The sequence below is a fragment of the Convolutriloba macropyga genome, chromosome 7 (genome assembly GCF_964194025.1).
Source record: "Convolutriloba macropyga chromosome 7, txConMacr16.3, whole genome shotgun sequence".
NCBI lineage: Eukaryota > Metazoa > Xenacoelomorpha > Acoela > Convolutidae > Convolutriloba > Convolutriloba macropyga.
The window spans coordinates 41,689,503-41,742,634 of record NC_134474.1 but is presented as its reverse complement, the minus strand read 5'-3'; the positions used below and the strand labels follow the sequence as shown (position 1 = coordinate 41,742,634).

The window sequence follows — 53,132 nt, the reverse complement described above, 5'->3', positions numbered from 1 at the left end:
TATAAAAATAATAATTTTTTCTAACCTCGGATTATTTTTCATTCCCATTTGAGTTCAAATCTACCTCAAACCATTTTTTTGTTTCGACTGTAAAATAATATCATTTGTGTAAGTCATTAGAGTTAGTTTTAAATGTTTAAAATAAACTTTGTATTTCAATTTTTTGTGAAGTACATAAAAATGTAATCCTTTCTCCTAAAAACTTAAAAGACCTTCGAAACTAAAATTTCTAAACTCGATTAGATAATTAAATTCATATAATTACCCAGGTTGAGGTGCCAGACCGAAAGTCGATATGTCCAGACCGTCCCAGACGGAAAGTGTCTATGTCCGGACCCTCCCAGACGGAAAGTGCCTATGGGACCTCAACCTGGGTATAATTCTATATCTTTGTGAAAAACCAAAAACTGCAGTCTGTGCTTCAAAACTTATTCAAATTACAAATAGAATCAATGATATTATTTTACAGTCGAAACAAAAAAATGGTTTGAGGTAGATTTGAACTCAAATGGGAATGAAAAATAATTCGAGGTTTGAAAAAATTATTTTTTCATATTTAATGATTCCAACTCTGATCGCACATTATTACATCAACAACAGGATGTCTGTGCAACCATGTTTCTTTGACAACTGTCATAAAGAGTCATGATCAAATCATTAAAGAAAATTGTACCTACTTACTGTTCGTTCGAAAAATAGTGAGTTACTGTTCTTTCGACAGAAAGTTAGTTTTGTCAGCTATGATGAAATTTCAAAAAAGAACCCGTAAGTTCGACTTAGTGTCTATATTTTTTTTCATTTTTGGCATCATTAAGTTCTAGTTGATTATCTCCATACTTTGGCATACTTTAGGTCATTCACTAGGATCAATCAGAAACTAATTAGGTTGAGTTTTCATGGACATGCACGCAAGCTTAGATTAATTTACGCGCGTGGGTATCCTAGACATTTCCTATCATATTTTGTACAATACCGCTTGCTTAAATAGGGATTTGGATAATATTAAATTTGACAGCCGACCATTATTGAGTTTATATTCCTAGAAAAATACGTGGTATTGATGGAACCGATTCTAACAGGGAAGACATCACAATTGCTTCTATACATTGGTTGGTATAGCAGGCAGAGTTGTACAAAAACAACCAGATATGCAACAAAGACCATTCATAAAAGCCTTACTGTAGAATTTTTCCACTTTACATGTAGAAAACTGGCGTGTATAAATCGGTTTCAAACGTAAAAAATTGTCCTTATGTTTGATTTCAAACCAATAAAAAAATTAAACGAAAACGGTTTTTATGTTTACATCAAAACTCCTTGATCGTAAGATAGTGAACTTGGAATGTTCAACATGCGTGGTGCACTTCCCATAAGAATTCTTCCATTGGGTTTGTTAACAAGCTAACAAAGAAAATTCAGCAAAAGTTCTCCTTGTCGTGCTATAAGTTTCATGAAGCATTACGATTGAAGTTGCTGACATTGATTTCTATTGTAACTTTTGTCTACATTATAAACAGAAGCCACGTATCCAGATTAGGACATTCGAGTAGAACCTAAGGCTGTCAAATGTCTCTATAATTGCTTAAAAAATATCATAAGATATTTATTTCGCAAGAGCAAATTTTAATTTCGTACTAAGAAAGAACTTCCCCGTATAGGGTTGTGAGTGGTATCATTAGTAAGCTTGTCGAGCGTAGAAGTTTGAACTAAAAAGATTTTTCTGAATTTCGCTTTTTCCGACGAGTTAACGAGGTTTATATTTTTGTGACCGTTTGCCTAACTTCCCATTGTTTGGTTCAAATTTTTCTTAATCTCGATCAGTTTTTGTTTATAATCTGATTAACAATAGTCTCTTTGGTTGATGTTTAAAGATAACAAGGAGTTATTGAATTGCATGAACCAACATCTTTGGTTGGTTCATGCAATCCTTTGGCATTGAATTGTATGGACCAACCTCTTTTTGACTAATTAAATCTGCCTCTTTTTGGCCCTTTTTGGCCAGTTTGACAGGTAGTGGAACCATGAAAACTGCTGACACAATCTTTGTTTACTCAGATATGGGCCTATTATATGGGCCTGCGGTTCAGAAGAAAGTTTTCTGAAAATAACTTTTTTACAGTCTTTCACTAGTTTAAACCGATATTATTAAAATATGCAAAAATTGAATTTGATATATTACGATTTTGGTTTGATCCAAAAAATATTACGATTTTGATCCAAAAAGATCACGCATTGATTTAGAACTACTGAGTTTTTCATCTGCCGCGCAGCCAAACGCAGGCCCGTCTGGGTCTCATCGTTGATTTTTTCAAGAAAAAAGGAATAAATTGTATTTTGATTCTGTCCTTTCTAAATTATGTTTGCAATTTTTCTCAGTTAAAGGCAAGTCGTTTTTCATTTAACAGTTCAATTAGTAACAGCCCAAATTAAATGCAGATGAGCTCCATTGAATAAGTATTGTGTGTTTTGAGTAATGCGCACTGTTTTTAAAGCTCCGACAAATTGTTTTCTTAAATATTAAATCCTTTCTTGAGGTTTTCGACAATTTACGTTCTTTTTGTAGTCTTATGACTCTATTTAATTAATCAAATGCCACATGTGGTGTCGAAGGAGCTATCAACGGAACCATATAATAATGATAGTTGACGAGTAATTGTTTTTAGTTGTTAGGATCATTCAAGTATCCAAATCTAATCGTTATATTTTTGATTCTTTAAATTTATGATCATTTTAGCTATTTTGGAGAAATTTTGTTTTAATGCGGAAGCAGCAAGAGTAATAACGGTTGTTTCTAGTTGTGGAATATTTAGTACGAATATTACTTGAAGGGTAATAGCGTGCTGCATTATTTGTAAAGTTTTTTAGCCTTTTGTTTTTTTATTAGTTATTTCAAGAACAGAAGGATTTCAAATGATAGCACAATTATTGAGAGGTTAATTTACGTGCAACTGAAGGACAAACAAAATATATGTTAATATCAGCGGAAAGCATATGGTTTTTCTGCCTTCAAAACCGTTTGCATAAAAATGATTGTGAAATTTTGAGTTCTGTTTTTATTCTTTGTTAATTTGTAGTCTTTTGGCGTAGTCTCACTAGCTATATGTACAATGGCTTGTCTAAGCAGCGACCAATTAACTTTTTTAACTTTTTCATTTGATATGAAAGGCGGTTGTTATGTCTTTCAGTTTTAATACGAAAAATTTTCAAACACTAATGGATTTTGGGATTTGTGACTTACAATTTTATTTCTTCCACTCTTTAGCCCGGCCTCAGCTAAAAAAATTTGCGTTGTTTTTCAAATGAGTTTTAATTTAGTCTTCATTGCTTTTTTTACTTAATTAATGTTTTTTGAAGTTGATACTAGGAGTTTTCTTAACTTCTAAAAAAATTTTTATCAATTTCCAATTTTTGAGGTTCTCTTTTGCTATTTTTGTTGATCATAACCTTAATGGCGGCACATTAAATTTTATCACTTTATTGAAGTTGAAAAAAGCCAGAATCGATTGTTAACGTTTTTTCAAGTGAATAGATTGTGACATTATAGGCTTCGTTTTCTAGCAAATTTGATTTTGTTTTTTCGTCTTTGCCTTTACTTGTCCTTTTTGTAGTCGTATGATATTTTGGATACTGACGGATCTCAATGGTGTTAATTGAAGGCAAAAATAAATCCATTGAATGGTTCTGGTTAATAACTAATTGCTTCCATGTTTTTGATTTTAATTGTTTTCAAAAATTGGAAACGAACTTTTTTATGTTTACCATTTTTGTTTTCTTTCTACTGTTATATATTCTCAACAACAAAAGGACAGGTTTAAGCATAAAGCAATGTTTTAAACGGATACACAAATTTTTTTCGAACAATGGTTGATTTTTGAATGTTTTCCAACTCTTCATCATTTGGTGGTCAATTAAGTAAAAAAAAGTGGTTGAGCGGGTCGGAGCAATATGTGCAAACGCATATTTTCGAGCTTCCTTGTTAATTTTGAATGATCGGATTCTTTTTAAAAAACATTCATGTTACATAAACACAAACAACGATTGCTCTCTGTATCCTAAAAGTCAAATACTTCAGCTTTAAAAAGATCAATAACAAAGTTCAATTGCGAACCGTTTTTCACTGTTAACTTTAAAAACACCAATAGCAAACTACCAATGCGAACCGTTTTTCACAATTCAAGTTGATCAATTGTGTCTCCTACAAGAGAGTTTGTCATCATTTTTGAGCTGAATATTGGTAGATGTGCACCAACTTATGTAAAACTGATCATTTTTGCTCTTACGACAGAACTTTTCATAGCAGAAGTGAAAAGTTTGCTAAATAGTAGTATTAGATAGTATTAGAAAAATCTACAATTTTTAAAAAATCTTATGAAAAGTTCGCTGCTTTGGGTTTTCCTATGGAGCAGCTATATATAAAGTTTGACCGTACCCTAATTAAAATACTCCCGTCTCTCAGAGGACTGCAGTACTATAAAAACAATAAAAATTTTAATTTTTTTTCAGCTCAAACAGTTACTTTAGTCAGTAAAAAACGACAAAATTTTCTATGATTTATTCGACGGTTTTGTCCTTTTTCTCCGGTATTTAACATTGGAAAATTTTGGTTGTCGTTTTTCAACTTAAGACAGATTCAATATCGTCGTTTTTAAACGTAAGACAGATTCAATATCGTCCTTTTTAAACGTAAGAGAGATTCGGTATCGTTTAGAGGAACACCAGGATTTTTTAAACTCCGCGTCTGTAAAATGTCATTAAAATTTTTTAATTTTCATTGCTTGAATCTGAAGGAATTGTTGATCTTGGAAAAGTTTGTCCGTCTCAAAAGGCAGTTTTTCCAATTGCTGGTTTCTATAGTTAGAGGAGTTGGACGCTAGTTCATTAAAAATTTACTCCTGGTCTATAATTTTGCATATACAAATTGATTAGCATCCGGTTGAGATTCGACTAATTTTTGCCCCAACAACACGAACTCTGTCCGTGGTACGATAATCGAATTGTGGTTACAAAAGTTTTTCTGCTCTTCACTTACAGCGTTTACCAAAATAATGTTTAATATTGTTCAAAAGATAGTCATTGTAAGCATACTCATTGTCATTAATGGCTTCTTTGAAATCATAGGAAAGTCATGGAAAATATTCTTGAGATTTCGATGAAGCCATATATATGGTCTTTAATATAATGTCATGAATGAATTGAATCTGAATTTCGTCACGCGTGATTTTGGTGCATAATAGTATAAAATTTAGAAAATCAGAGACAAAATTTGGTTTGCTAAACTATTGTCATTCCTACGCAACAAATGTCCCTTTACAGTCTTGTGATATATAACATCTGGCCATGGTAAAATGTTCTGGAGGTGCAAATTTGCAGTTACAAAAAAATACGAGTATTGACTTCGAACCATCATATCTCACTTTTCTCAGATCTTTTCCAACATCACTTAGATTGGTTTCTAACCATCACATCAGATCTTTTCCGTTTGTGCCCCCCCCCCCCAGTACTTTAAGTTCCCCAGTTACAGAGCACGTGCCATTACATAGTAAATAATCATGTTAAAAAATAGCACGTGCGTCGGGGGTGCAAATAATATGCGGGGGGGGGGGGGGGGCACAAACGGAAAAGATCCCTCACATAATTCTGTGTCTGCTAACCATTACAGCAACTGTGCTCTTAAAATATAAAGACTAATTGTTTGTTCTTGTTCTTCAGAGCGTCATCTATGTAGCCACTATGTAGCTATTTGGTTTATCTCTCTAAAACTATTAACACACTAAATTTGCAAAGGAAAATTAGGTTTGGAAAAAATTAACTTCTCTGTGTAGAAATAAAATTACATAAGACAGACTTTGAGTAGCTATATAAAACTAAATGTCTTGAAATTTTTAACAAATATTGGCATAATTTAGGCATTAAGAAATTGTACGTGTCCAATACAGATCTCGAATGCAAAATTTTAAGTGTAGGTTATTTATTATTAATAATCAGTGCATTAGTTAACTAGTCAACACTATGTTAAGAAAGACTATCAGTTATCACTTCACAAGGTAATCTATATATCACATCTTGATAACAATCGTCTTTTTTCTGCCCACCGCCATCAGTTTTTCCGATCTTTTAAAAAGATAGGCAACCTTGTCTGTGGATCCTATATTTCCGATTGTTCATAATTTGTTAGGGTGAATTATCAATAATGTTGTTATTTTTTGGTTAAAGTTGAGCTTTTTGAGCCAAACTTAGGCGTTTTGGGTGCCTTTGGCGAAAGACTGGAGTTCTTTTTGGCACTGGTCGGTCCCTTCGACTTTGCAGATGGAACCTCTAATCTGTCCTTGCTGTCTTTTTCATCTGATGCCTTGCCTGCTTGTTTACTCTGCTGTTGCTGTTGTTGTTCTTGTTGTTTTAGTGATATGGATACCGGGGGAGGTACCAGTAAAGTTGGGGAGGATGTTTGGTCAGGATTTGGGGAATCCTTGAAAGGATTGCCAAGATTCCCCAGGGTTCCACCAGGACTTCCCGGTTTGCCAGATGTAGAGTCGGTCAAGTTGTTTCCGGATTTGTTGAGGTTGTTATTGTTGTTTTTGCCGCTATTTATGATGCTGCTGTTGTTCATGCCGCCTTTGCCTACAAGAAGGGTTCCAGAGTCGTGGCCATGGTAACAGTCCGAGTTGTTGTCAGAGTTAGGCGAGTGGATTCCGTTTTCGACCAGGTGGTTCTTAGAGCTCCCGTGATGCGATGGTGTGCCCAAGGTGGCGTATTTAGTGGTTGTCATTGTACTTGGACGTCTTCTACCAGATCCAGGGGCGAAGAAGAATGTAGAGTCAAATATTGAGTTCTGTCTTGTTCTGGCCTCTGTGTGTTTCGAATCTATAACGGGACATTTAATTAGTGCAAAAAAATTTTCAGACACACAAGAAAAGACACACGCAACTTTCGAAAACCTAAATCCATTTGCAGTTGTTTTTGTGCATTCGGGAACCATTTTTTAGTGTTTGATTTATTTGAGACTATCGACAAACAATGTTGTTGCGATTGTATTTTAAAAATAATAATAATTCTTTAGGTAGGCTATTAGTAATCTGAACAAACTATGCCACTAAGAAGAAAATGCAACCCACTTGACAGGTCACCTATACGTCTCAGGTGATCTTGCCATGCGATGACCAGTGGCTTGCTATTTGGCCCTTTCAGTTAATATCGTATATTATGAGTGAAAAAAAATACGTTCGAATTTCTAATTTTTAATGGGTAATGTAAAAACAGATCAACTAGTGTGAAAAAGGATCGCTAATGGAGTGAAACCACTGTGTTCATTACTTTGTTGCAGTTTTAGTGTGCCACCATTATCCCCACAGTTTTTTCTTGGTCATGCATACCTTTCTATCATACCTGCGGTTATCATGTCTCTATGATTCTGTTTATCTTCTTCGTTTCATGATGAGCAAGTTACTAAGCACAATTTAGTTCACTTCAAATTGCTTAAAAGCTTTTAGTTTTTTTCTAACACTGCTTTCATTTGAAGACTCTTTATTATGTTATCCCGACTTGGAAACATAAGAAATGATCGTTTTCGAACGGTATTTTTTAGGAGAAAACGCTCAAAGCCGCCGTTTTTTGACCGGCATAATTGTTTTGGCCAGAATTGCAACTGATTTGAAATATAATTTATTGTGAATACTTGATTTAAGTAACAACCGCGTAATTATAACTGCTGAATCTGTAATGATAAAGCTGAAAACTGGCCTTTATATGTATTAGAATATAAAGTTATGGATATTAAAATATATATTTATGGATTTAGAATATGCCTTTTAAAGGCAGAGTTATCATATTTGGGAGGTAGGCTCCAGTCCTAAATAATTTGATTGCAGTAAACTGGGGGCTACAACGGGCTAAGTAGTTCAAGTGAGGCACAACAATTTAAGCATTCTATGAGGAATAGATATTTCTGTATCTTTTCAACAATCGGCTCCCCTATTGCAAAAGGGGAGATATTGAAGCGAGTAATTTGTTGAGCAATCAGAACTTTTTTGAACCTTATGTATGCTTATGCGCAAATATTGAGTTATTTATTATAAGATTGAGTACAGTTTAAAAGGGAGGCAATTCTCTTCTAGGCACCAAAGAGGAGGAGGCGTTTGTTTGAAAAGATTCATTTTTTGTTGAATCAAAAGGTGAAAAAAGAAGTACTAAAAAGAAATAAACTAACGCGTTGGACTGTTTTCTTCCCCTCCACTCGAATGGTCGCCTCTGTGGTCTGTTGGCGAATCGCACGCCCGTGAATTCCTCCTATGCACTAACACAGGGTGCATATTCCACGGTCGTATCTCACCCGAAACGCTTACATGGGTGTTACCCGAATGGGACGCCAACATCTTTACCCGAAATGTGTCCCACAAATGAGCTACCAGTTCTGACACGAGAATACTGTTCGTGTTTTTGGATATCAACCGGATGACAAAAACACCGTCTGGCTTCAAGTAGTTCTCGATGAACTTTCGACACAGCTTTTTGTCTTCTTCAGTTGAGTATCTGTCGGCTAGTTTCAAGTGTTTTTTGATGTAGCTCGAGCGATCAAAGAAGAATATGATTCTGTAAATCCACTCGAAGAAATTGAAAACAGTCGCGATTCCGACAAAGACGAGCCAGAACCATACAAACAGGTATATCTTCTCGTTGAAGATATTTATTGTCATCACGCACTGCACTGTGAAGTTGTGCACTTGGCCTGGAAAAACACCAGGTAGACATTATACCTTAATCTTGTTCAACGTCTCAAACTTTTTTTGGTCTATAGTATTGTGGTCAATTTACCCCCAAATAATTACTCATTTGGATTAATATTCAATTCTAATTATTTCAGGGTTATCATTTCTCCATTAACATTGCAAGTGCAACTGCTCATCAATAACTAATATTTGCTAACCCTTTAAACTGGACATGGTTTTCCAGCCTAATACAAAAATATCAATTTTAAACGAAAGAAATTGTCGGTTTGTTCGGTTTGAGTTCGAGAAAAACCATAAATTGCAATAATTTGACTTTGAGATAATCTCAAAAAGCTTTCATATGTGGCTTCGGGCAAGTTAGTTCAAACCATCACTTTGTTTCGGACAACTTCAATGTGTTTTGGAAACCTTGTGATACCTAAAACGAATGTTTTTTAATTTGATCATGCGACAACGAACATAGCGAAATATTCGGGTCTTTCCCATTATAGCCCCCCCCCCTCCCATGAAATTATAGCCCCCCCCCCATTATGGTATAATTACCATGATTGGGGGAACTATAGGTTATCTGACCACTAAGCTAGGGGGGCTATAATGGGAAAGACCCAATTATTCTATAGAAATTGCTGCAATTAATCGGTGACAAACATAAACCCTTAATGTTCCGAACCCGCTCAACCTCATTTTTCGATTTATTCGTCCACCAACTGAGGAAGAACCAAAAAACTTCCTAATACAGATACTGTTTGCAAATTAATGGTAAGTGAAGAAAGAAATTGTTTTGAACGAAAACCACTAATTAACGGTTGAGTGACTCTGCTTGATTTTTATGAGAACTTCTGGCGTTTATCGAGAACCGCGAAGCAGTTCAAGATATTAAGTCAGAATTTCAAAGTAACTTCTGAAGAGTCACTTAGACATCCTTAAAACACAAAACGCACACGTTTTAAAATGACGAAAGTAATGGGAAGTCAACTTCTGGATAAGTAGCAACTTCTGGCGTTTTAACTGGCGTTTTCGGAATCTTAAAAAGTGCACATGTGTGTTTTAAATGATAAAACATAACCAACTAACGTCGGGCGAATTGCTCCCAGACGACCGGCGAGCGGTTTGCCTCGTCAGTAGCTAGCCACGGTATAGTGAGGCTAGCTTTAGCTTAATTGAAATGGCGTGAGGTGAGCGCAGCGAGGCGGGGGGGTGGGAGGTTTATCCGGGAGTGATGGGTATGGTGAAGCAGTGGGGTGTTGGGGCTACAGGGGGCATCAGTGGGGGTCTGTTTTTGGCAGAATGAACGATCTGCAGGGTGGGGATTGGGGGAGGGGGGAGGGGGGGGGGGGGCGGTGGCGAAAAGAGAGGAGGGCCTATGTGGGTGGGCGTGTGTCTGGTCAACATGTAAGGACCGCTTGGAGACTGGTGAGCTGAAAGGTGCTCAGAGCGCTAAATGCCATCTTGGCGCTACCTTTTTATCTCGTTTTGGAGGACGAAAAGTGAAATGGGTCAGACGAAAAATTAGTCACGCAAAGAATTGCATAAAAAGACCGACAATAAAATTGCTACGAAGTTTGATTGATAACATATAAAAAAATGCTGCATTGGAAAGTTGATGACACCTAACATTAACAGTATTACGAGACAAGAAAAGAAACAAACCAAAGGAACAAAAAAAACCTTATTATCACACTCAATATCTAAAATTTTGTTTTTGAAAAAGCACTGTTTAAAAAATTTAAAAAAGATCAGAAAAGCATGAACTAAACAAAAAAATGTACTTTTTGTCAAAGCAAAAGGGACCTGTTTTCATAAAAAATTGGTATCAGGATCTCAAAACACAGAAAAAAATGTTGCAAATTCAAACAAATAGCTTCCAATTACAATTATTAGATAGCTCTAACCCCATTACGTAGTCAATGGTACCAGTCATTAGTGATACAGTGAATTGGATGAAAAAGTTTTTAAGAATTGATGCGCCCTGTCAAAAACACTTATTAACAAAGCGAAAAAAGCATGACGTGAAACCAAATAAAAGCCTAAAAACATCAGATAAAGCATCAGATAGAGATATAAATAACGACAAAAACGGGTACTTTTCTAACAAAACATAGAAACGGTCCTTAATAAGACTAGGTCACAATTCGCCAAAAAAATTTTCAGAGAGCAAAGTTTAAATATGCTTTTTTAATTTTTGAAAATATTTACTCTCATTAAACCCTTATTCAGTAAAACCCTCAATTGAAATTATCAAATGGGTTCTTTTATACCTTTAGAAGAAGCCACTGAAACCGGCCACCATCTAAAAGTCTAATATCTATAAGAAAAAAACTACAGGCGGAGGCAACATTCAAAAACCATTCATATTTCATAACAAAACTGTTTCGAAGCCGTTCAAAATATACGCAATTTACTCAAAATATTTTACAATTCCACTTCTTTAAAAAAGAAAGTGATCTATCATTAAAGTGGTAATCTGACCAGGCAACAGGAAACAACTTTAGAAATAGACAAATGTCCAAAATCCACAAATTTTTAAATCAAATTTTCTCCGGAATTTTCTCTGGTCTGTAATTACATAGAAAAAAAAACAAAAAATGATTATATTTAGTTTTAAAAAAGACATCGCCCAAAACAGTCATAACAATTTCTGGTTGTCAAAAATAGCCTTGATACACCTGCGCCTTCAACAATAATACTTTGTTGTTTCAACCGTTACCGAAATAAGAAAAAATTGGCAACAAAATTTTCAATATATCAAAAATAAATGATGCACTTTTGATAATGATCTTTTTATGTCAGCAAAAAAGCCAGAGAAACTTTAATCTGGAACACCCATATAGTCAACGGAAGTATAACTAGCCCTGTTTTTAGTTTGCTCTAAACGCTACAAATCTGTGAGCAGCTTTGAAGTCTCTACTTTCTGCAAATTTGAAGAAACTGGGCAAATTTAGTTCAATTTTTGATTCAAAAAAGGCCGAATTTTTATGAACTTTCGCAAATAAAAAAATGAGTTACATTTGTCGGATTAAACAATTCAGCAACTTACCTCTGTGTTTATAGGCTATATCAATAAACCTATTGTTAGCAATCGAACGACTTTCATCAAAACTGACGAAATATTTGTCAAAAGTTCCGGATACGGTGAGCAAATACAAGGGGCATCCAAAATTCATATTTGATAATTAGCTGGAAAAATGCGAAAATCGATTTTAAAAAAAACTTAGTTAATTGCATATTCCACACTGTACGGGCTTTTTATAGATACCAATCAGCACTCCCTGCGTTGAATGTATCCATCAGCCAAAATTGGCTGAGAAAAAAGAAGCCCAGTTCAACATATAGCACCCCCCATTAAAGTTGATCAGACCCAGTATATCATCAATTGCATTCCGGTAGTCCATTTACGTAATTATGTGCTCGAAAAACAAAATAATCTGCCCTAAGATTACACACTGACATTATGAAAAATTTGTAATCAAAAACTGGAAAGGTTGAAATAAAATTTTATAGATAAATTAGAAGTACTGTTTCAAGGAAAATAAAAACTAAAAACCATTTAATTTTCTTTAAAAAGATTTTAAAAGTATTTGTTTTCAGATAATGTAAATTTTTAGCTTTTAAGAAGCGCTTCGTATAGATAAACACATTTAAACGTGACCGGCCAGTAAAATCAGGGCTAAAACTGACGAACAAAAGTTAAATAAAATATATAGAGAGGTAAAAAAATTTTCCTTTACTGTTTACATATTAGTGTTTACTTGTGTTTCAGTGACTGCTCTCAATTTTTTCGACCGTTTCTTCAACGGGCGTCATTTTATTTTACTACCCATCTTGTCACAGAACAGATGTTATCAATTAAACACAAAATCAACATGCGACAGGTTATCTTGCAATTTTTTTTCAACCAAGGCCAATCATGAAAAAACACTTTCAAGGAACGCGTATCTTATAAATTGCAGTCTGCTCTCTCATCTTGCTATTTGTATAAAACGGTAGGGTAAGCTAAAAATGGGAGTTTATGGCAAGCTAAAAATGGGGTGTTGAACTACGCTTTTTTGCAACTTCGGTACACAGTTAAGCTTAATTGATTATCTTTCTGCCAATGCCTAGTTTTTTTTCATGACCAGCAAAGATCTTGCAATCTTGGTACGTGCAATCTTAGATCTTGGAAAGATTTCCATATCATAATCTTCTCATCACCCGGGTCGAGGTTTAGCGGTTAACTTTTGTGAGAAATACGGTGAAATGTGGTGAAAAAAATTCATCGCGTATTTCTTACATCTTCATGCGGTGAAAGCGGTGAATCGCGGTGAATTGTTTTTTTTTTCACCGCATTCAGCAAAATTCTTACAAAGAAAGAACATTCCGTACTCTATTTCGAACCTCTCACCTCCTGCATGTCTCCAACTTCTATTTCAGTGCGCCATCTGTCACTTAGTCTATCATATTTCTTGTAAATTAAAATCAAATTCAATAAACGTTATGGAAAACAAGTGCGGTGAATTTTTGTAAATGCAGTGAATTATTTTTTTGACCGCATTCACCGCATTTCTTACATTAATTTGCCACTAAAGTTGATGCGGTGAAATTTTGCAAGAAATGCGGTGAATTTTGCGGTGAAATTTTGTAAGACATGCGGTGAAACGCGGTGAATTATTTTTTTTTCACCTTATTCACCGCAATCACCGCATTTTTTACAAAAATTCAACGCATTCACCGCATTCCTTGTAAAATTTCACCCAAAAACCTTGACCCAGGCAAGATGTATCCATGAAGAGAATAGGGTCTGACAACACAAAATTTGCATTTCTGATGGCAAATTGTACTAGATCACTTTAAACAGTTAATAATACTCGTTGAAAAAGTTCAACTTTTAATCGTGGCTCATTTTTTCCCTCAAAATTAGAGATATTGACTGATTCTTTTGAATTAAACACGTACGCTATTTGGTTTTGAATTAAGTCAATTTTGTGACGCAACCACTCATATACATTAAAGATTGGGCTTTAAAAAACCAATTTCTTGAACTTGATCCGCTAAATTAAGAATTCAGCGTCATTAGCTCATTCACAACTTGTTATGAATTTTTACAATTTTATTGGCGTTCATAAAAACCACTCTAAAAAGCCCATTATAAAAAAGTGCCCTGTAAGCTACCATGACTTGTGGGGCTAGAATTTATAGCCCATTACAGCGGACAAAGAACTAAGTAAGCCACCGGGTTTCAAAGATTTTTCGTCATCGTTTCCCAATTAGCTTAAATGATGGATGATTTGAATGATGGTCATTGATTTCCGAAACAGTCGAGCTTCACTTTCCTTTCATGAAATTGTCGTCAGTTATTGTATCATAAGTTGTCTGAACAACAGAAGAAACAAATTAGAATCTGTGATTCTAACGTCAAGTGAAGCATTTTAGTTGCAATTTGCTTTTCTCAAAGTTCTTAGCAAAATTTTTGTATAGCTATTTCGCAACATAACAACCACCACTTCCTAGCAAAATGCATTAGAATAGAGAATAGAATCTTTGATCTACAATAGCTGAAAAGCAGTGAACAGAAACTAGAATAAAAAGCTGTAAATTTTAAGATTTTTAAGCATACTCGCATTGTTCTGCTTTTTGTTTGAAGCTGCTTTGTGTAAAAACGTAAGCTTTTCCTTGATTTGAATTGGCATGTTTCTACTTCTCCTACATCTACATTGTTTATTAAGGAAACAAAAAGTGGGAAAAGGATTAACTATTTTCCGTGACAGGAATTTTTAACTTAAAAACAATCAATTTAACGCTGTCCAAATTGAATAGACACAAAGCTCAGAGCTGTACTTCATTGTTTACCTTTAATTGAGGCGTTCAAAAGGTGTTTGTTTTTCTTTGTTTGTTCATACGTGGGGGATTATTAGAGATTGGCCAGGCGTTCAAAGGTCGGAGCACTATAAACTATATCCTATACATTTGAATAAGAAACAATGGTGTTAATCTTTAGGTACGCAGTTACGCTCAGGATCTTTTCAGTTCGGTTGCTCAACCTTCTTGTCCTATTTGCCCTCTCCTTTTACTAATTTCACGAGCTCCTCTTAAACACAAAATACTTCAGAAACTGTAGATTAAAGCAAATATTATGAACAGTGCAAATGTTTGATTGTTTGCTCTTTTGAGGGGGGAGGGGCAGTTTTGACCTCATTCGAGTGTAAAATATTTCAAAATATCTCAAAACTCGAAACTTTTTTATAATTTCAAACAAGACACTGTTGACTTATTTGATTAAAAACCCAACTTTCAATTGACGTTTTCAATTCTATTCAGAACTTCTCAATTATGTTCCTGAAAAGGGAAGACATTTCATAAAATCAAATGCAATTTCTCTATTAGAAAAAAGTTGGTTCCTTTCAGAAACAACTGGCCCCAATTTTTATGTTCTCAAATGGGGACCATAAGTGAGCGCAGAGGTTAAAACAAGGAGGCTCGGTAATGTACGTTTGCACATAAAATTCCGACCCCGCTCATCTACATTTTTCACATAATTTTCTACCAAATGAAGAAGACATCAAAAAAATCACATATCGTTCAACAAACTACTAAATAAAAAACAATCTACTTTAGTGGGCCGATGAGATAATTCAATAATATGACTACTGGAAAAAACGGCTATAAAAACAAACAATTACAAACATTAATTACGACCAAACATCGTTGTCAATTGTTTTAAAACCATTGATAACCAAATCAGAACGGCAATAGATAAAACTTATACTAAAGGAGAAGAACCTTGTTTTCATTAGAAAAAAATGGGACCTTTCCTTAATGTGACTTGGAAAAAATTCGCCAAGAAATGAGCAAAAGAGCAAAGTTTAATAAAATGCTGCTTTTGCGTAAGAATTGAAAAGGGTTTGAAAAAGATTTTGAAAAAAAAAATTATTATCAAACTCATTCGAAACATTATGCATCTACTGAAATCATTGAGAGATTCATTTTTTCCTCCATAGAGAGTGAGTTAAATGTAAAATTTTCACACAAACGATGTTCCAGCCGATTTAACTTTGAGATGATCACTCAGGACACTAAAAATTCTGATTGCGTTTTTTTTAAATGGCCAGGCGACCGCCCAATATAGTGATACCTCGAAAAGGAAACATAAACGTACCAAAATAAGCGAATATGGAAAAGTCAATAATTTTTTTATGAAAGCTCGTTGTGCCAACTACAAAGACCATATGAGTTAAACTGAAGCGTTATCAAGATCAAAATCTATACAACAAAACAGTGATGTGACTTCTCTATAGAGATACTAAAGTTACTTCAAGTTAACAGAATTAAGATTGGCAAAGCTCAGAAACCATATTCTTTTTAAAACAATTGTTTTTAAAAAATTCATGGCCAATATAAGCTTTCGACCAAAAGAGCAGACATTTTATTTTTTGGTTTCTTTTAAAGCTAATTGCGCGTGTTATTAGTGAGACTAAATTATAAGACTATAAAATAACGTTAACTACAATCAGAACCTAAAAAAACTTCAGAAAAACAACTTTTCAAAACTACAGTGTTAAATCCATTAAATTTATAAAATATTTACCGCTAGAAAATTAATTCATAATTTTCGTCTCCTTGAAAATCGTACTTTTTGTAAAATGCATATCTCAAAATGACAACAAAAACAAACAAAAAAATGAAAAAGATCTCTGTCTCACAAAATTCATCTGAAACAAAATGTCAAATCTCTAAAGACGTCAGTCGAAACATTTCACCAACAGAAAAACTATTGTTGGTTCAACAAACAATTAACAAGACCTCTCAATAATAAAGCTTTAAAACCTGTAAGATCAAAAATAGACAAAAATCAGTACAAAAAGAGATATATCGAAGAATACTTTCACATTTTTTGAAAAAAGATTAGTTTGAAAGTCAAAAAATCCATTATCAATATGCTGATATCATTTAATAGGTTCATTTCAACAAATACAGGGTAAAAGTAATAAAGACAAACCAAATTCTGCCAGAGAATAGTGTCGCAGCCTTGAGAGCACAAACTATGAAAACAAAAAAAGATTTAATCACAAATTTAGCAACGTTTTTTTTTCATTTGGATTGTTAACAATGTAACAATTTCCAAAAAACAAAAAAAAAATCAGAAAAGGTCGATAACGCTCAAAAATCTCAACTTTTGTGTGAAAACTGGCAGTACCAAAACCATGAAGCCGACTTTTTTTAATAAAACCGGCACCAAAGAACAATTTTCAAGTCATATAAAAGAAAGTTTGACTTTTATTTACTAGGAAAAAGCTAAACATTGACAGAAATACGATTAGAAATTGACACGTTCAAAAGACCGAAAAAATCAAATCTATTCAAATCTTCTCAATTATGTTCCTAAAAAAGGAAGACAATTCGTGAATTTTTGAAGACATTTCGTAAAATCAAATGCAATTTCTCTATTAGAAAAAAGTTGTTTCCTTTCAGAAACAACTGGCCCCAATTTTTATGTTCTCAATTCGGGACCATAAGTGAGCGCAGAAGTTAAAACAAGGAGGCTCGGTAATTTACGTTTGCACATAAAATTCCGACCCCGCTCATCTACATTTCTAACATAAAGGTCTACCAAATGAAGAAAACTTTAAAAGAATCACATATCGTTCAACAAACAACTAAACAAAAAAAAACAATTTACTTTAGTGGGACGATGAGATAATTCAATAATATGACTACTGGAAAAAACGGCGATAAAATCAAATAATTACAAATATTAGTTACGACCAAAATTCGTTGTCAATTGTTTTAAAATCCTTAATAAACAAATCAGAACGGCAATAGATAAAACTTATACCTAAGAAGAAAAACCTTGTTTTCATTAGAAAAAAATGGGACCTTTTCGTAATGTGACTTGGTAAAAATTCGCCAAGAAATGAGCAAAAGAGCATAGTTAAAAAAGTGGCTTTTTTAAAATGACTTGAGAAGAATCTGAAACAGATTTTGGGAAGAGTTAATGTCACACTCATTTGAAACATTATTCATCTATTGAAATCATTGAGAGATTCTTTTTTTCCTCCATAGAGAGTGAGTTAGTTGTAAAATTTGCACTAAAACGGTTTTCCAGCCGATTAACTTTTCAGCTGTTCACTAAAGTCAAAAACAATTCTGATTGCGGTTTTTTAAATGACCAGAGGACCGCCAATTATAGTGATACTATGAAAAGAAAACAAAAACGTATAAAAAGTGGGCGAATACGCAAAAATCACTAAATTTTTACTGAAATTTCGTTGTGCCAACGAGAAAGGCCCTATGAGGTATAACAAACCTTTATTAAGATCAAAATTATGGTCGATGTGACAACTCTTCAGAGATACTACGCCACAAGAAAACAGAAAAAAAGATTAGCAAAGCTTAGAAACCATTTTCTTTTTTAAAACGATTATTTTAAAAAAAATCATGTCCAATAGAAGCTTTCAACCAAAAAGTCAGACGGTTTATTTTGCAACTTCTTCAAAAACTAATTGCGCGTGTTATTAGTGAGTCTAAATCATAAGACTATGAAATAACGTTACTTACAAGCAGAACCCTAAAAAAACTTCACAAACAACTCTACAAAACCACAGTGTTGAAGCCACTAAATTTTTAAATTATTTATCGCGGGAAAATTAATTCTTAATTAGCGTCTCCTTTGAACATCGTAAACACTTTTGTAAAACACATATCTCAAAATGACAAAATAGCAACTAAAATAACCAAGAAAAATGAAAAGCATGTAAAACTCACAAAATTCCTCTGAAATAAAGTGTCAAATCCCTTAAGACATCAGTCAAAACATTTAACCATAAGAAAAACTAATGTTTGGTTCAGCGAAAAAATAACGAGACCTCTCAATAATAACGCTGAGGTACAAACAAAATGATTGAAATTGTAAAATACCAAAAAGTAGACGAAAATCAGGACAAAAATTGAAAAAAATGGCGAATAGTTTTACATTTTTTGAAAAAAGACTGATTTGAAAGTTAATAAAACCGCTATCGATATGCTGATATCAATTAATAGATTCATTTATATACCAATAATTGGCCAGTGAGACCTTTTATTGCACATATAATGCACAAGACAACAAAAAAACAAAAAAAGACAACAAAAACAGGCCAAATATAAAAAAACTAAACCAAATTTTGCAAGAGTACGGTGTCGCAGCCCTGGAGAGCATAAGCTATCTAAACAAAAATATATTCAATCACAAAATTTTCAACGGTTTTTCTTCAAATGGATTGTTAAGTAATGTGACAATTAACAAGGAAACAAAAAGAAAATCAAAAATGGGTTATTATGCTAAAAAATTTGATCAAAAATGCTCAACTTTTGTGTGAAAACTGGTAGTACCAAAACCAAGAAGCCGACTTTTTTAATAAAACCTACATCAATAAATAATTTTTAAGTCGTATAAAAGAAAGTTTGACTTTTATTTACTAGGAAAAAGCTAAACATTGAAAGAATTACGATTAACAATTGACAAGTCCCAAAGACCGAAAATATCAAATCTATTCAAAACTTCTCAATTATGTTCCTAAAAAGGGAAGATATTTCGTAAATTTTTGAAGGCATTTCGTAAAATCAAATGCAATTGCTCTTGTAGAAAAACAAATGTTTCTTTTCAGACACAACTGGCCCCTATTTTTTGTTCTCAATTCAGACCATAAGTGAGCGCAGAAGTTAAAACAAGAAGGTTCGCTAAGTTGGGTTTGCACATAAAATTCCGACCCCGCTCATCTACATTTCTAACATAAAGGTCTACCAAATGAAGAAAACATTAAAAGAATCACATATCGTTCAACAAACTGCTAAATAAAAAAACAATCTACATTAGTGGGCCGATGAGATAATTCAATAATATGACTAGCGGAAAAAAACTGCGACAAAATCAAATAATGTTAGCCAAGTTATAATAGCCAAGTAGCCGACTCTTTTTTAAAAGCCGCATCAACGAAATTTTTTAAAATTTTATATGAAAGAAAGTTTGACTTTTATTTACTAGGAATAAGCTAAAAGTTGACAGAATTACGATAAAACATTGACAAGACCAAATAACCGAAATTTTCTTGAAGCAAATTTTTTCAATGTCATAAGAGACATCATATAACAACCGAAAGCATTGCAGAGGTTCACCTGCTCCTCGTAGAGAAGCCATGTGGATTGTTGATTGGTTCGAATTAGTAATCAGACTGCGAATATGTGCGAATTAGACAAATGGTTAAGCAAGATATTTCAAAAATCAAAAAAACAATGAAGTATTTTGTATAGTTTTCGAGTTGAAATTGCAAAACAGAACGGCAAAGTTATAATTCCAGAATACTTCCAGAATACCAGCGTCAGTGGTTTTTAGGTCTCCATTTTCGCTAAGCTTAAACAAAGTGGACCCAAAAAGCATAGCAAAATTAATGTATTTTTCGATGTAATCAAAACTGAGTCTTGAAAAAAGTAATTGAGTTTTGAAAATGTAATCAAAATTTTTGCCAAAAAAATCTCCCATAAATTAATTTAGCAACGCTTTTCTATTTCTAACTGTAACAACAACACCATACCGCTTAAAACTATAATTATATATTTAACTAATTTTAAAATTATATTAACAGAATTCAGCAAAATTTTAGCAAAAATTAGGGAAAATGTGAATAAAATTTGTCGAATATCAAAAAATTAAACCGCAATAACTCTTTATGAAAAACCAAAATTCCAAAAATTTAATTCCATATTCTAGGATGTACGTGCTTTTTAATGATACCAATCACAAATCTCTACCATGAATATATCGATCGGCCAAAATTGACTGAAAAAAAAAACATTTGAGTAAACAGTTCTTCCCTCCCACAAAAGAGGGGGTCGAAACAAAAATGGCCTCCGCAAATTCAAACAAATATTATGGAAGCTGTATAATCAGGATGAAGGTCAAGACAGGAGTATCTCATGTTTGCTCATATAACAAAAGACTGATCTAGTGAAAACTCCTGAAAATATGCAGAATAAAACTCCAATTTCCTTGGAAAAATTTTCTTGCTAACTTACTACTTCCTCACTTTGAATTCCAATAACCAAAACTAATGAGAACAAGTACAAGGAATTGAGTATAAAGCAACTAGGATGTCTTGTTAATGAGATTAATTTACGAGTCGAAAATACAATATCGAAGGACAAAATTTCGTTTCAAAATCTGTTGTTAATTTTTAAACAAACATTAATAATCATCCGTTGTCAAGTTCAGATAATTCAATTACGATTCATCAGAAAACAAGGACCAGATGGAATTGAGAACCAGATTTGACGAAGAAAACAAGAACTCAAAAACTTTTCAATATTTTAGATCAAAATGTCGTAATTTGAAGTTTATTATTAGTCACTGATTAAAATAGATCAATAGTTTCAGAAAAATCTCATTATTAACATGTGAGTTTTATGAACAAGATTGAAAGGAGAGACAGTAAAAATAACCACAATGGACAGATATCAAAAATTACCTAAATTTTGTGAACAAAAACTGTGTCCAGTTATAAAAACTTTTGGCTACAAATTCCAACCAATCAAAATTTTTTTACAATCCTGTTGTTTTCAATGAATTCTTTCGCTTCTCACACTGTAACAAATCTACAGAAAAAAAATCACCTTAAATCAAAACAAAAAAAGCAATATTTTTAATAAAACAAATAGTTTCAATGTAATCAAAGCCAATAACTTTAAAGAAATTTAAAAGCTTAATAGTTTGACTCTAGATTAAAAACAATTTCGCTTGATTTTCAACCAGTTTTCTCTTTATTAAGACTGATTAACAAAACAGTTTGAAGATAAAAAGAGAAAGTTTTCCAAATTTTTAAGAAAAAACGTATTCAGACAAAAAATGCATTTGTTAGACTCAGTAAATCAAAATTTGTAATTTAAACTGTTACAGATTTTTAAAGAGGGACAGATTTGTATACAACATAGGTTCACACCATTGAGTGAATTTTTTTCATTTCACCGAGTTTACAAGTAGAATAGACGGAGTGACTGTCTTGAAGTAAATTACTATGCCATTTCACATTAAGTAAAAAGACTATTTAATCATTAAACAAATAATTTTACCAAAAAATCCAACAATTAACATCTATCCTGTTTTCAAAATAAAGTTTCAAAAGTAAAATACCTATTTAACAATTTCATTATTATATAGCCTGCCTTATTTAAGAAATGAGTTTTCAAATCATATAAAACTAGAATTGCTAAAAAATGAGAAAAAATTCATTTCTCAAAAATTTGTGCTTTTAAAATTTTGAAAGTTATATACAACATCATAAAATTAATAAAAACTATGACTGCTAAAAATATACCGAGGCAACTGGAACTTTTTTAAATGAGACGAGTTTACCAGCCAAGAAAAAACTATTTTGGGGCAGATTTATCCCTAAAATCTTTAAAAAATTATAAAGATCCTCGCTGCTAATTGGCCAAGTAAACATACTTCAATTTTGCTTCCTCATAAAAAATAGGTTGGTCAGCAATCAGGACATCTAGAAAGCCATTTTGTAAACAGTCAAAGTTAGGAATAACAGAACAATTGATTGAAAAACCAAAAATAAACGAAACTCTCCCGACTTGTAGAGAATTAAGTGGCGTCAATTTTATATCTACGGATAGTTATCAATGAGAGGGACACTTAGATTCCACTATGCTTCCTTTTTGACGTTTAAAAATTTTAGCATATGAAATTGAATGGCAGGCAACACAAAAAAAACATCATTATTAAAATTTTTAAAAAATTTACGTATCCGGACATTGAAAACATTCTTTATGAAATGAAACCATTGAAAAAATCCCTCTAACTACCTATTGAAAAAAGCGAGACCTTCTTTTACTCAAACAGTGGAAAAAAACAGAAAAGAACATCTGCAATCAAAAATTACTTATTTTTTTACCTAAAACAAATAACCTGCCGACTGAAAAACAAATAAAAAAATAGTAAAAATATTATAACCAAAGTCAACAAAATCGTTGTTGTCAAATTTGTCCACAAACCAATTCTGAACAATCGCATCAAACTTAGTTTAAGTCGTTGAGTTTTGTTTACTTTAACATCAGGGTAATCGAAAAATACCGATACATGGTTTCTCGTATTTTTTCCTATTCATGAGCATAAAATTGTTCACATGCAGGAAGAAATCCAATACTATTTGTTTTATGCTCAAACGTTTTCAAAACGGAAAATGGAATTATTTTTCTTAGGAAAAGAATATTTTTGAAATCCAATACATCATTATATGACATTTGACTGTCATGCAAACAATCGAACAAAATTTGATGGCTCATTTTTGAAGGTAAAAAATCAATATAGGAACTGACCAGTTATACCTTGCATGATTTTGCAGCAATGAAAATTTGTTTCCTAAAACGGGAGATTTGTTATTCATCCGTGTATACTCATTAAAAAAAAGCTGCGCATGAAAAAAATTACATAAAACTGTTGCGTTCATTGAGGAGCGGAAATCGAAGCATTTTATTTAACGCCACATTTTTCGTCGCCATTTTTCAACGTTCATAGTTATTTCCGCTTCATCTTTTGACGTTCTGCGTACCCTTACATGAGTTTTCAATTACCATCGTCACTTAAATAATTGCCGACCTTGAAAAAACAAAATACATGCCGCCCTTATTCGAGCCCGGCAGCTTTACTCAAAACATCTGAACATAATAAGGAAAAAAGCAAAAGGAGAACTCGAACGGCCACAAAAAAAATTACAAAAGTCTCTGAAAAATCTAGATCCAAATCCAAAACTGTTTTAATCTAAAGACATTGAACAAACTAGTGTGAAAAGTGAAATGTTCACAAGAATTTGAATCTCAGTAATTCCTCGAATAAACAAAAACTTGAAACTCTAGAAGGGCTTTCAAGTGATACTTCTCACAACAATATGTCGATCAGCCAAAAATGATTGAATAAAGAGGGCAGAACAAAAGTCCCCCCCCCCACACACACACACACACACACACACAAAATGGTCGTAAAAAAAGCGTCGAAAAAACGAGAAACCGAATTCCGGAATTCTAGTTTCTGAAATATTAAGGGTAAACTGAAGTTTTGGTTGTTTTTTAAACAAAGTTATGATAAGCTATCTGCGAAAACCTCTTCAGAAGTTCGTGTTCTAGAAAGTACCTGAAAAAGTTGTTGTCATGTATAAATAGTACTACTGTTTTGTCCCATCTATCTCGAGTTTATACAAAAAAAAATTTTTTTGTAAGAAAGAGAGGTCAAATCTATGTTTTTCCCCATTCTTCATGAAAAATTTAAAATACATAGGATTAGCTTTTGTATACAAATGTTAAAATCATCCTGATTTGTGCAAATGATCTTCGTATCCGAGTAAAATTTGGCAACCAAAACCTCAATGAGGAAGATCGCCTCTTTATCGCCTCTTTTACAAAACAAATCACGAGAATATTAATGGATATAAATTTTTATAAGTGGATAAGAGAAGATTTTTTGAAAATGGACTGCTGTCCAAGAACAGTATTATTGAAATTGGATTCAGGAACCATTATCGTTTGAACATAGTGCGTTAAAAAAGTAATCATTTTCATTCAAAAACTGCTGACTGCCGTAATGTTTATCAGACACAGAAAATGTCAGCAATTAAAAAAACCTTATAAAATGGACAACTGCAAATCGTGTACAATTTTTAGCAGACAAAGCCAAAAACCTGTTTTGAGTTTCCTGAACGAAACTCAAATTTCACAAATTTTTTTTTTCAAAGACTAGAAAAGCCAGAAATCTGCTTACACAAATTCTTAAACCAATTTTTTAATTAAACAAAAATAATTTCTAAAGTTTTATTTTGAGTAAATACCTGTTACTTCAATATTAGTTCATAACACAAATTTTAGAGTATTTAATTACACTCTTATCGGTATGGCCAGGCAACGTATTTTACTAATTTTACAGAATACGATTGAATAACGCAAAAACACTAATAGAACATTTATTGCTTGGATGCTTCGAGAAAAAAACATTGCAGGTTCTCAGGCCGGCCGGGGACATCAATAAACTATATTTTACTTATTACAGTGCTTATTTATCTCAAAAATACATTTATAGTCTCAGGAAAAATAATGAAACTTTAGAGTCACGGCATAAAAATATAATTAACTCGTGCGTTTTTAGATAGCAGCAGCTTGTTCAAAAACAAATCTTTAACAATTTCACGTAAATACGTGTGGTACGGAAGTTTTATAGGCAACTTGTTCAAAAATTGAGTTTTTTTCACAGGAACGGTTCCTATTAACTACCTAAAATATAAATTTCTAGTTGTTTGAAGTTTTATAAGAACAGGATCACCAGCCTATTGGATGACTTCGAAAATTTTTAGTTCTAATTACTTAACAAAAGTTTTAAAAAAACTCTCTTAAGAGTTTTCTAAGTGCTTTTGCTAGATCATTCTGTAGAAAAGAGATTGCGACGACTGTTTTCACTTCCGAAAGAAATTACTCCTGAAGGTGTGCATCTAATAGTTCTGTTTGAGGATTTGCTAAATCGCCCTCAGAACTATTGTGATCCAGAAAATCAATCCTAGCAAAATGTGGGACCGAAGGATTTGGTGGATTCAACCGGTTGCGGACTTGTAGAGACTCGCCACTTGATTCTGAAAAGAGAAGAATTTATTTTCATGATTTTAAATCCCATTTTTTTATTTTTCCCAAAATTAAGATATCAATAACGATCAATTTTTTTTTTGCTGTTGATTCCTTGTTTTCTGTTTGTTGTGCAGACGGAAATCTTAGCCAGGCAAAAAGGTTTATCGTTACTCACACCGATATTTCTTATGGGAAAATATATCTATGCGGTATATGAGGAAATTCTCTCAAACTCAAGAAGTTTTTTGTGCGTCCTTGTATGAGTAAACACTAATCTAGCCCGAACCCAGATATTTTTCTGCATTTCAGCATTTATTGCTTCTGAATCGTAGGATCCTAAAGTAGTGTCTAATCTTTGTATGTCTTTTTCTCAGATGCAGATCAAAGTGTAATTACTCGTTAGCCTTATTGGCTCGTTTTCCTTAATTGCTCTATCAATGAATAGAGCCAAGAAGTTCAGAAATTGACCAAGCATGTATTTCTGGAGACTGTTTCACTGAAGAAAGTTCTTGAGCTTGTTTTCAATTGTGTCAAGGACGAAACTCTCTGTTGTCTTTTCGATATTTAATGATCTTTTCGCCACAGTAATGATCTATATAAAATATCTATTAAATATCAGCAAATGGGTTAGCCTCTTTCAAATTGATGAGTTTTAATTTGTTATAAAATTCCGTTTTTTGTGAATTTGCTTTATGGTTTCTATGAAAATATCCGAGAAGTCCGAATAGTAATCCGAATTGTTTTCTTAACGACAGTTTAAAAGATTTTTAGAAAACGAGAAAACAGATAAAGAATGGTATGGAACTTAGGCTCATAAAGTATTAGCTTTATCACTTTGAAAAAAAATAAAAAGCGCATTTATAGAGAGTAGAAGTTAATGGCATATTCTTTCCGTTCGAAATGGTCGCAAACTTTTTGGATGTCTTACAAAAAAAATCAGTTAATATCAAATAAAACATTTGTCCATTTTAGCTGCATTTCAATCACCTGAGTCATTGGTCATATGTTCATAATGCCAGATACTGGACATATTCTCGCATAAACTATGTGAATAATCACTTTTGAGAATTGGAATAGAAAATCAAGCCGCAGTTATAAAATCTCTTGATATTAGAAATTTTAAAACAAGTAAGTTACTAAAAATCCCGAAATCCAATACAAGCTATTATTAAAAAGAGTGCACTCTTTTGTCGTAGGCTACATTGTAAGCAAGTTTACATCTATATAGCAGATCTTAAATTTGTCGCAAAGTAGTCAAGGTTAACTGACGGGTTGACGACAGAGGTAAGAAAAAACACTATTCAGGCTAGCTGTCTTATCGAAACACGACTTCATAAGCAAAGGGACAAAGTTTTCCTTAAAATGAAAAGAATACACAGGTAATGAAAGTTGGTTAGAGCATATGTCCTTTAATGTGATCTTTCATTCAATACGATACTCGAAAATCGAGGAACATATATTTATTGCATTTAAGGCGATGTACAGTCGCTGTAACTGTATTGCACCTCTTTACTTTAACAAGTCATTTTAAAAATATGTTATCCAATTATGGTTTTGAGTCATCTCAATCGTTTGCTTCTTGTCATTCGGCCAACTTTATCAACTTGATATTCCCGGAACACAAATTTACCATGCGCATTCGCAAACTTTATAAACCGCGTCATTAGAGAAAAAGGGACACATGGAAATGTTTGCATGAGCGTGTACACTGTTCCTAGTCTGTGCTATAATTGGCAAAATAATGTTGCAATTGTGGAAAAATTGCAAAATGCGTATATTGTATCCATTGGGAATAATAACTTTAGCAGAGGTGAAGCTTAATGGAGCGTTCAACAATTAATGCGGCAGTTGAAGCAACTTTCCTCGTTAAAGTGTTCTATATTGATTTCTAGAGCTATTCGAACAAGATCAAACCTCCTGTCTTCATTGCAGTTTTGCCTTAATTACCTGATTTTCGTTTCTGCAAATTTGTGCAAAGTCCTTTAAAAGGGAAGGAGGAAACAAGAGAATAGAGATTTTTGTTTCTTAAAAAAGTGAAAGAAAATATTATTGCTTTTATCTTTGTATTTGAAGTTACAAACTTGTTCACAGCCAGCTTTTTATCTCAAAGAATAAAGTGTTTGACGTATGGCAAGAGTCAAATAGAATTTATAAGATGCAAAAATAATTTAGCCGATTTTTTGTCACTATACACATGATTGACTGTACAGAACAAACTATGCAGAAGTCAAGCATTTTGTTGCTAAGATTTACAAAAAAATTCCAAAAAGTTAAGAGTAGAAGAAGCGGAGTTTGTGATAGAAAGCAATGACAGATGAGTACCCTTTTATTGGGAAAAGGTAAAATAGGCAAAAACTCCCCAAGAGCTTTTGGATTTTTCAAAACTTTTAAAACCAACAAGTGAAATCAGTTCAAAGTTCGCAATTTTGCTGAGATGACAACAAAACGACATTGTGATCGAGTGAAAATATCAAAATGATTATCAGAACTTCCAAAGAGTGAATCTAAACACAAATTTTCCATGGAAAAAAAGACAGAAAGGGAGCTATATAGAAAACAAGGAGGCTCGGTAATGTGCGATCGCACATAAGGTTCCGACCCCGCTCAACCACAATTTTGGCATAATTGTCTACCAAATGAGGGACAGTTGGAAAACCCCAAAAATTCAAGTACTTTTCAAAAAAAATCGGTGTATGAACGAAAATATAGCCTCCAAAGCAAATAACTCAGTTGAGTAAAAAATGATGCATTATATTGATGAGATATGCCAATATTAATAAAACGAATCAAGAGAAACAGCAAAATCAAACAACAACAACCAACATTAATTTAATTACATCAAAACCTTATGTCCGTTTTAAAAAATTAAAACTTAACAAAGTCAAAATAGCGTGAGATACAACTGAAACCAAAACAAAATAACTTGTAGTTCACCAGAAAAGATGTGGGATCAGTCCTTAAAAAGGCTTGATAACAATTAGACAATAAAGAACAAAAACAGTGCAGTTGAAAAATTCTATTGAAGGGAATTAAGAACTGTCGGTGTTCAGTTTTTTTATGTGGTTACAAAAAGAACAACAAATAGACAACAAACAAAAGTCAATTAAATTAAAACTGGCCACAAAACGCTTTCGAAGCCGTAAAGCCATACTTTGTACATCAAAATATGTTCAATTGCACCTTATTCGAACACCGATATTGTATTCGGTGACCTCTCATTAATGAAAATAGGTATCAAGTAGACAGAAAAAAAGGCAAATTTAAGTATATGTTGTTTTTTTTTCGAAAAAAAGTCCAAGTCTTGAAAGCCAATAATTACGAAAGGAAATATATAAATAGGTTTGGTTATTCATCAAAAAAACATTTGAGAATTGTAATATCCAGAATATGTCTTATGTCTACAAATATCCAGAATATGTCTTATGTTTTTTAATGCTTTTAATAACATTAGATATTGTGATTCCAAACCCTTTTGCCACCTTCTTTTGACGCCAATAATGTCATATTTAGCCTATAATTAACGACAAAAGGTAACAAACAGACATAAAAAAGGAACAAGATTGCGAAGTTAAAATTTTTTTTATTTTTGGAAAACAGTTTTTTTTTCTCAGTCATGAAAGCCATCAGTTATCTACTAATATCAGAATATCGATTCATCTATTGCACAGAAAATTTCAGGCAACTAAAAGACAAAGTAAAAACGACAGTTAAAGACAAAATTTAAAAATTGAAATACATTCTACGAGAAAGTAGTTCCCAAGCCATTAAAAACGTAATCTATATTTTTAAGTATTTTCATACTATCAATTGTGCCTTATTTTAGACGCCCGCCATTAAAGTGATATATGAACTGTCAATAACGTGATAATGTGACAAAACTAGAAATCGTGAAAAAGCTGCACATACCTATAAATTTTAAAAAATGTGAAATCTAGTAGTATCAAAGCCAGAAAACCATAACCTAGGGCGTAAAACCGCAACGGAGAATAAACTTTAAATCAGTAGAATGAAGAAGCTTTCTTTCTTTTCTGACACAAAGCTACAAGATGGAAAATTACGAAAAAATAGGCGAAGTTCAATGAGCCAATATATGTTTAAAAATCAAATATTTTTAAAAGACAAAACGACCATAAGCATTCAAGTAAGAAACTAGATGCATTAGTTTGGAGCTGATGAGGAAGCCAATTGGACCTATCACTCATGAGCTTTGACTTGAAATGCTCTGTACTTTAATTAATAAAAAAATGATCGACTAATTTAATTTAAAAAAAGACCTCGATAACTCCCTGAAAAAAAAACAAAATTCAAAAAATCTTTTTATTTCCATACTCTACGCTGGACCAGCTTTCTAATGATACCAGTCTCAACTCTCTACAATGAATATATCGATCGGCCAAAATTGTCTGAACAAAAAAACCCATTTGAGTATATAGTTCCCCCCCCCCAGGAGGGGTCGGAACAATGAACCGGAGAGAAAAATGGGCTGCGATTTGTGGCTGATCACAATAGAAGATTGATAAAAGAAAAACTGATAGTAAGAAATAACAAATCGAAAAAAAAAACCATCTTGCAATTACATACAACGATCTTAAAAAGTCATTGCAATTGCTAAATGATGTCCTCAAAATGGTTTCTCCGAGCTAAGTTTGAGCAAAAAGCAAAAAAGTGATTATGTACGAAGTTCTTTTGTAAACGCGATGGGTGACCAAATGCTTTCCTTAATTTTTGAAAAGAAGTGAGTCAGTTCTCATAATTAATAGTGTAAAAATTTTAAAAAGTTCATTTTTTTAGAAACGAACAAGATCGTGTTTTCAATGACCAAACTGAAATCAAGCAACTCTTTAAGTTAGTCCATAATTTCTAGTCTCAATAAATTTTACGATGTAAAATTTCAATGGGGCAACGGAATGGAACTGTCTGACAAATTTTTACCGACGTTACATTGGCAAATATTAATTCAATGAGCTATATGGCTTATTTATAAGTAAGTTAATTGATCTTTCTGATAAGCTTAACCAAAAGTAAATTATTGCGTAGAAATTAGGTATTTTGTCAGGGGACCAGACAGTAAATCGACAAGACAGTAGATCGAAAGTGATAAATTTTGCCAGTATTGTGACAGTAGATACCGTATATAATTCTCCACTTGACCACTGTTCAGAAGTTAATGGCAAGCTTTAAAACATTAGATTATTTGGCGGCCCGGCCCATGGGTAATGAAATGAATCGATCGCAACCGAAGAAATTATCACAGCCGACATGAAACTGGGAAGCAATTTAGATCCGTAAAACTGTAATATAGATGAGTAAAATCTGGGGGGGGGGGGGGGGGGGTGGAAAATTGTTCCTTTCATATGGAAGTGATAAGAAAAATACCTAAATCGCGTGTTGAGAAGTCACAGAGGGTCACTTGTGGGAATCTGTGTCCGTTGGACCAGGGGAGCTTCTTGATCAGATTGACCATGACCTCAATGCCGTACCTGTGGTACTTGGCACCCAGCCAGATGTCCAGAGCAAACAACTGCACTAATACATTGAGAAGGTAGAGCAGTTTGCACAAGATGTAGTCTATGATGAGAACGTTTCCATATCTTCTGCTGCACACTGGGAAGAAGATTTTGGTCAGGTAGCGTCTCATTTTAGACCTGAACAATTATGTTGACTGATTAGACAGAGAAAAAATTGCATAACAATGTACATGATTATGTGAGAGTGATAACATTAGAAAACAGTTAGATAAACCCAGAATGGGGAACTGACTGGTTTGTTCGCGTTACATTTTGTATTTTGAGTCATTTAAACCAAAAAACGCATTGGAACCTAAACATTTTGATGTTTGCTAAGCTAACACTATCTCTGTCGATGGTTTGATGAATTAATAATTTTTCTGAAAACATAGAGAAAAATTGAAGACCTACTGAACAGAACCCACAGGTAGATAGAAAAGTTACGAAAATTCTTATTTGGTTGGCAGTAAAGTAAGAAAGCAACACCTGAGCATACACAGAAAATGAACTGTATGTTTAATCATTTCAATCTTAAATGTGACATAAAGATCAAATGTTTTGATAAATTTCATGCTTCCTGTGATACAAAGTAGGCGGAATTGTTGTTCCAACCCCCACTTTATTGCGGAGGGAGGAACTATATATTCAACTGGGTTTTTTTTTCAGTCAATTTTGGCCGACCGATATATTCATCGTAGAGAATTGTGAGTGGTATCATAAAAAAGCCCGTCCAGCGTAGAATACGGAATTAAAAAGATTTTTTCGATTTTCATGTTTTACAGGGAGTTATCGAGGTTTAAATTTTTGTGAACATTCGACTGTTTTAGTTCACATTTTCAGTAATTTTTGCTAAAATTCGGCACAATTTCGCTAAAATATTTCAACATAAGTTAAAATTGTTGACGACAGAGTGTTGTTGTTACCGTTAGAGATAGAAGAGCGTTGCTGGATTGTTTGATTGAAGTTTTTTTTGGCTAAAATTTTTGATAACATTTTCAAAATTCAAACTTTTTTCATGAAAAATTGCACAAAGCAGCTCTTTTGGTCTACTTTGTTAAAGTTTGTCAGACTTAGTGACCTAGAAATCTTAACACAGACTCCCTAATATCGAAAAAAGCACTAGTTGCAATTATGCGCCGTATGAAAGTCATCTAGATTTAAAACTTTGCCGTTTTTGCAGATTTAACTCGATAATTATAGAAAATGCATCTTTTTTTTCAATAATTGAAGAATTTCACTCAACAATTGGTCTAATTCGCAAATACTTGGAACACTTGGTCGGTTTTTAGGGCGGGCGACAAAATTAGGGAGGGGTTTGATAATATCATGGACTCTTAGAATCAGAGACTTTTTGGTTTTTATTTTGATGCTGCCTTTTTTCAAAATATTTTGCTTTTGTTCTTTTAATGTTAATTAATGACAAAAAATTTTATTCACGGCTCCGTTAATGACAGCTCCAATTTACGTAAATTTGAGGCCAAATGTAGTAACAGTTTGTTTTCAGAGAACTAAAGGAATCTTATGGCTTTCAGGAAGAGTTTTAGTAAAATTAAACTGAATTCTTGTCTTTTGCCTTCAATTGCTATTCTTTTGGCACTCTGACTTTTAAGTTTGACCACTCAAATTTCTAATCTTCCTCTCGAGGTGCATGTGAACCTTTTCTATTCATTCGGTTGTTATATAAGGCCTCTTATGTTATTAAAAAAATTTGTTTTCAGGAAATTTCTGTGATTTTTTTGAACTTTTCAATTTTTTATATTACTTTAGACAACTTTTTGCTTATTCTCAGTAAGTACAGGTCAACCTTTCCTCTCCATAGAATAAAAATAGATTTTGTGGCCGATTGCTTTGATTTCCAATTAAACGCAACACAAATTGTCTACTCTTTTAGTCGAAAGCTTTTGTTGGATATGAATTTTGAAAATATTTGTTTTTAATAAAAAAAGAGAAAGATTTTTGAGATCTGCCAATTTATTTCTGTTAAATTGTAGCTAAGCATCTCTATATACAATTCACATCATTTATCTTTTGAAATACAATTTGTTTCTCTTCACAGTATCACAATAATGGGCGTCATTTGACTAACAAAGGTCGTCATCTGCAAAAATGCAAACGAAGATTTTTAATGTTTTTAGTGATCACCTTGATATTTAATTGATTGGTGTGTTATAATTTGACTGTGTTTGGCGTTTTTTTAGTTATATGACATATCCTGGATAATGAAAGGCCTCAGTCGCTCTCTGAAGAGGTATGAAAGACTTTCTCAACGATTTCATTTGATGCGATTCTAATCAATTCGAATTTAATACTTTTCTTAAAAAGCAATGTTTTAATAAAATTTTGCCGCTTTTGCTCATTTCTAGTCGACTTGTTGCCAAGTCGCATTCAGGAAAAGTCCTATATTTTGTTCCAAAAAGTATCGGTTAATCTTCTTAGTATAAATTTTATCTCATGCCCTCATGACTTGGTTATTAGTGCTTTAAAAAAAATAGACAAGGAGTTTGGGTCGTAATAAATTTTTTCAACTATTTGATTTTTATTGCCGTCTTTTCTGGTAGTCATTTTTTGGTAGCCACCGGTCTCACAGACCCTCTAGAGTAGATTGTTTTATTTTTTTAGTAGTTGGTTGAACGATATGTTGATATGTTAATTTTTTTATCTCTTACTCATTTGGTAGACAATTAAGTGAAAAATGTAGATGAGCGGGGTCGGAACTTAACGCACATTACCAAGCCTCCTTGTTGATAACTGTTCTCAAAATTAAATTCAGAATAAATGAATAGATTTCTTTAAAAAAAACTTCAATTTTTAAGCTTTTCTATCTCAAAATAGATAATCAAACTGTGTTTAGTGAGCGCACAAGATTCTAAAGTTACATAGATACAACTTTGAAAATTTTAGAAATATTTGATCGGATATGTAAATTCAAACATGTTTATAAGTTTTTTTTCTTCATCTTCTATACCAAAACGGTGACTTTAAATTTTTTTGGCCATAAGAGTATATGTCTGAGACAAATTGGTCCGAACCAATGCGTTTTGTACAAAAAAAACTTTATTTTGTAAAAACCAAAATGAAACTAATAGCAACCTTAATTTTAGCACTAGTAATGGCCTCATCATTAACAAGACAAAATTGACGCTGAAAATAACATGATTTGGCAAAAACATGTAAAATTTGTCAAAAAAAAACGCCAAAAGTGAACAATACTACGATTAAGTCTCAAATGTTTACAGAAACTTCAAAATTGTCTGAAATTTAAAATTGCACGTTTGATGGTTTTTTCAGTGATGCAACTCATGTTTTTCTAGTTCAAATATACTGATCGACAAAATTGACTGAACTGAAAAATCAGTTGAGCATATCGTTCTTTTTCCCAATAAGTGGGGTCGGAACCCTTATCCTGCTGACGTGGAGTCGAAAGCATTATCACTCTATGTTAATATATCTTTATGTTAAATGTAATTAGAAGTAAAATGCTCCGTATAAGCTAGGTTTTTTGTAAAACTGGTTATTTGTGGGTATTAACTAACTTGGTCTGAAGTTAGGATGCAGTTTATCTATAAAATTGCTAAGCTATCAATTGTAGGGGGCAAAAAGCAGATGGGAGGTGTGCGGTAACAATTTTGTCTTCTTATTGAACATAGTTCTGATAAACAACTAAATTGCGTGTTGAGCAAAATTGATAATGAAACTATGCTCAGTGAGAATAGATAGATCTTTAAAAATCATTTGGTTTGAAAACAAAATGAAAAACAATTGTCTTTTCAAAACAAAATATTTTGTAAAATTAAGAAAAATTCAATTGCTTTAGTTTTATAATGCTGTGCTTATCTGTGACAGCTATGGGAAATGATTGAAATATGTCCAATATCTAGAAAAAAAATCTCGCAATTTTCAAGAATATTTATAAAATTATTTTTTTCGTCTTCGATAGCAATACGGTGAATCTGAAAGTTTTCAGCATAAGAGTGTATCCTTTGCAGAACTTTTGCACCGAAATTATGAATTTTCATATATTTGTACAAAAAACTGAAGAACAAGCCGAACAACTGGTTTAGCAGGAAATTACTCAAATAAAGAAAAGTTTAGAGACTGTAAGACCTGTTATTTTGTTTCTGATTAACCTATGACACAACACGAAAAAATCCCGCAAATTGAGAAATGACCTCTGAGAAAATGAGCAAATTATGAAACTTTTAACAAAACAGAATTCCATCATGACTCCAAAAAAGGCAGAACCATTATGTGATTCTCAAATTTATTAAAGAATCGTGCAAAATTAGGAAGCGAACTGATATGCAGATGCCTCAAAGACTATCTACTGTGATCCATTTCAGCAAGAAATTTTTCTTATGAAATCCAATATTTCTCCGCGGGTCGATTTCGAATGGTTAACTTGTAATAACTTGCAAGTTTCTTGCAAGTTCTTACAAGGCGATGCATCGCCTTGCAAGTTTTTCTTCCAAAAACTTGCAAGTTCTTACAAGTTAACCATTCGACTTACATGTTACTTACAAGTTAACCATTCGACTTACAAGTTACAAGTTAACCATTCGACTTACAAGTTACATACAAGTTAACCATTCGACTTACAAGTCTCTTACAAGATAAACCTTCAACTTGTGAATGGTTATCTTGTAAGAACTTAAAATTGGACTCGGCCCGGATCATAACGAAACGTTGCACGACACAAAGTTTGCAAAAAAGAGATTTTTTTCCCTTTTGGCTAAGCAGCAACTTATCATAGGCAAAGCGGGACCCTCACTATCTTGTTATATTTCAAAACTCAAAGAAATATCAGTTAACCTATATGTGCAGTTTTTAATTTTTTGTAGAGAATGTCGACAAGAAAAATTTAAAAAATTAACGTCGAAAGTACAGAGAAAAAAATCAAGTGTTAATTTATAAAAGTTTTCCCAGAAAATGGCGGAAAACCATAATATTTTTTTTGATCGGTTTAACCACGCACAAAAGCTTTTAATGTCGACCGAGTGCTCTTCCCAACTTCACAAAAAATTTTCTAGTCAGAAACTTTGCGCAGTAAAAATTTGTTGGAATTTTTGTCTCTAGTACAGGTTAAGAGGAGTCCTTTTTCGTCAAATGAACATTAAATCAAGAAACTTTGATATAACTGCCAATAATCCTATATGAAATTAATCATAAATTCGGTTTTCAGTGTGTTTTTCAGTTTGGACTGAAACTTACAAGTTAACCATTCGACTTGCAAGTTCTTACAAGTTAACCATTCCACTTACAAGTTCTTACAAGTTAACCATTTTTTGCAAGAAACTTGCAAGTTCTTACAAGATAACCATTCGGCCTCGACCCGGGTCGGAATAACACTGAATATAAATTGTTTTTATCTTCATCTCAAAAAAAGTTAAATTAATCAAAAAAATCAATTTTATAAGCATTGATCCCAGAGAAATTGTCACAAATTATTGAAGAGCTGTACAAATATTGTATCTGTAGCAGTTGGAAACTCTTATGAGAGGATGCTGACGTTTTGTCTAAGATAAATATGTGATAACTATCATGTTATCTAACTGTTATTTTGTTTGTGCTAACTACAGTCAGAAATCTGAATGCGGAAAGATCCCTGCAACTGGATGTCTTCTGACAAATTTTTTTTGAATGCAGTTAGCCAATTCTCAACAAAAGCAGATAACATGACATTGGAAACGCAAAATTAAAGCACGGTGAAACGTCTACAATCAAACTGCGAGAACTCAGTTTCATCTGGAGGTTCTTGACCACTGAAACTGACTGAATGTTTTATGCTTTTTAAGTTCTTTTAACTGACCATTTTCATATGAAAAGAAAAAAAAGATTATAAAGCTCAAAATTGCTTATTTTTTTTTTTAAAAAATGAAAAAATAACATTTTTTAGCTCTATAAGTAGCTTCAAACGGTTAGCCTAATTATCTTTAAATGTTTTAAAACGAGCACTCATTAAAGTTTATACTTGTGGTGAAGTTAAATTTTGGTTATGTTCCCCAATTTTCAGTTTTGATAAGGAAGCATTGCCAAATCAATAACTGTCGTTGTTTTTCTCAGTTAAAGATTCCAATGAAAGATAATATAGACTATGAGTTATCAATAATTGTACTCCGCAAGACACAGTCTCTTCTAAATGTTTTTAACATTCATTTTCTGAATGGCTGAGTTTCCTATGTCCTTAAAGCTAGTTGTTTTCTTTTTCAAATTGTTTCACACAGAAAAACAATTCCAAACCATCAATTCGTACACATGAAGCGTACATGAGCTGACAATTTCAGAACCTTATAGTTGTGTCATATTGTTGAGCAATAATAGATCTTATAGTTAAATACAGTAAAATACAAGTTTTCCGAAATTTGCAGGAAAATTGCTTTATTCATTTCTCTCAAAAAACGAATTAAATTCTTATAAAAAGATCAATTAATTTGAAATTACTTCTATTATCAGACAACGTAATAGTTATTTTCGTATCCTACAATGTTATGGCAATACATCCAATTATCTTGGATTTAAAACACGTGCTTTTACTTAAGACCCAATCCGTTGTAACACAATGAGAATCAGCCTGTTTTCCTGGAAAGGGAGCCAGCTTCATGTAATTCAAAATTGAATGAACATATTGAAGGGGAATGCGTGTTAGACTCTATTTAGTTCAAATCAATATCTCCCGCTTAATCCGAGAGATCACAAAGTGCCTGAGGGAACAGAACACGCGATCTAAACAGGTGAACTTCACTTTTCCATCTCCTAATCCTCTACAACATTCATCAACAACGTGTTGACACACGTGAAATACTGCTACGCTGAACGTGAACTAGTCAGCGTGCAGAATAGAGAGCAAGATATAATTATTGAGGTTGTTCAAATTGGTGAAGGTCGAATAACCGTAACAACTGCAGGCGTTTTCGAAAACCACAAAACGGCACGGCGCGTGTGCTATGTTGAACTTGAATAAACACGCCCATATGTGATGAATTTAGAGGGTTTCGTGCTTACAATATTGAAATATTTGTGAAATTTGTGCACGTAAACAAAATTAAAACACACATCTGCGCTTTTTAAAATGCCGAAAGTCTGCAGTGACAGAAGTTGATACTTAGCCAGAAGTTGACTTCCGTTGAATTTCGTCATTTTAAAACGTACTCGTTTTGTGTTTTAAGCATGGTTAAGTGACTCTGCAGAAGTCACTTCGAAATTCTGATTTAATATTTCGAACCGCTTCCTCGTTCTCGAGAAATGCCAGAAGTTCTCAGTGACTTCAAGCAGTCACGTAACCATTACGAAACTGTTGTTAAAGCGACAATTATTAGATGCACCATACCCTGTATTTCCTCCGATTTTCAAGTTGAGGTGACAGAACAAAGCGGCGTCTGTTCGCAACTTTTCTGCAACGACTGTCTAGAGTATCGCGCGACCACGACACTTTCCAGAACCTTTAATTTGGGTCACATTATAATTCTTGTGTGCGACCCAAATGTTCTAAAGTGTGGTCGCTTGGTTCTCGGCCCCCCACCTTTGTAAAGAGGTGATTTCAACTTTTACTTAGTTTACAACCAAGTCCACTGCCTGTAAACTTTTTGGAGCAAGCAAGCATAAACAGGAACATTGAATCTTGAAATAGTATTCGAAAAGAGAAATGATTTTGATGAAATTCTCAGAATAAAATCAACGCTTTCACTTACAAAATCGTAAAATATGAAGAAAGTTCACCTTCTTTTACAAAAAGAGTGAAGACTCGCAAACGACAGAAAAAATCTCTCAGACAAAATACGCAATATGTTAAAAGTTACATTTAATAATTCATCAACAAACTATCGCCAAAAAACAACAGTCAAACATTAAATTTTTTTTGTTCATATGCTTAGAAAATAGAGTTAAAAATTAGTTTCCTGTTCTATCATATATGCAAAAAAAAAATGAAAAAAATATTCCATCAAAATTGTACCAAAAAAACCGTTCCACTTAAAACTGTACCGACAGACAATTAAACTATTGCTAAAATTGTCTATTTTGGGATATCTGAAACAGCATTAAATGCATCAAGCGGTTTCATCAGTATGGATGTCATAATATTGAAAAATTAAAGTCATGTGTCATCTCACTTACAGAACACTAAGGTGCCTGATATAACTAACATTACACGTAAATGCATCATACAATTATATTGCGGCGTGTGTTTTTCATTTGATATCTCATTTTTTTTCAGACAAAAAACCAAAGTTTTTAATAAGAATCAAATTAATGCAAACTGTTATCAAAATGAATTATATGTGAATGGAAAATTAAGATTCAATACTAAGTCAACGAAAAAAGACAGAAACTGTGGCAATAAACTTGATCCAACTTTTAACAATTGTAAAAATCTTCTCTTCGCAAATTCTAATAAATAAAGAGCAAAAGCTTAAAAAAAATTAAGAGAAAGATTTACTATTCGTTTTTAAAAAATCTATTTCCTATTTAAGTATTCGCAGGCCAAAAAAGATTTCTCACAGAATAGTATTGATTAAAATTCAAAGTTGAGACACTTCGACAAACATAAAATTAGCAAAACACTTAATTTGTCAACAAATGTTTTTGAAAAAGTTCAATCACAACTCTATTGTTTGGAAGATTGTCAGTTAATTTCAAGACGAATTGTTCCATCAACACTAATTATATGAACATAAAAAAATTGTTTTACGCTACAAGCCATGAAATATTGCAGCATCAGCGGGGCTGACGTTGTTCTAAAAAAAATCTTTGAAGATAGAATGGCATTGCTCAATTTTTTCTGACTATAAACTAACAGAGGAACTGCACAATTGAATGTTTACAGGGAAATTATGGAATACAGATGAAATCACGAGAATAGGTAACAAAATCTAAAATTTACTCGCAAAGCACACGCTGAAACCAATACGTTTAAAGCAATAACTTTTTGATTGGATAGCATTTCAAATTCAATTTTGAAGCTCCGACAAAGTAGAAAAAATCATGCGATTGCAAATATCATCAACAGTTTATAGCTTAAAACCATTGTTTTCTAGCAACATCCTGTTTGTTTTACGAATAAGTTCTTTAGTTTTTAAGAACAAAATCAACATTTATAGATGTTTTTCTCAGCTAGTTACCAAACAAACAGATTCATACACTAATAGGCATTGACTGAAAAATTTTTTTTTTAAAAAAAAGTGTCCATTTTTTTGCATTGGTGGTTTTCAAAACAGCGTTAGTTAAAAAGATTTTTGTTTTTTCCTCCATTTTTCAAAGGTTCTGTTTTGATTTTTGCTTTATTAAATTTATGGTAACCAAGACCAGCTTAAGTAAGGAGAATCGCTAATAGGTGTATTTTGTCTCCCGTATCAAAAAGTTTTTATTTATTTAGTTATGTACCCCAGAGGCCTTAAGCCCAATAAAACTTCGTAGTATCTCTATCAAAATTCTTCTGCTTATTTAGGGAAAACTTAAATAAATTAGTTTTTACTTAAATAAATTAGACATCTTTTACCTTGAATTGGGAAACACAAACAAAAAAACACTTGAATCCAATCAATCAAATATGAATCCCCCTGGAAATCATATTGCATAACTAGTTATTAAAATTCAATCAGATTCATAGTAATTACTGATGTAAACTGATTAAATTAGTCTTTTTGCTCGTCGTTTGCAAAAACAGGTTTTATTGTTTGAAAAAAAGTTGCTTTAAAATTGATTGAAAGCGTCCCAAAAACAATTTTTTTCGCTACTATTCTTTTATTTTGTTTTATTTTTGTCTCTTTAAATCTTTGGCTGAGAGGAAATTACATTTTTATTGTATTTATTTTTGAGAAAACAGGCAACGTAAAGTAATCTCTAGTCTTGCCTCATCATAGCTCAAACGTAAGGACATTTTTTCAAAAATCTATGATCCGATCTACAAACCTTGTGAAATAATATTTTATTTTTGCAAATATTTGCAAACAAAATTGAAAATTTGACATTTATTCGACGACTTTTAAAATGGCTCCTTTTAATTTGCAAACATTTATACAACGTTTCAATTACCTCTTGTTTAAAAATGATAAATCTTGATAAAAAAATATTAGAAGAAAATTAATTGGTGCGAAGAGCCTGATAAAACGTTTTTTTGTGACGCTTTGTTTTTTTCTTTATATACAATTGCTGATGGTGGCAATTTTTTACTTACAAAGACAGGATAAGAGAGGATATAGGATAGGTCACCTTTGCCTTCTATTCAGCGCTTTTTCAAGTTTCTTTCTCTTCTATAATTCAAAACCGGTTCTTTTCAGCTTTTTTGAGCGCTTTATTGTGCAATTCGAGCCTTTTTTTGTCTCAACAAAAGTTATTTTTGCCAGATATATGCAAAAAATCTTGCGAGCAAATGTTTGCCGTTGCCTCATTCTTAAAAGCTCTAGCAAAACTCCGGCAATCTTTCTAAACTTGTACCTCGCTCCGAAGAAAATGTACACACACAGCTTTATTTTACAATTTTTTCACATTATTACTACAAATTTGTTCACTTAAATTATAGTCTTTGCCCCTTTACCTTCAATTAAAATAACTTGCCGGACTGGATTAAGTCCCCAAATGGTTCATTTATCTCTCTTGTTTAAATTACCAACCTATTCAATTGAAGGAAGGGCACGGTGGGTAAAAATCTAGCCGTTAAAATTGAGCTATCAAATTGATTTAGAGATAGGGGGTGTTTTTGATACGTTGATTATATCTGAAAACCCGCTAGATTGGGTGGGCGTTCCCCATTCCAAATTGAACGTAGGCTCAGATTTTGTGGGTTATTGAAATCCGCCATTGATAAAAATTTTTCACTTTCGCAAATTTGGGCTGAGAGCCCTTGGGGTATTTAACATCATTGAATGGAGGCTCTTCAGCGCATGCAAATTAATGAAGTGTATTTCTTCAGATTTTATCTCAATTTTTTTCAAGCGGTTTTCGCTTTAAATTTCCCATTAAAATTTTGGCTTTGTAAGCTCCGCCGACCATTGTATGGAGATTTAAAGACACCTGCGGCATTTTAAGTTGGATTAATCTCTCGGGCCCTAATTTGGAACACATTAGTCCGAAAAATTATAACTTAAAAATACGCGCACAGCTGAATAACAATTAATGCGATCGAATGTTGGCAAAAAATTAAAACTAAGTTAATTAACAGCCCTCTTTTTAATTTAAAAAATCGGTATCACGTCAACTTTTTTTGTGAAGTGCGGTAAAATAGTAATTCTTTAATAAGCGAATATGAAACGGTTTCCTAGGTGCGAGTTATAAGATCAATCAATATATTTTGTTTTCATCATTTAGTTTACTGAAAAAAATGTTCATTTAATTGCCCAAGTCTTACTTAATGATTATAAAATGATTTCAGCAGCCTGTGAAATTTGAAACAAAAAACGTGACGCATTCATAAAATTAAAAGGTCCTATTTGACTACAGTTCTATAACACAGAATTCAGTGACTAAGATACATCATTCGTTTCAATAATTGTAAGTGCAGGTAAGTATGGTCACAAATTTATTGTTACCGAAAATTTGAGATACATTTTTTTTTAAAATAAATGCGTTCAACCATTTTTTTGGAAAATTTCGCAAAACTAAAAGACCGCATTCAGTTTTAAGACATCTGCGGTTTACTCGTTTTATATGGACTCGTCCTTATTGTTGGTAAGATAGGAATTATGCTAATCTTAATTGCACCAAAAATGGTCAAACAAAAGAATGCATTAATCAAACAGCAAGATTAATTTAGAAGGCGTTCACGAAAAACAAAAACAATTCACACAGGTCAATGGAACGATTTAAATCGGAATTAAGTCTACCCTGTTATTGTGTACTCCTGTAGGTATTTATTTAGTTCAACGAAACTTTTTTAGCTCAAAAAACAAACAAAGTTACAATGTTTTGCCATTTATCATCACTAAAAAAACAACGCAAAAGTAAAACAGGATTTACATGCCATGCCTCGTGCCAACTTTGTGAAATACAACTATAATGCAAACTTCAGAAATATTTGCTCTTCAAATTCCATTTGATTTCGTCCATAGATTTTAAGTACCACTACTACTACTACTACTACTAATTTTGAGCAGAGAAACTATCTTGAAATTTCAAATGGAGAGAAATTTGCTTATGTAAACAAAAAATATGAATATTTGAGAACTCTAATTTGAGAAAAAGATGAGAAATATTAGCAATAACTGTGAGACAAGTTAGTTTTTTTAGAAAACAGCCACCACCATTCAATCACCTTTGGTTTGATAATCACAGTTGCTTAATTATCACTAATGAAATAACTTCATAGCTAATTTGAATACTACTATAATTTGAAATAGTGGCTTGGTATTCAGACTGCTGCTTTCGGCACGGTTGCAATGAAAAGAATGTCTTGATTACTTCCCGATGGCGACAACAACCGAGTCTCCATTTTCATTATCCATTAGGGAATTTGGTGCACTTCCGTAAAACCAAAGTTCAGGTCTGCATTTTAAGCTTTGTACTATCGCGGTATGCACAATGTGGAGACAAACAAATCAATGGGAGAAGCAGCTGCAACGTATAGTCAGATTTTAACGGACCTAACAGACCTAATGGCCAGTCAAAATCAGTTCTGGGCAAGTCTAATTGCAAGTTTAACATCAGTACTCATTCGGAGATATGATCAGGTCATTTTGGACATTTTGCACTTGTCAGTCTTGTGCATGTATTGGCCAAAACTTGCAAGTTTAAATCCACGTTGTGGTCGAGACTTGCAAGTCTAAATCCAAGTCTTGGCCAAAACTTGTCTGAACCCAATGCATTACGTAACACCAATCATAATTCAAACGCTTCATTAGAAATTTGGGTAACCTAGGCTAAATTTAACGCCATATTTGCAAATTGACTCCTCACAAGGCCAAAAATGCGAAGTTTTGCAAAGTAACGTTAACTTTGCGAAATATTGCAAACAATTGGAAGAGTTGGTTCCAGTCGAGCTCTGTTCTCTATAGCAATTTGGGTTAGTTTTCCATTTCGCAATAATTGCTTAATTCAATTTGTGCTAAATGCGTAAAATAAACTAAGTAAGAGATATATTTGATAATAATAATCCTAGCGAGCCATCTTTTATTGATAATGGATAAAAACAGTTCAGAACTGTTTGCAATTGCTAGTAAAATTACTCCATTATTGTACAAAGTTTGCAATTCTGTCTATAAGCAATTGCAATTTTGACAGTAACTTTAAACTAAGATAGCAAATGTTACAAAAACGGGAGTCTTTTTACGTTTGGTTCACTTTTAGCAAACCTCTGATTTCAACAGTCTCATAAATTTGGGAATTCAGAAGCCTTGACTTCGACCTTATTTATAAAACAAATGTTGCCACCAGCATACAACGATGACAAAAATACTGAAAAGAGCGGACTTAAAAAGAGGATTCTTAACTAAAAGTAGTGCTTGATTAAGTAGAACAAAAGCGGATTTTCATCATCGCTAAAGTTCAGTTCATTTTTTTGGTCCACGATTTTTGTTGTGTCTTTCAATCCTACTGAACCGTCAACATTCAAAGTAGCATTTTGTGGGTAAAACACAAGGTGTTTATGAAAAAACCAGCAAAAATGCAAAAGTGGCGGTTTCAAAGCCCTCAATTTTATGTCTGATAAAAATTTCCTTAAAAGTAGAAAACACCCAACAGTATTAATTATATGTTTCAATAAAGATACTAGTTTTGATTAAAATCTGTTCAGCCACTTTGATCAATTACAGCGTTAACATAAAAAATTAGTTTTAGAAAGATTGAAGAATTGGGTCTTTCCCAATATACCTCCTGCTTAGTTTTCATATTATTCTTTCTCCCTAATTACTGTAAAAGTAGCATGATTTAGGGGGACTGTTTCGTGGGCGCTGTAATAAGAAAGACCCAAACAATGACTACCAATTTTTAATGTTGGCGTGGAAGCAGTTATGTTTAGCAAAGTTACTAATGGTCGTCTTATACCAGCTCAGCTGTAATTAAAGTTATGTAGGCCATTGGCCATTTGCCATCATTTTGTCTTAGAGTTGAGTCACATTGAGCATAAATTAGAAATTTCATTAGTCTTTTGAAAGTCCGCGATTCTTCGCTATATATACCAAAGTTATTTTGGTTCAGAGGAGATTCATGAAAGGGAAAATTTTTAAAAATTGAGAATTATTTTCAGATTCTATACTCATTCAACGGGTTTTTCAATACACGAATAAGCTTAAATATCTGAAATTTTTTCACTTGCATGACTAATTAATATTTAAAAAGGAGTCGTGGAGATGCACAAAAATTTCACAATTTTATAATAATATTTTTGAGACGAGAACGGAAATGAAACAGCAATTTGGGTCTGCTCAGTTTGGCTGGTACATATGCCACGCCAAATGATCGACATTCCAGGTAGATCATACTTTCTCTGCTTTTATAATCTGGCAAAAATGATATGATAAAATTTTTAAATTTTTCACGCTCTACTGTAAATTTTTCCACTTTGTTTGAATCACCTTCTTCAAAAGACCATTCAATTTGCAAGCACGTTTTGTGTGTTTATTAACGTTTCTAAGAAACTTTACTTATGTATAACTAAAAACATCTTTAACATTACTAAAACATAACCGCCTTTCTGTCTAGTAGGGAAGAAATTTCCTAATTATTCATCTCTTTCTTCACGGTTTTAACCATGATACAAAAAGACTATTGAAGTCTATAAACATAAATTTTAAATATTTTGGCTTGCATAACCAGTTATTTCGACGCCGCTTCAAAAATGCTCTAATTTGTTCACATCCGAAATAAAAAAGAATTCCACAGAATACTGTGTAAGGACATGCAATTTTAAAGCAGTTAGTAGCGTCAATCCTACTCTGAATACGGCAGTACAAAATTACACAATGTCAGCTTAAATTAACTCAACCTTCAACATCTAACTTCACTCGAGCGTGATTTGAACGGAATTAAATTGGTTTATACTAAGATTACATTATGGGTCTTGGCTGCCACCGCAAATTTGAACACATTTTCAAAGACTGAAAATCGGGATGTCTTCCAGACAGACGCGAACTCAAGTCAGAAAAGGTCAAAGCCAGAACCGGATTTACTTCTTGAAGCTTTTTTTTGACGTACAGAAAAGCTTTTTCTCCTATTTCACGCTTATTTTTGCACCAAAAGCTTTTATTCAATGTGTTATTAATATGTTCGCTTCCGCGCAAAGGTATAGCGTATTCTGCTGATATTGTGGTAATTTTAGATGCAGATAGGTATTAAGTTTACCCTGAAAATGTACTGTAACGATCATTTGATTTTATACTTCATATAGTTCAAAATAGGTTGCAATTCCACAATATTTCATTATAACCATTAACAAGTTTTGCTAAATACGAGCTAAAACGAGCAAAAATTAAATTTTGCCTAAAATGTCCTGCTAATCAAACTGTTTGCACGTTTCTCAGTATTTTCCTGTATAATAAAGCACTACACGAGTGATCAAGGAATTTAAAATCTTGCAAGAAATGTTTCAAGATAATGAATAGTTCTTGATAATGAATAACACAATAAATATATTTCATTTTTTGACGTACTAAATGGTCAAATCCGAATGGAAAAGATTTCCACAGCGTACGGACATCAAATTTTAAATCAGTTAGTATAGCCTCAATGCGTTATTAAAAATTTTACATCGAACTTTTCCTATTTTTAGAAAGAATAAACATAAAAAAGTCCACCATATTATAAGTTCTCCTTTAAAAAATGCTATGATATAGTCTCATTATAATTAACTTTTTAACCTCTTTTTTAGAAAATAGAAACAAGTTGTCGAAATTCAAACCCAGCTGAAATGATTTATGTTCATTTTTCTGATTCTTTACAACGCATTGAATTAGGCTAACATCACCAGCATGCTTCATTTCATTATATAAATCATAAATTTATCCATACTGTCGCTACAACCAAGTTTTATGGCGGTATTGGCAGCCATAAAAAATGCCATCGTCTTTTTTACGCTTTGAGTGTTCATGTTCATTTATACAAGGTGAACTTAAACGAATCCCAAAAATTTGCTGTTGAGGATGCTAGTACGATTTCATCTGAAAGATGTCCTACGGAAATGTTGAACAAAATTTATGTTTCTCGTTAATTAGCGACCAAAAATAAGGGTTCTACAGGTTATGTAAATGCCCGATTGCGATTAACTCCTATGGGCTCAATAATTATCTGCCATACAAAAAAAGTATAATAAGTTCTGGAAAGCTTTCATGTATTGCTCGAATTTCTTAAGATCCACTGTGTTCTGATGCGTTCAAGTTGGATCTTTTCCACCAGCGCAGCCCCCCCCCCAGTCCTATATAGCTGAATTTTAGGCATTCTCAAAAATTAATATTTTGCTCCCTTCTGAAAAAATTTTTTATTTATATATAGTTCCAGGTACAAGACATCAAGAACCATATATGTAACAATTTTAGAAAAATTTAGTAGTGGACCCCTTCACAAAGCTCGTAAATACTAAAAATGCAATAAGAAGAAGATTTTGGTTGATATTTACATACATGCAGTGACTTATTGCTATACATATATTATTTTCAAACCTCCTCTATCGTAGGTTTTTCTAAATGCCTAATCACACGTATGCATACGTATTAACCCAAATGCATACAAAATATTTAAACATATACAAATGGGGGTGCCTAATTTACTGGGAGCGCTAGCGGAAAAGATTCTTCAAGTTCCCGCATAATTTATAAAAACACTAAGCAATTAGTAAATTGCAGAATTTTATTGACAAGCATACTAATGAACTGAATTATTACGTTTCAAAATTTTTAATATGAAAAAGTACTAGTAATTCTTTTAAAAAATATATTGCCTAAAAATAACCAAAAATATTACATTTTAATTTGCATCATTCCAAATAAAGTCAACGAAAAAACACGAAAGTATTGGAGAACCTTTGACAGAATTTCGAGGTGAATACTGCAGAGCATCGTAACCTTGATTGAAACAGTTTTAAAAACTTTAAATTTTAAAAATCTCAGAAGCCTAATGATGAGTCTAGAATTTTGCACGCGTGTCTTGAAAAGTTTCAAAAATTTTAACACTAAAGATTTTTCCGCCGATGATTTTTCCTAGCAAGCCATTGTTACAAAATACGTTTAGATGATTGTAAAAAAACAGGTTATATTTTCATTAGAGCTGTTCTTTTTAAGTTGACTCTTTGTCAACAACATTATAGTGAGAGTCAAGTGTGGAACCTTTGTAGGTTGCTACCCACAATCTCTTAATTGAAGGCAATACTGTGATCTCCAGTGAGCCAACTGGACCACACTGCGAGATTCTTATTATGGTCTTTTGAAACGAATCCCGAAAATTTGCTGTTGAGGATGCTAGTACGATTTCATCTGAAAGATGTCCTACGGAAAAGTTGAACAAAATTTATGTTTCTCGTTAATTAGCGACCAAAAATAAGGGTTCTACAGGTAATGTAAAAGCCCGATTGCGATTAACTCCTATGGGCTCAATAATTATCTGCCATACAAAAAAAGTATAATAAGTTCTGGAAAGCTTTCATGTATTGCTCGAATTTCTTAAGATCCACTGTGTTCTGATGCGTTCAAGTTGGATCTTTTCCACCAGCGCAGCCCCCCCCCCCCCAGTCCTATATAGCTGAATTTTAGGCATCCTCAAAAATTAATATTTTGCTCCCTTCTGAAAAAATTTTTTATTTATATATAGTTCCAGGTACAAGACATCAAGAACCATATATGTAACAATTTTAGAAAAATTTAGTAGTGGACCCCTTCACAAAGCTCGTAAATACTAAAAATGCAATAAGAAGAAGATTTTGGTTGATATTTACATACATGCAGTGACTTATTGCTATACATATATTATTTTCAAACCTCCGCTATCGTAGGTTTTTCTAAATGCCTAATCACACGTATGCATACTTATTAACCCAAATGCATACAAAATATTTAAACATATACAAATGGGGGTGCCTAATTTACTGGGAGCGCTAGCGGAAAAGATTCTTCAAGTTCCCGCATAATTTATAAAAACACCAAGCAATTAGTAAATTGCAGAATTTTATTGACAAGCATACTAATGAACTGAATTATTACGTTTCAAAATTTTTGATATGAAAAAGTACTAGTAATTCTTTTAAAAAATATATTGCCTAAAAATAACCAAAAATATTACATTTTAATTTGCATCATTCCAAATAAAGTCACCGAAAAAACACGTAAGTATTGGAGAACCTTTGACAGAATTTCGAGGTGAATACTGCAGAGCCACGTAACCTTGATTGAAACAGTTTTAAAAACTTTAAATTTTAAAAATCTCAGAAGCTTAATGATGAGTCTAGAATTTTGCACGCGTGTCTTGAAAAGTTTCAAAAATTTTAACACTAAAGATTTTTCCGCCGATGATTTTTCCTAGCAAGCCATTGTTACAAAATACGTTTAGATGATTGTAAAACAACACGTTATATTTTCATTAGAGCTGTTCTTTTTAAGTTGACTCCTTGTCAACAACATTATAGTGAGATTCAAGTGTGGAACCTTTGTAGGTTGCGACCCACAATCTCTTAATTGAAGGCAATACTGTGATCTCCGGTGAGCCAACTGGACCACACTGCGAGATTCTTATTATGCTCTTTTAAATTGAGCTATCATTTCAAGCTCCATTTCATGACCAAAACTTACTTATCAGAGAATATACTCCGAAGTTTTGACATAAGCTAGCCCAAATCTACTACGCATTAGATTAATCAGTTGTTACTTGTTTTTAACTTGCATTTATTTGTTGACCGCGAAATGGTCGTAAGAAAAGATTGCTTGCACGCTCAAAGATTGAAAACAATTAGGGAGACTACCACCTAACAGCTTTTTTAGAATAGTTGTGTGACAGTTCAACAGGTTCCTTCTTCCAAGTTTTTGTTTATTATCAGAAGGAGGAATTAATAAGCTTAAATTCCAATGGCAACCAAAAAAAGCCGATCAAATTCTGAAGAGAAGTGCGGCAGTTTTCTCCGTTGCTGTTTGGCAACTAAACAGAATTGTACAGGTTTCTTCATCATCGGTCAAAACAAGAAGCTAATTTTCTTCAAGACACATATAACTCAGGATTCACGTAAGATTTGGAGCTTAATTTAGCCACCAAAATTTTTTGGCAAATGAGACTAAAAGCGAAAATTTTGTAGAAACATATAGTAAACTCTGCTTCATGGATAATCTGTTTTTTTAATCTTTCTGGAACACTTTGGAGGAGGATATTATTTTTAAATTATTTTAGTTAAAGCTGCACTTCTTAAGAAAATTCAGTTTGTTTTGCGTCAATTGATATGTAAGGTGAATAAAGGATCTGATCATGGAGAAAAAACTTGTGAACATTGTCCTTTTTTGTCTTCCTGCACGGGCAAGAATTTCCTCTTACCTCGTAAGCATTTTTAGAATTTTTGCAAAAAGTGATTTTGTTTTCAATAGTAATAATAGAAAGTTAAAATAACAATAAATGATTTTAACAATAAAGTTCATTATGAAAAGTTATAGCGCATAACTAGTCAAATTGAAACAATTTCAGAAACGTTTATTGAGAGAAGAAAAAGGAAAAAGTGACATATTTTAGAAAAATGCTAAGATTCAATACCGTTAAAAAAATTGGATTAACATTGGAAAAGTAAAAATTTAAAGTAAAAAAGGGATTAAAGACATTTTCCTTTGTTTTTGTTTCGAGCATCTTTGTTAACGTAACAAATCAGAAAAAAATTGAAGCCTGAACTTATTTTCATATGCAAAGTCCAAAAATAATCAAACTAAAGATCTCTATGGGCTTTGTTGAAAGTACACACAGTTCAATGATATGTCAAGAATGTGTGTCCAAACAAACTAATTTGGGCACATAATCGTACTTAAAGAATAGGGATGCAATACACTCAAATACTTTTAGTTCTTGCAGCGGTAATAAGATATGACTTAATATCGGAACTGTTTAACGATCACATTCAATTGTGAGTTTTATGCTGTTCTTCAACGACAAAAAACTTAACATTTTTGGCAATGTAAAAACGCGTAGAAATGGAAATTCTAACTTAAACTATCTCAGGAAAAGTAAGAAAACTTGAGAAATTGTAGCAAAAGTACTAACCTCGCATTATTTCTCAAAAGTTTCGAATTGGATTAAAATAAAATATAATGGCTATATAAGTAAGATTTTTATAAGGCTGTTTTTTCAGCAAATTTTGATATGATGAATAACGGGCAGCCCTGACTTTCTCTCAACTGAACAGATTTAGAATTTTTAACGAAACTTAGAATTCTCAGCTAAAATGAGAGCTTGATTTCCAATTAGAGGGTGAAGTTGTTTTAACTGTATGGGTTTTTGGGGCTTTTTCTCATATGATTAAGTTTTAAAATAAATCTCGGACTTGGTTACTTTTGCGGAGTGCTTATGACGCTCAGTTTTCGTATTTTTTCAGAGCTTCTTTTCTAATTTAATTTTGTAAGTGAAGTCTCTACTTTCTGTTTGTAAGACAGAGAGTCCATAACTAGATTCGCTGTATTTTTATGTGCTTACGTGCTCAAAGTTAGCTGGTGTAGGTTAACATTTGCTAGTATAGGTTTGAGCCCATTTACTTTGTAAGTTTGTCAGTTGGCAGGGCAGAAGGTCTTTAAGTGATTTTAAATCGCCTAGAAGGCTAACTTATAGAAAACAATATTTGGGAGTTCTCTTCAAAATTTGTTGGAATTTAGAGGCTAAGGCCTTGCCCACGTTAGATAAATTTTTAACTCTCTCACACTCTCTAATCTAACCTGATTCCGACATTGAGATCCCTTTGAGTGTTGCAAAACCTGTCCAGGTGCACAGCTGTGTAGCTCAGGGTCTTCTCCCACCTGTCAGGGTCGAGGACAGACTCAAATGTTGACAAGTAGTTCACGAGTTTGCTCACGTCTATCCCTGCAGAGAGGGAGAGTGCTTTCCACACCACTCGTGGGATGTAGAACATGATTCCTTGGACTAAAAAATAATAACATTGCGGATCTTTTTCCTACATTTGATATTAAAAATTGCATACCTATAATGGAGATAGACAATTTGTAATCCCAAGGGGAAATTAGTAGGTTTAGTACTAACCTATTCTTGTGCAAAAAAAATAAGAAGGAAAACTTATTTATTTGCTATTGCTGACCAATAAATACAAAAAATTACAAAACTCAGCTCCAAAGCATAATAAAAATATGTATTTTAAGTTTTTGGATGCGCATATTATCATCAATAATTTTTTAGAGTTATTAAGTTTGTCAGGACTGGCTTTGAAATGTGAAATCCAACAATAGTATTGAACTGACAATTCGGGTTGGCCTGACTTTGTAAATTTTTTGCAAAATTCTGTAAATAGTATTGGAGTTTTAAAACACTTCTCGCCTATGCTGCTTGTAATTGTGCAATTTTTCAAACCTAAAATTTTCCCGAACTCCAAGTGCAAACCTCAACTGGATATTTGAAAAGAAGTGAAAATTATGTATTATGTTTTGATTTTCGCCTGAATTTTTTTTAAATTAAAAATATACTTGCGGCTCAAATGACAAAGAAACAACAGGCAAGTCGGATGAAAAAAAATTATCAAGTTTAAAAATTGTGAATTTAATTTTAGCGCTAAGAGAAGCAGGGCTAGGGTTATGAAATATTTTTAGCGATTCGATTTTTGAATTTTAAAATTAATTCTTGCAGCCTTTTCATGTTAACTTATCAGGCCATCTGGACATGCAACTACGGGGATGAAAAAGGGTCTGAAACTATCAATTTTGGCACATATTATTCATGGTAAAAACCATCAAAAAAATTTAAAGTTAATTGGCACAAAATTTATGACACAAGATAAATGAAATGCCTTATTAAACAAAAAATGTTGAATTGAAGTTGTTTGTCCTGGTCATCAGTTTAAAATGATTTCATTTGTGTAATTATGTTTGCCTTGTCATTTGCGCAAGAGTAAGCAGGAGATTATTAGAAACCTGTTTATTGGTTGGGTACTTATCAATTACACCACAAAAGGAATTTTGCGCGTCTGAGGTCAAAATAGTGAAGCCATCAAAATGAATTACAAAAAACAGAAACTGGTTAGAAAAAATGTCGGGATATTTTATTGAACCAATATGTCTGTCAGTGTCCAAATCATAGAAAAATTTATAAAAAACAAAATTGAATAATCATCAAACAACAAAAGCGGATGGAAAGATCTTTGGAAAATAAAGTTTACTATAAAGCGCATTTTAGTGATATCAAAAAAATAAAAATA

The 53,132-nt window shown here is 32.8% G+C and overlaps 1 protein-coding gene across 1 annotated transcript; it reads right to left on the bottom strand.

Moving 5' to 3' along the window:
* Nucleotides 1–5,789: 5,789 nt before the first annotated feature.
* On the bottom strand, nt 5,790–51,844 carry LOC142342875 (innexin-10-like). Its single transcript, XM_075394512.1, has 4 exons — nt 51,646–51,844; nt 30,714–30,982; nt 8,204–8,722; nt 5,790–6,861 (listed from the first exon to the last, which is right to left on the bottom strand). Exons 1-4 carry the CDS (start codon nt 51,837–51,839, stop codon nt 6,197–6,199), a joined length of 1,647 nt encoding a protein of 548 aa, XP_075250627.1. The 5' UTR covers nt 51,840–51,844; the 3' UTR covers nt 5,790–6,196.
* Between the last annotated feature and the right edge of the window lie 1,288 nt (nt 51,845–53,132).

Excerpts from the sequence above, each read along its gene's own strand:
- LOC142342875 (XM_075394512.1), bottom strand. The coding sequence starts at position 51,839 with ATGTTCTACATCCCACGAGTGGTGTGGAAAGCACTCTCCCTCTCTGCA. Across the intron at positions 30,983-51,645 it reads GATCTCAATGTCGGAATCAG|GTCTAAAATGAGACGCTACC; the intron begins GTTAGATTAGAG and ends ATAATTGTTCAG. Across the intron at positions 8,723-30,713 it reads CTTCTCAACACGCGATTTAG|GCCAAGTGCACAACTTCACA; the intron begins GTATTTTTCTTA and ends GTGTTTTTCCAG.